This window comes from Benincasa hispida, chromosome 12 (genome assembly GCF_009727055.1).
Source record: "Benincasa hispida cultivar B227 chromosome 12, ASM972705v1, whole genome shotgun sequence".
NCBI lineage: Eukaryota > Viridiplantae > Streptophyta > Magnoliopsida > Cucurbitales > Cucurbitaceae > Benincasa > Benincasa hispida.
The window spans coordinates 30,265,402-30,334,325 of record NC_052360.1 but is presented as its reverse complement, the minus strand read 5'-3'; the positions used below and the strand labels follow the sequence as shown (position 1 = coordinate 30,334,325).

Sequence of the window (68,924 nt, the reverse complement as noted above, 5' to 3'; positions counted from 1 at the left end):
GAAGGGATAACACTTAAATGCTAATCTTAAAAAAAACTAAAATCTTACAATTTAAATCATAAAACCAACTAATAGTCTTTTTTTTTTTTTTTTTTTTTACCAATTTATGGAATATGGATTTACCTTTTTCTAAAATCGGTGAAATGATTTAGAAATATTGATGTCTATTTTTTCTACTATTATGTTGCATCTGTGTACAAACATTTTTTTTTTTTTAAATTGAGCTATAATTTTAAATTCCACCATTTCATTAGAATTATGTAATATTTGAAAACATCAAGAGATAAGTTGTTTAAAATATATCGTTAAACTTTTGTTTAGTAAAACAATAATAGGATGTTGTATGTAATATTTTTTAGACCTAAGAAAAAAAATGAAATAGAAGAAGAACAATTAGATCTAAAAGAACATCCATAGAAAGTAAATAAAAAAAAAAAGAGAAATTAGGAATTGAGAAAGAAAAGGGAAGATAAAACTCATACGAACTAGACAGAGAAAAAAGAGAGAAAATGAGAAAGACGAACCAGACAGCGAAAAATGAGAGAAGGGGAGTAAATGTGAAGAGAGTATGAGAAAGAGAAATGACAAAGTAATTGAGGGAGTTGAGAGAGTAACGAAAACGAGTGGGAAAACAGGTGAGAGTGAGAGTGATAAAATGATGGGGAATTAAACCCACCGTTTTATTTTTATCAGTGGTCGTCGAAGTTGAGCACACAAAGGTGGTAAGTAGAATATGTCGCCAAAGTTGCTTGTGTAAAGGTAGTCGTTGGAGTTAGTCGCTAGAGTTGTCGTCGAACGTGGTTGTTGGAGCCCGGAGTTCTTCGTCGAAGTTGATCATGTGAATGTGAAAGGCAAAGTTTTTTTTTTTTATTTTTATTTTTTAATCAAGGTGGTTGTCGGAATTGATTGCCAGAGTGTCGCTGGAGGTGGTTGCTGAAGCTTGGAGTTGGTCATCGGAGTTAACCAATCGAAGGTGGTCATCGAAGTAAGTCGCCGGAGTGTGGTAGCGGTAGTCGTCAACGAAGACCGATGGGTGGAACCATTAAAAACATTGGAGGACGAGAGAATTGGGGAGAGTTGGTAAAATAACCAACTTAACCCTGCCAACATTTAAAGTTGGTTGTCAGAGTTGGTAAAAAATACCAACTCAACCCAACTCTCCTTGGTTGTCAAACACCCCCTTAATAATTCTTTTTAACAAAATGTGAGAACTAATTTCCAATGTATATTAACCTGCTAATATTAGTGAGCTTATTTAAATCTCATGTTATTTGTTAATAACCAACTAATGTATGCGATAATTATTTTGGTATAATCTTTTATCTTCTTTGTAAAAATTGGGTGTTCTAGAAAATTGTACTTTCAAGTTGAACGCTAAGTGCCTAATTAACCATAGAAAAGCTAAACTATGAATTTCAACTCAAGAGTGATGGCTGATATTGTGGGTGAATTTTAGCCCGACAGAATAACGCCAAAAAATCAGATAAAATAGAGTTAGAGATTAGAGATAAAATAAGATAAGATAAAATTTGATCTTAGCCTATCTAGGATTAAGAAATTCATATCCCAATTCTAATAGGGCTAAGATAAACCCTAGATCAAATATCTTATAAATACACCACTATGGTTTTATATGAGGTACTAAGTACTTCTGATTGACATATGCATCAGATCCATTTTTCTTTGCTTTACAGGTCATTTCTTCATCAATTATGTAAATTTTTGTGTATCTTTCTCTTAATCAATAGTGTGGAGTACAAGAGTATAAATAGTTGTACAAGACACCTAAAATAGACAGCTAAATCTTAACAGAATAACCAATCATAATACAAGGAAACAAATTACAAACCAATCTTTATACAATTTAACATTTGGTTTGTAATTTGTTGGATTTGTTACGTTTGTTCTTTGGGTCATTCTCTCATCTCCTGGTGAAGTAAAAAACAAATAGTTGTTTCTCGTTCCAACATTGAATCGGAATATCATGCACTTACTGATGCAACTTCAGAGGTCTTATGGCTTCATTGGCTCTTGGCTGACATGAAGGTTTCCCAAAATTCTGCCACTATTTTTCATTGTGACAATCATAGTGCTATTCAAATAGCACATAATGTTTTCCATGAATGGATGAAACACATTGAGACTGACTGCCACTTTGTCCGCCACCATCTTCAGAGTTCTACCCTACGTCTTCAATACATATCTACAATCGAGCAACCGACTGATATCTTCATCAAAGCCCTCTCCTCTGTTCGCTTTCATCAGTTACTGTGTAAACTCAAGTTGGTCTCTACTCTACCACCTTGAGTTTGAGGGGATGTTAAATTGTATAAAGATTGGTTTGTAATTTGTTGAATAGGTTACATTTGTTCCTTGTATTACGATTAGTATTCTGTTAAGATTTAATTGTCTATTTTAGGCGCCTTGTATAACTATTTATACTATTGTACTCCACACTATTGATTAAGAGAAAAATACATAAAAAATTTACCAAATTACAAATTTACTGTTGTTTTTACATGTAGGTTAGGTACTTTTCCTTTGGTCAAAATTTAGTATCCATAAAGCTGCTATGACTTTTCTTAATTAAATCGGGGTCATTATGGGTGGCGTGAGTGGAGGCGTATATTTTGCGTGGGTGGTCATTATGGGCTGTTTGGAGTGAGGTTGAGAGGTCTTGGTGCTTGAGAGCTATCTTGCAAAGTAGAGATAGATTCAAACATCTGGTTCGTTTGATGATCAACGATGGACAGTCTTGTTTTGTTTGGTGGGATCCTTGACTGTCGGGGGGCACGATTTTAGATTCATACTGGTCTACGGTAGTTTATGATGCAAAGAGTAGTTTGGAGGTGCGGTTGTTGGAGTTGTGGATGGTGAGGGAGGTTGGAGGTGGCCTACAGTGTCTTGGGAGTTGCTTGAGATCTAGGGTCTTATTCAGGTAGTGGGGCCTAGGGTGATGGAGGAGGATTATTGAGTTTAGGTTCCAGATGCTAGTGGTCGATTTTTTATCGCTAGTGCATGGGAGAGTTTGTGTCCTTGTGGTCCTAGGGTGTCTTGGGCTGGTATTTTGTAGGCGGGGGGTGGTATTTCGCGTCACTCCTTCTGTGCGTGGTTAGCTGTGAAGGAATGGGTTGGGTACATGGAATTGGTTAAGGAGTTGGGGTTGTTTGTCAGGGGGGAGGGGGGGTCTTCTGTGTGGGGGAGGTGTGGAGTCGCAGGATCATTTATTTTTTGAGTGTGGGTTTGGGAGAAAGGTGTGATTCGATGTGTTGCGTTAGTTGGGTTTGTCGCATCGAGTGGCAGGTTGGGATGTAGAGTGAGTTGGTTGTGCCGAGAGTGTTCGGGTAAGAGGGTGCGTAGTAAGTTATTTCGTGTTTTCTGGTGTGCTTCCATATCTACATCTGGCAGGAGCGTAATTGACGGCTGCATGGAGGTCGACCGATGTCGATGTCTGCTCTGATTCACCTTATGGTCTCTACGGTTCGTGCTCGTGTTGTTTCCTGGCGGGTTGACCTTCTTGGTCATATCTAGTGTGTTTACGGATGTTTTTTCTTTTTGAACTTTCTGTTGTTCTTTGTTTTGCTATTGTCCCTAGTTTGTGGTGTTTGGGGTTCTTTTCTCTGGCTTTCTCCCTAGTGGTTTGCGAGTTTGCGTTTATGTATTGGTTTTGTTCTAGTCTTATCTTGTTGGCTTTGTTTTGGTTTTATTGTCCTGTCTTTATCTGTGCTTTGTTGCTTTGATGCCTTGATCCCGGGATGTGGGATCCCCTTGTTGTTGTATAATAATATCACCTATTCTAAAAATAAAAAAAAAATTAGTATCCATAAAGACACATGAATGACGTATTAGATGGCAAAGAAAAACCATTTGATGTGGCCACCACATACGTTCTATAATTTATAATATCTCTCATACACCAATATCATTAAATTGGCAACTACATTTTACGAGAATTATTGAATAATTTATCTAAAATATATATTAGCTTAGATTGAAGAAGTTATTTTCCTTAAAAAAAAATAAAAAAATTAAGATCTATTTGTAAATCAAGCCTATTTCATCCATATTTCTTACAATGATTTGCATATTTCTTAAATACAATGGTTGAATACTTAGCCGAATTTCAAAAGCAAAAATAACTTTTTGAAAGTTACTTTTTTTAGTTCTCAAAATTTGACTTGTTTTTTTAATCTATTGGTGAAAAATAGATTACAAAGAAGAAATTTAGAGGTGGAAATAATGTCCTCCAATCTCAGAGAAGGTTGATTCATTGCACCAGAAAAACTTTTTTTTAGAATACTTGAGAACAAAAAGTCTTAATTTTAAAAGACACAAAAAACAAAATGATTATTAAACGGGACCTAAATAATTGAAATTTACATTACCTAATTTTCAAAATTTAAATCTTTAAACTTAAATAAGCTTAGTTCAACTAACATAAATACATGTTGACGATTAAGAAGTTTGTAGTTCGAATCTTTCAATCTATTGTATTTAAAAAAGAAAAAGAAATTAAAACCTTAAATACATATCGGAAAACTTTAAGGGCAAATGTTTCTAAGAATCATAAACTATTGTTTAGAGCTTAAGAAAATGAAATGATAATGGGAGAGAGAAATTCTTAAAAGAAAAAAGGGAATGCTTTCAACTTTATTGACTCAAATAATGGACTTATTTGCAAATGAATTTTAAATTGAAATAAAATTAATAAACTAAAATAAAATAGAGACTGAGTTTGAATATTTCAAAAATCATTTTGTCATTAGATCTTAGAAAAGAACGGAATCATATGGTCACCAACTTTAAAAGCTAGATCTCTACTGAACGTGTGCAACATTTGATTCAATCTTATTTTTTATGCTACGTAGGTGATTTTAAGTTGACTAATGATTTTAATTTAAATTATACGAAATACTCTTAATTTTTCTTTTTAAAGTTAGGTTCCGACTCTGTCTTGAACTTTGTGAAGTTTTATTTTTTAATTTCTAAAGTAAGTTCCAATTAAGCCTTAAACTTTATAACATTTCATTTTTACTCTTTTAACTTTGAAAGTAGTTTAACATTTCATTCTCTCTTTTAACTTTGAAAGTTGTTGTTACAAATATTTTTTAAATTTGAAATTATATGAAAATTTTATAGAAGATTAAGATATTGTTGTTATCAATTGTCCACGACAACGATGATTATTTGACATATATCTTTCAATGTTTACACATTAGTTATTGTCGTGTAAATTTCTAACTTATTTTAATAAAACACTATTCAATGATACTCTTTTAGAACAAAGTTCAAAGTTTATTTAAGAGTAAAAAGAGTATTGAGAATTTATATAAAATACAAATAATTAGAGAAGAAACTAAATTATATCCCAAACTCCTACTTCACACATGTTTGAGCCAAATATGTAGTTGATAATAAATAAAAAATAATAAAAGAAAGAAAAAGAGAGAATAACACCAAAAATATATTGGTTCACCCCAAATTCTTGGGACCATGTCTAGTCTTTTGTAACTAAAGATTCTACTATGATGGAGATTAAAAGATGTCCTTAAACTGCATTACAAATCTCTACCAAATAGCTCAACTAGAACTATTGACTTCCAAGTACCACAACCAAGTATCTACGATAGGATAAACAAGAAGAGAAACTTTTAACCCAAACAAAAAAGAACACACTCTATTCTCTCAAATTTCATCTGCACTCTAATTTTATATAGACACACAAACATGCACAGGGACCCACACCCGTTTTCTGAAAAAAAATTTGTAGCACACATGCACACACATATACACATACATAGGGTTGGCAATGAGACTGGTGCGGGGCGGGGCGGGGGGAGGGGGGGTTCCCCATCCCCGTCTTCGTTGGAGGATTTTACATCCATCCCCACCCCTGCCCAGCCATTTGAAGGCGGGGATGGGGGCGAGGATTTCCGGTTGAGGAAACGGGTTCCCGCAGGGACCCATTCTCCATTTTCCCTTTTATTTTCCCATGGAGACTTTTTTTTTACCCTAAAATCTATTTGGTTTGGGCTTAAATACTTTATTTGGGCTTAGATTAGGCTAAATGTAAAACTAGGTTAAATGTAAAAAGTTTATATATAATATATATATATATATATATATATTGAAACCTAATCGAGGCGGGGTCAAGGACGGAGACAAAGCAGGGATACCCTCCCCATCCCCACCTCGTTCCCAGTTCGGGGGCCTTTCAAAGGGGTCCCTGATTTGGCCACATTCTCGATCAAATCGGAAATTCTCCATCCTGATTGGGGCGGGGCCCCGGAAAAATCCAACCCCACAAAAAATTTTGTCAACCCTACACGTACATAAGGTTCCATCAAAAGTTCGTAGCACACACCACACACGCAAAGGTTATGTTAAAAGGTTTGTAGCATGTACAACCACACATGTGCTCACACACATACAAAGAGAACATCTCAAAATCTAAAAGACTAAAATTATATGCTAAAGTGAATATAATTCTTGATGAACAAAGAGGTCGCTCATATGAATTTCTAGAAACTTTTGAGTAAAAAAATACATTTGGTCTCTAAATTTTCATAAAAATATAAATTTAGTCAATAAACTTTATGTTACAATGATTTAGTCTTTATACTTTCAATTCTGTAACAATTTAGTCATTATATACTTTCAAGTTTGTAACAATTTAATTTCTAATGCAAAAGAGTTCATCAAAATTAAATATCATTTTAATTATTTTATGATGTAAACTTTGTATTTTGTAAAAATATCGATTAGTTTATCGTCTTATTGATGCAAGAAATCTCATTAAACCATAACACTAATTTCTATTATATAGACTAAATTGTTATAAATTTTAAAATACAAGGACTAAATTGTTACGTGCTAATGTTTAGAGACTAAAAATTATTATAAAATTGGAAGTATAAAGACTAAATCATTACAAACCAAAGTTTATTGACTAAATTATTACCTCAATAAAAGTTAGGAATAAAAGTGATTTTCTTAAAAAAAAAAAAAAAAAAAAAAGAAAAAAAAAGAAAATCTGAAGTTGTGAGGTAGTTTATATAATTGAAGAAAGTTTAAGAAAAGGAACCGTAATTATTAATAGATAAAGTTTGAATAATTGCGTGGAGAAATGATCAGAGGCAGAAAGGTTAGTGAAAAAGAAGTGGTCAGTCAAACATGGTTTCCAATTCCATTACGTTTACTTTACTCCCTTTGACTTCCCTCATATTTTCTCGGGAATTCTTCAAAATTTCCCGGATTTTTTTTTTAATTTTTAAATTTTTTAAGTTTAAACATAATACATAATTATTTGATTTTAAAAATTAAGTTCGTAACAAATATATTTTTAAATTTATATTTGATTATATATCTACCTAAAATCGAGTAAAGTTTTGAAAATTTGAACGTCTAATTTAAAAGAAAAAATCAAATATTTTTAATCGATAAGTGAAGATCATAACAAAAATGTTAGAATGTTGAATATGTTATATAGTTCATTGGAGGCTCGAGTCTTATTTGTAAGTATATATATTAATAAAATAATTTATCTTCCTTCTGTTAGATGTAGGTAACACGACGTAAGTTATTTTCTAATCAAATTTTAGGCTTGTTCATTTTTTTTTTTAATTTAATAACAATGAAATGGAGTGAATAGAAGAATAATTTTTTTAAAAAAATTGTCATTAAAGGAGAATTTAGTACATAAATCAAACATAGCTTCACAATAATGAACAGAGCGACATGCCCAGAAATCAAAGAAGTAAACAATGTGAATTGAAAAATGATGAATTTAAGAAACAAAGAGAAGAGAAGCGTTAAAATCCTCATCTCATTTCTCACTCCTCATTAATCCACTTCAAAATCAGACCCATAAGTAAGCGACCGGAAAGCCGAAAGGAAAATTTTCGAACTGATTTCAAATTTGATCTTTAAGGAAAAACGCGAGTGGTGGAGAAGAGGGATCGCGGCGGCGGCGGAGATCTTGGGTCGACGGCGGAGCAGATGCAGAAGAAAAAGATCTTTTTAAGAACACGACGGAGAACTCGGCCACGTTTCGGGATCCAGCGAGGAGCTTCGGCGGTGGCAGTCATTTGGAGGGTAGTTTGTGAAGTTAACGGCTTTTGATGACGGTTGAGAAGAGAAGAGAGAAGCAAGAAAAAAGGAAAGGAAAAGGAAGGTGGGTTTGGAGTTGGAGAGAGACGTTAAGTCGTTGGATATAAGTACCGACGTTAAAGATCAAAACGATGCGTTTTTGAGAGGAACGAAACGCTTACTTGGACGCGTTTTAGGAGCCCTATTTTGTTCCAGTGACTTCTTCTACAATCTCAACATTGGCAGCCTCTCTCTTTATAAATCGTCCGACCGGGTCTATGTTATTTTCCCTATTTTACCCCTATACCTACGCCCTATAGCCTATGCTCTTTTTAGTTTTTTCCACATTATTACAATATCCCATTTTCAATTTTATGAAAATATTAATAGAAATATTGTTAAAATGTTATTGTCGAATATTAATGGATATTTACGAAAAAAATTTTAGGGCAAATTGGAAAAAGCGCTCTTGAAGTAGTTGTAGTTGTAATTATACCATCAAAATTTCAATTGTAAAAATTAGACCCTCAAATTTCTAATTTTCTACAATAATGGTAGAAATTGGAATGACCTAACTGAAAAGAATTGAACCCTTAAACTTACATAATTGTTATAATTTTTACAATTATGTAAGTTTGATGTTCCAATTTTAACACTATTACATTTGATAACTCAATTTTTACAATTGAAAGTTTGAAGTTTTAGTTGCAATTACCATTATACTTTAGAGCTGGTTTTCACAATTTGTCTAAAATTTTAAAAATAAAAAATTAATAAAAATTACCCTTTTGATACTAAGATTTTAAGAATGTGTGTATTTTGTCCATAATGTTTCAAAATTGCCATTTTAGTCCCTGTTTTCAAAAATAGGTTTAAAGGATCCTACTTATAAGCCTATTAAATTTAAACAAGAAAAATGACGGATGTGGAAGATGATTTGGATATATATATATATATATATATATATATATATATATACTTTTCCTCTCTTAAGGGCCAAATACACAGATTCTTGAAAATTCAAGCATCATATGGATATTTTTTTTTTCAAAATTTCAAAATAGTAAATAAATATTTTATACTTCTTAGACAAGTTAAAATATTTATTTATTTATATATATTTTTAATATTTTCTTTCTCTCTAAGAATCAAATGCACAGATTCTTAAAAATTCAGGGACCAAAAGAGTATTTTTTTTCAAATTTTAAAAGAATATTTAAAATAGTAAATCAATATTCTATATTTCTTAGACAAGTTAAAATGTTTATTATTTATACTATATTTATATTGATGACATTTTGTTGCTTATTTCTTCATATTTCATTGATTTTCTTACGATATAATGGAAATATTCTAGTACTATTAGATTTTTTCGAATAGACATGATACGATGAGAATGTTGATTCACTCCTCATTGTAGAGGAAATTTTAATACCATGCATAGAACATGGTTTTCTTTTTCTTTTTAATCATTAAATATTGTTCCGAACATAATTATTTATTTTTCTAGTTTTCTGGCTACCATTGGAAAGTTTGAAGGAATAACATGAATTTAGCTCCACACCAGTTTCAATTTCATTACATTATTTCGTGTTGCAAGTTTTACTTTAAATTTCAATAAAACATTAAAATGTTTTTCGTTTTAATAGTAATGATCAACAAAACTAAAAAGGGGATTTTCAAAAATAAAAAAAATATAGAAAACTAGAATAGTAAAATTTTAATCATATTTGATAGAAGTTGATAGAGGCTGATTGAGATTGATAGAAATTTATCGGTGTCTATGTCAAACTATTTACAAAAATAGCAAAAAAAAAAAGTCTATCATTGATAGACGCAGATAGAATTTTATCTGTATTTTTTTACTATTTCTGTAAATAGTGTGACATTTTTTCAATCTATGAAAATTTCCCATAACTAAAAGTATTCTCGCAAGTTGAATGAGGAATAAATTATATTTGTTATAGGAATTACTAAAACCTTCAGGGTTTTTTTTTTAGAATGTAGATAATCGAAATCTTTAGATGCCCTAAATTATAAATATAATGAATTATAAATGTCCGACATTTCTAGATTACCATGTTTATTTTGTAAAAATATTTTGATATCCGAAATATTTTAATGACTGTATTTGTTTCATAGGATTTCTACTCGAGAATGTCTTAAATTTACATAATGTTCAAAGAATACCCTTACGACTATTTATTAATTTATAATTAATTTAATATAATTTAAACTTAGGGTAATCTATACTATCTAAAAGGGCTTATGGGAGAAGCTTTTAATTTTCCTTTTGCCTCTTTTGGATGATTGTTATAAGGTTATCTTGAGTAATTTGATATTTAATCATTAAAAAATATCTTATCATTATTTATTTTTTCTAAAATTTGATTTAAGGTGTATCATATATTTGTTTCATTTTTTTTTCTAATATTGATATTTGATTTAAATGATTTATCATTCATGTGGATTCAAGAGATAAATTGGTTTCCATCTTATTTTGAAAGAAATAATAATAATAATATATCTATTGAAAATCGTTAGGATGACTTGTCACTTGAAATCGGGATGTTAAATAGAATGCACTAACAAGAATTGTAACAATAAACAAAAACAAGTAAATGAACACAAGAGTTGGTAACCCAGTTCAGTGATAAACCACCTACGTTTAGGGAGCAGTATACCCAGGAAAGATAATCCACTAATATTGATGAGTTAATCAATTTACAACGTAGTACTTATTTGTAATACACCAATTATTATGGTTGCTCACGTAGAGCTCAACTCCCAAGTCACCTAGGCTCTCCCTAGATGTGAGATTCTTTCTCAAATGTACTTAGGCTCACCTTAAGCTTGATGATATTAGTGATGAGACTCCTCTCACAATGATATCTTCCCTTATAGTTAGTGAACTCCCTTCATTGATGAATCTTAGGATCCCCCTAAAATGGAGAACTCCCACTCCGAAGTTGAGTCTTAGGCTCCCCCTAAGACTGAGAATCCCTTCTTTGGCAGCCAAAGTTTAGGCTCCCCTTAAGCCGTGAGAATCTTCAAAGTGTTGTAATCAACAGATGAAGAATGTACACAGCAAAATATGAGCAAGTACACAATGTAGAGTAGTTTGGCCGAGGTATAGAAATCGTCTTGCTTTGAAAAATATAATTTGGCTTCTTCAAAATGACTCTTAATAAACTACACCCTTTCTAAACGAATTTAAGAAAAGGAAATAACTCCCAAATAGGAGAAGATAATCCATACCTCATTAAAGGAAAATATCAAATAAAACTAATCTACCAAATTTTTCCAGATAAGGAAAAAATATTCTGCGGAAAATATTTTGATGTCTAAACTTGATGTTAAGACATTTTGTGATACATCTATAGAAACCAAGACCTTAGAAAAATATAAAGCCAATCAAATGAAATCTTCAACAAACTCCCCTTTCGACTTATATTTTTAGCTATCAAAATTACATGTCTGAATGTCAAGAATAAAGTATTAACAAAAACAATAACAAAAACAAATCCAGAGCATAATAGCCAAAATCAACAAAGTCTTTAACAACACACGTACAAAAAAACAAAAGAACATATGCACAACAATAGAACAACAAAGCATCAAGCCACCAACATCAGCAACCGCCAAACAAGACACAGTCACAACACTCCCCCTTTCTGGCTTAAAAATTAAGACTGAGCATGAGAAGAAAAGGCCCCAACAAAATGTACCAATGTTGTATGTATTGTCTTTAACAATCTAGTCATAGCTTCTCTTTGTTCCTGAAGTTTTAGTAGTTCATCATCAATATCTTTGAGTTTAGTAGACAGATGCTTTAGAACACGACTGTCAAAAGGAGATTCTTTGAACCCCTGACTCAGACCATCAACATAGGCTTCAATAAAGGGAGCAACAAGATCAAACACATGAAATTTTGGAGAAGCTTCGGGTGAATAGAAATAAGTGCTGGAGCAGGGCCAACAACCTCGCCAAGGCCAACAAGATCTGGTTTCTGAGCCAATAAAACACCACATATCAAATGAGGGTAGCAAATGGACAGCTTTCAAGCTTGTGACCCAATGAGTTGTTTAATCTGATTGAATGCAAAGGTTAAAAAACCAAATTGAATACCAGTGTCAATTTGGAATAACAAAGTAGCAAGAGAAACTGACAACCCAAACTTGTGAGAAGAAGGACACCAGTTTAAAATCTTCATTTTATGAAAAGCAACATATTTGGAGCTCAAAATTACAGTAGATAACTGCTCTTTCTTAGGCCAGGATGTCCTTGCTCCTCCAATCAACTCAAAGACAAGCTCTCTCTAGGAAGGTCGCATCTCAGGAACACCAACAAACACCGTTTGATTGAGATACTTATTAATCATATCATCATTTAAGAAAAATGGATCACAATACACATGAACCTTTTGAAAATCTGAACTGGTTGGATTGTCAAAATCTAGAGGAAGATTGACGATAAATTTTCGAACGAGTTGGAGATAGAAAGGACCCAAAATTAACACAATCCTATCTCGTTGAGCTTGTAAGATCCGATTGACAAGATCAAAGCATTCCTGAGTTCAATCAGACAGCTCCTTTTCATCTCAGCTAGGAGGAGAATCTTTCAAGACACTGGCTTTAGGAGAATCATAAATATCCTCAGACTCCCCTTGATCAAATTCAGACTTCGATGTTTTAGAGGATGCATCATCACCACTTGTAACATTTTCAGTCTTCTTGCCAGTAAGTTATGACAAAGGTACAATACCATCCAAATCAAAATTTCTCAAATTCCTGACGAACATTTTGCTTCTCGGCACTAGTTTCATGAGACACACGATCATCTATCGAGCCAACACCAGTTGTCACAACTTCACCAGTGTGAGGAACCACTCAAACACTTTCCCTTCCAGCACTCTCACCCCCCTGATGAGCCAAAGCAGCTGTGTCAGGGGAAACATTGAAACCCCTTTCATTAGAGTTTTCAACAATTCAATTCACATTAACAATCAAAGTCTTAGGCTCATTGCAAACCGGTAAAAAAGACACAGAGACCGACATTTCAAGAATAACTTTGTCAACAAAATCATTTAATGCAAAAAAACTCAAACAATAAACTACAGACTCGATTACTTAATTATGCCAAAAAACAAAGGGCTCTTACAAACCAAATTTGTAAAACTAAAGCAATAAATCTAAATCTCAATTCTGAAAACATCCATAATTGGAAACCATTCAATCATTCATCAACATGAACAATAATACAAAATGCAAACCAACCATAAAACTGAAATTTAATTCTCAAAAAACAAAATTTGGGAACTAAAAACTACCGCTCTGATGCCAATTAAAGGAACCGTGAGGTCCACTGCGAAAGCGGGATTATTCTCAATACTTAATTTTCTTAGAATACAAAATTCAGAGAAAAATTATGAAATTGAAGTAAAATTTACAACATGCATCTAGAAGGAGAAATTAGGGTTTGAAGATAACTTACCCTTGAAGCCAAATAAGTTTCACGTGTTTTCTCTCCAAATGGTCACAAACAAATATGACAACCCAATTTTGAACACCACCAAGAGGTAATTCTCTGTATTCTCCTTAAGAATGAGAATTATAAGAGGTGTGGGCTCTGTATATTTTGGGAAGAGGGAGAGAATAATAGAGAGGAAGAAGTTTTTCAAAAAAAACACAAGACATACATTGTTTTTCACCATTCTGTGAAGAAGATGAAAAAGATGATAAAAACCACTTCAATACCATGAGAAAAAAAAACAGAGAGAAAACAGAGAGAGGGAGTTATAACTCCCTCCTCAATTAATTTCAAAAAATTAATTTAATTTAATTCAAAAGAATTTAATAAATAAAAAATTATTTAATATATGTATATATGATAACCACATTATCATATAGTATATATTAAGCTAAATGATATATCAAATATAACACATAACCTTAGTTGTAATATTATATCAAATATAAAGTTTCTATTTCTCTCAATAATGCATGGTATTTAATATAAATCAAATTTATATTAAATTTAATTATATGAATCCAATTCACAAAATTAATAATATTCAAATATTTAATTCCTCTCAAATTAAATTTTATATTATAATGTATTAAATATATTATATTAATTATATCACATATAATTAATTTAAATTAATTATATCATATATAATTAATCCCTCAATTAATTTAAACAATTCAAAATAATCCAAAATTAATTCTCAATAATCCCTATTGAGCTACAGAGGAGACCTTATGGACCTGTAATTGAAGCTCAGATTGTACTTGATAATTAATTAAACTGATAATTAATTAAACTCCTTTAATTTAATTAAATTATCCAACATCCATTAACTGTCTGTCACTTTACTAAAGACCGACAATAGCACTCTTCGCACTATAGATATATTTTTGTGTCCATTAGATATAGCCAGTCAACAGTGCAATGACCCTTCACATATTACTCATAAGTAGACCTGGGCCAAAATTACCGCTTTGCCCCTATAGTTGCATCTAACTCCTTAAGTACCATTGATCCATCTAATGAACAATAAGTCAGAAACCCTTTCAGGCCAAAAGAGGGTGTGGTATCACATTGTTCAAGCTTCGGAATCAACCCTTAAAGGAGTAATTTATCTACTTACCTCGACATTAGGGAATGAGTGAATTCCATCTTATGTAGTGTGTTTTACCTCGACATTAGGGAATGAGTGAATTCCATCTTATGTAGTGTGTTTCCAGCTCCCCAATCAGATGAATCACCAAAATGGTAGGCTTATTGATTCTGCAAACTGGCCACTCTCACTTATACAAATGAACCACCTTCATAGGTAGGAGTTTATAACTCACTCAGGATTCAGGTCATGTTACCTATGGTCATTCTGGTGAAATGTAAGTCTCTATTATTGACGATGTTATATAATGAGACTATCCCTTTCATGGTCCAGGCTTATACACACCCCTTTGTATAAAATACCCCCGCTCACATGTCTCTACATGAATGATCAGGATTAGCTCATTTGTAGCACTTTACCATAATTGTAACATCTATAGAGCGGACCATATTCGTAGTATCACCAGGATAAAGTATCCAGCCTTATCCATCTATTATAGACCATTTAGGTTATCACTTAAACATGACCTACCTGTATGTCTCTACATATATGTTTAAGTTACAGAAGATAACCTTGGATGTTAGTTTATTGGTTTTGTGGGTTAGTGGTATTAAATATTGAATAATATGCCTCAAATTTTATTATATAAATAAATTGTTTATACATTACAATTACAAACTATAAGACACACGAGATTTAGGACATCAACTCCAACATAAAGTCATAAACCGATGGGCATATATCTCTGAATGACTAATAAACTTCTGTCAAAGAAACATGAATAAAGCATTGAGAATTTATAATATATAAGTCTTGTTAATGAGTGAAAATAGTAAATAACAAGCATACAAACGTGATGAAGATGTTAACTTACGTCGTTCTCAACCTAATATTTGTCACATGTTAGCTCATGGAACAAATCCATCATCATGCAATTCGTCCTGAAGAGGACTTCATTACCTGGCCGATCAGTGAGGACCCATATCTGCGCTTGTCAACCATACCATGAATGTATTCATCATGTCTTCTGGAATAGTATGTGCTAGGTCATAGAGGAAGATGTCAGTTAGACGTTGATCTAGCTGAATGTATATCTGTTTTTTCCCTACCACCCTAGTCGTGTCAACTGGAAGGGTATACGTTTGTGTCGACTTCCTCTTCCTACTCGTCCATCTCTGTTCCCTCTTAAAGTTTGCACGCTCGCCCTTCACATCAGGTTTGACCTTCACCTTGGGCTCGCCATTCACATTGGGCTCCTCCTTCCCACTGGGCTCATCCTTCACATTGATCTTGAAGGAATTCTTTTACAAGAGAACCATTGAGCGGAAGCAAAACCGTTCAAACCCATTGTAAAAGAATAAAGCATATACAAACATACAACCACAGTTATGCATCATCAAGTAAATTACAGCATGCTTTCATTTAAAACCAAAGGGAATCGAGTGACATACTTTTGAAGAACTCTTCTTTGTGTATTCCCCCGATCAACACCAGTGCAGCGTCCAAGCAAACTCGATCACGAGCACGAACGCAACGAACAAACAGTGCAACTCACGAACTGTTAGATCCTCGAACCCAATCGAGTAAGACTTGATCCTCGACCCTTGAACAGCAACACTTGACACTACCACTCGGTTGCCTTGGTATTCTCGATGTGAGAATCTAGGAGGTGTGAGCACTGTATGAATTTGGTAGAAGGAAGGAGGAACTCAACGATCGAGTAAACGATCAAGTAAGTGGGAGAATGTCTAAGTCTATCGTATAGACAGGGTACTCGATCGTCTAGTAAACAAGAAGCTGTCGTCTAGTAAACTTGATCCCTCATCGTTCACTCTCTCAAAGGCTATCGTATAGCAATTTTTTCACTCGGTCGTTATGTGATGCGACTATGAAAAATGAAAACCATTTTCACTTTTATTCTTCAGTTATTAAAACTGATAGAAACCTCCCACTCAGTTGGTTAAAGGAGATGCAAATAACTACCAACAATTATCTAATAATTTTTTTATTATAAATAAATATAATAACTAATTTATCATATTATATTTATAACCTATAGTTTTAATATAACATCATATGTAATATATAAACCATAGTTCTTTTCTCCTTTATGATATTTAATATAAATCATATTTATATTAATTCCTCCAATCAATCAATGTATCATATAATTTAATTATATCATATATAATCAAATTCTCTTTTGTTAATTTGAACATTTCAAACTAACCCAAAAACTGATTCTCAACTTGAATCCATTGAACTACCAAGGGGACCTTATGGACATGTAGTTTGAATCTCCAACGGTACGTGAATAACTGACTAAACTCTTTAATCACGATATCCACCATCCGTTAACTGTCGGGCATTCCACTAAAGACCGACAACTGCACTCTTCGCACTATAGATATATTTCTGTGTCCATTGGATATAATCAATCAACAGTACAATGACCCTTCACAAATCACTTGTAAGTACAATTAGACCAATTTACCGTTTTGTCCCTATAGTTACATCTAACTCCTTAAGTACCACTGATTCCTCTAATGAATAATACATCATAGTCCTACTATGAGTGAACATTTCTCAGGCCATGAGAAGGTGTGGCGCCACATTGTTCGAGCCCCAGATTCAGCTCTTAAGGGAGCAATTTATCTATTTACCCATGCTTCTGGGAAGGAGTGAATTCTGTCTTGTATAGCTGAGTTCCCAGCTCCTCAATCAGACGAATCCCCAAAGTGATAGGTTTGAGTCTGCGATCTAGCCATTCGCACCCATGTAAAACAAAGGACCGCCCTCATAGACAGGAATTCCCAACTCACTCAGAATTAAGGTCATGTTACCTATGGTCATCCTAATGAAATGAAAGTCTCTGTCACGAATGGTGTTATATAACGAGATTAAACATTTCGTGGTCTGGTCTTATACAAACTCCTTTGTATAGGATACCCCCGCTCGCATGTCTCCACATGAATGATCAGGATCATACCATTTGTAGTACTTTACAACACTTGTAACATCTACAAAATGGGTCGTATCTGTAGTGTCACAAGGATAAGCTTTCCCTCCTTTATCCATATACTGCAGACCATTTAAGTTAATCCACTTGTATATCTCCACATGCATGCTTAAGTTACAACGATAACCATGGATCTTAGTTTATTGGTTTGTGGTTAATGCAACTAATATATCTCATGTTTCATAGACAATAGTGAAGAAAATATCTCATATTATTACATCACAAATGTTTGTTCATACACGTGTTTACAAACTATAGAACCTTACGAGATTTAGGGCATCAACCCTTATTGAGCTCGCCTTTTATTTTTTGCTCGCCCTTCATAGAAAGATATGGTATCTTGGTGCGAGTGATAGATACTGTAACGATGGAGAGGATGGGCTCGGTGGATGATGGAGGGATAAGGTCACTAGATAAGGTGGAAGATGGATGCATGAGGTCACTAGACTCTGTAGAGGGTGGGGGAATGGGGTCACTAGACTCTAGAAAGTGTGAAGGATGGGGTCATTGGCCTCGGTGGAAGGTAGAATGATGATGTCACGGGACTCTATAGAGGGTGTAGGGATGAGGTCACTAGTCTCAGTGGAAGGTGGAGGGATGGGGTCAATGGCCTCGGTGGATGATAGATGAATAGGGTTAATGGATTCTGTGGATGGTGGATGGATAGGATCACCACACTCGGTGGAATGTGGAGAAATGGGGTCATGGGACTCGATGCATGGTGGAAAAATGGGGTCACTGGTCTCGGTGGAGTCTACACCTAAACTCTACATCATTTACGAAGTACATTAGGTCCAACACTACATGTTATATATTTACATTAGAACAAGTTCAATATATTATTACATCTTTCAAGTCAGACTTCACATCTTTCAAGTCTGACTACACATCGTCCAATTTATGCTTCATCATAGACACTTTCTAGTCTATGTCACGGAGTGATACGAATGCCCACACCCATCATGGGCTCTGAATGGGATGTATTTTACTGAGGCGAGACTTGCTCCTCAATTGGGGGCACGTGCTCGTAAATAGAGAGCTCGTGAGACTAACTATGAGAAGGGTGAGTCTCACGTTCGTTAGTAGGGAGTTCATGAGACTAATGCTCATCGAGTTCTAGTTGATGGGACTGATGCTCATGAGTGACTATGAGCATCCTTATCATGGTATGATTTATGTGTCTCTGAGAAGCTTGTCTCAGCATTAATGCGCTCGTATACGTGTCGTTCATCAACCCTAGTGTCTCTATACCGCCTCTCCCTATCTGACATAATCAGTGGTGTGGGTGTGATCATTGACTATATAAAACAATGAAGAATTTGTTAGTTATATGTGACATTCACCTTAAATCTAAGTAAAAATGTATGTAATACACTAATCTCGCTGGACTCAAACACGTGTCACTGTATTGTTTTGGTCGGTGGTGAGTATGTACACTCCCACCTCAGGAATCGAGGTATGGCATGCCTATTCAGTCGAGTTACAACTTTTTCGGTAACCGTTGATATGATCTTGTATGCCCACACCTACATAATTCATAAACGATTATAAATCAAGAATAAATAGTAAGTCATATTGTAACTAAAATAAGTAGATCCTGTATGGCCAATGAATGGATATTACCTGGAATGCATGAAGAAATCCTGGTAGGTTGTACTTCACAATGTAGTTCTTATTATACTTGGACTTTTTTTTTTAATAGTTATTTGCCTTGCCACTCAATCCTCTTTGTAGTCCAAGTAACGTCCTCTCCCGTAGCACGTTTCCCCAATCCATGGAATTAAAGTATCCAAATCCTCCACATCAATTAATAATGTCTTGTCAACATTAGCCCCCATCTTCTCTCTCCCTATCATACCCAATTTAGTGTAATAGATCAGTGTGATCTTCACAGCATCCATGTCCTCATCAAACTCCATTTCCTTGTATACTGTTTCTAAGGTACCAATGTGAATGTCCTCTGCAAAATCATTCTTGAAGTACGTACTATGCAGTGATCCATGTGCTTCATCCCTCCTCACAACTATTGGATTAGGTGACTGCCACAATCCCATCACCAACATGAAGTCTTCTTTGGAGAAGGTAACAACCGTACCATTCAAATTGAAGGTCATTGCATCCTTCATATCGTCTACAACCTCCCTTAATAGAATGTAATGGACCAATGGACTGTTGAAGATAATGTCCATCTCCACGAATCGCCCAAATATTGTCTTCTTGAAGAGGGAAAGCTGAGTGGGAGTAAGCTTCTTTCACAATCTTGTTAGCTGTCTTAATGTGAGAGGATAAGCTGGTCGCTTGGCCTGGGAAACGATCCTAGGAAGGAATCTTGAATTATCTAGCCACAGTGCATAGAATAACAAAGAACACCAGAAATTAAACATTCTATTCAATACTCGATACTCGATGCACGATACACAACTCGATACACGATACACGATATACGAAACCCATAAAACTTTAAGAATCGAAACCTGTTGAAATAGGAGTAAAACAGAAAAAGAAAGTAAAAAGAGGGAGAAGGATGAAAGAAAAAAGGAAACAAAAGCATGGGTAATTTGGGAATAAAAAAACTTTAAAATAAGAAATATCTTAACATGATTTTTGTGCTGGGATGATTTGCCACATGTGGAATATTTTAAAAGTTGAAGTCACACTCGCTAAATCCTAATCTTAATTTGCTATTCAATACAATTTTTCTAAGATTAATTAATATGAGTTAAATAAATGAAGTATAACAAGGTTTAAATTGTCAATATGATAGAAATGTCGAAGCTCAATTTTACGAAAACGTCGATAAAATGTCAATATTAATAGATATTTCAAAAAAAAAAATATAACTAAATAAATTATAAATAAACCTTTTACACTCTTTTGTTAATGAATTAAAATATTATTATTTATATTATATTTATGTTAGTAACATTTTATTTCTTTTCTTATGTTTCATGTTTTCTTTTAACTATATAATGAAAATATAAGGGTTTGTAGGCAATTCAAATTTTATTTTCTATTTTTAGATTTATTGAGTTCATTTAATAAGCATTTAGTAGACAACTTGAATTATGTTTATGAAAGCTATTTGTAGATGATGTGATTCAAACAATGCAAATTTCAAAAACAACATTTTTATATTTTCAATGTATTTAAATTTTGAATTTGAAATTTAAAATGCATAACTATATAAAAAATATAAAAATGTTAAAAGAATAATATTTCATCTAATAAGTTCAATTATTTTTGTTAAATAAAAACATGTATAATATAATATCATAAATTATATGAATTACAAATAATAATTATACAAAATTTTTAAAAACTCATAAGTAAATTAATTATAGTTTATATTCAACTTAATATTTATTGAATAATTTAATTAGTTCTAGCTTGTTTATCAAATATATTTTGAACAATTGTTTAAATAAAAATTTAATTTTTGAATCTGGTACTAAACACATAATTAGAATAAGAAATATAATTTCTGTTTTTATTAATTTTTTTTGTTTTCAAATTTCTATTTTCATATTTTCTATCAAATAAGTCTTAAATTTATCTCGTAGATTGATATCAATATCAAACTTATAAACATATGAAAAAATATATAAAAATATGATTGGTCAAACAAAAAATTAATACCAAAGAGGAGGGAGAGGTAAACAAAAATAAGATTGTGTGTGAGCTCTTCGTCTCCGCTTGCTTATTAGTTATCATTATTACTCCAATTAGTCTAAGCTTCACGATTGTGTTCTCATTCAACGGTCCACTGAACTTCTAACTTTAACATTTTATTATTATTATTATTTAAAGATTGAATGCACCAATACATAGGGTTGGTAGTTTCTTGTAATAAAATAATTAAAGTTTTTTCTCTCAAAAAAAAATTATATAATATATAAACAAACATTCACGATAGTGTTATGTTCATATTCTGTCTAATTCTAATTAATATTGAAATCGTACTCATATTAACATTGACTACATATATGCAAAGTTAATTATGGCGTAATGTGTTTAAACAAATTAAAATATGGACAAAATAGTTATTGTTATTTTCCGTGGATTCCAGTGGAACAAATCTCAAAATTCAAAGATCAAAATAGATTTTTTTGAAAGTTCAAAGATTAAACCAAAATTTAAAGTAGATCAATGCCTTCTTATTCTTCTTCTTCTTCTTCTTATTATTATTATTTGTGTTTTTTACATAACAAAGATTTATAAATATGTTAAAAAGTTAACTTGGGAATAACTCAATTGAAATAATTTATTTTATAAGTTGGATATCTAAATCTTTCATTTTTTTCCTCAAAAAAGTTCGATTTCTTATTAATCGATTTTCGTCAAAACTTAGTGTTAATTTTAATAAGCTTCCACTTTATAAATTTAAACCACAACAACCTAAAAAAGAAAGAGAAAAATTAAACCCTACAGATTAATTAGTAATTGGGGGTGAAATTTAAACCATATCATTTGAATAAGTGCTTCAGTTAAATTATTAGGAAATTGGAGGAAGTAGCAAAATCGGGAGTATCATTTAATTTTTGTCAAAAAATGAAAATATAAAATTTTTAGCAAAAGCATGTTGCGTACCTGACATATAGTTTTTAATCCCCAAATTGTCTCTGGTATGGTCGATTAACAATTTTTTCGAGTATTGTGTAATTGTTATATTGTGTATAAATTTTCAATATACAATATAAATGGAATCGTCTATTATGAGACCGTGTATCAATTCTCAATAGAAATAAATGGAATTATCGGTTATGAGACTTCAACCTCGGATTCAAGAGATAAATGTGCCGAATTTTTTTTCTAGTTTAAAATTTGAATTGGTGGTTTCATATTTATTTTGAACCACTTTTCGAAAATATTCAGAATTAATCAATCTTTAATTTGTTTATCACCATTTTGATTTTAATTTATAATATATCTTTAGATTTTATATTATTTTAAATTTGAAATAATTTTTTTATCATGATTAGGATTTTACGTAATATTTTATAAATATTATATTCTAATAAATTATATATTTCATTTAAATTTTATCATTTTTTTTATATTTTTTAATTACCTTTTGTTCATTATCATCTTATTATGTTATTATACAATTAATTTGTCTTATGGACAAACAAATAAGTATTCAATTTTGCGGACTTGTTTTTGCTATGCCTCTACAACGAGTTAGGCTTCTTTCATAGGTTTTGTGGTTGATGGAGTTATAAATACAGTGTAATTGTTGAAGTTTAAATGAAAATGAAATTATGAATACAATGTAATTGTAAATAAATGAACTCCCTAATTTTTCTTTCCGAATTATATTTGAATTTATATTTTATTATCAAATTAGATTTTATCTAACTACTTATCGAATTAATCCCAATAAAAAAAAATCTTGATTTTTTTTCTCCAATTTATATTTGAATTTATCGTTTATTATCAAATTTGATTTTATCTAACTAAATTTCTATTTTCTTAAACGTTTGTTACAAATTCAATTGTATCTAAATATTTTTTCATTATTTTATACATACCGTTATCAAATTAATTTGATTTTTTCATATTTTTTATGTTTTCAATTTTTCATATAAAAACACGTAAAAATGACTTGTTGTACTTAAAAAGAAACATATAAATAGAAATTAAACTTTAAATGTTTGAAACATGTGTGTGCGTGTATATATATATTATATTGTTCATTTTATTAATAATAATAATAATAATAATATCATTATCATTATTATTAAAATAAAATTAGAAAAACCATAAATCTCACATTCTTAATCTTCTTCACTTAGCCACACCCAAAATCTCTTTTTCTCATTGTCAATCTCAACAACCTTTCTTGAATTTCATTGTCTCAACTAGCTTTTGACGACCACCCTCACTAGGTTGTTGTTTTTACTTTGAACATCGTTTTCAATAAAGACATTCTAGGATTGATAGTATTTAAAGTTGACTTTCAAGATTCTATGAGAAAAATAGTCACAGGAAATGAAGACAATAAAACTCCCTACAACTAATTCGGTGTCATATTTCCAATAGTTACATCGTTCTGAAATTGCAATTTCTTCAAATATTTACTTGCCAACAATAATTTCACTGGTACAATCAACTTTCTCTTTCTCACCTTGAAGGAAGTCTATTGTTGTGGACATCCATAAGTTTCTAATGACCCCCCACTACATGGTCATCATCTTCCCTTGTAGACACGCATTCTATAGACAGTGAGAAGTGTTAAAGATCATATTGGGTGATTTTTAATTTTTGATTTTGGAATGTTTAGATATTCTAAAATGTTTAGATGGAGTGTATTTGTGGTATTCGAATTATTTTTTAAGCAGTGTATCTTTGCATTCTTGTTTGTACTTACTTTTGTTGTTTTAGGATAGTTTTGTCATTTAATAATTAGTATTTTCTATTATATAAATTTGTTTCATTTTTTTTTTTTAATAATTTTGAAACATTTTTACCATTTTTTCAAATGAAAATTTAAAACTTGCTATTTCTCTTATCAACCCTAAATTATTCAATTAGTATAGGAGTAATAGTTCACGAGCCCTAAAAACGATCTTAGCTCACTCACCTTGGTAGGTGCTTGCCACTCCTCGATGGCTCTGATGCTCATCCAATGCCCTAGGAATAGGATCTCCGTCTTTACATAGAGGTGATTCTTCCTTAATACCTTACGGTCCGGAGGTGGCTAACGTGGTCGTTTAACGAAGTTACATTTTTTGAGTTTTTAAATTCGACTATTTTAATGTTATAGTTTGCTTTCGGTAACATCATTGGTCCCTCTATTAGATTTTCTAGTATTGACATCAATTTTTTTAATAAAAATATTTTAGTTAATTTTGTCACTATTGAAATTAAAAAAAAAAAACATTTTAATGTATTTTAATATATTTAAGAAATTAAAAAATGAAAAAAAGAGAAAAAAGGAGAAAGGAGAAAAAAGGAGAAAAATTAACAAAATTTAAAAACAAATATAAAAAAGAGAAGAAAAATTAAACTAATGGAAAAAGTTCTCTTCTTTGACTAAAAACAATTGACTTGGTCAAAATTTAAAAAAGAATAATAAATGGTAGTTGCATCTATATAAGAGATACAATCCAATTAAGACAAATAATAATAATAATAATAATAATAATAATAATAATATTTTTACAAATAGTTTTAATTGCTCCTATGTTCATTTTTTTTAACAGCCATAATTTAAACTATTATCAAACATCAAGTAGTTGATTACATTAGCATTTGAGTCCAAAGTATATACCTAATATTTTCTTAGTCCAATTCAACTTCATTCAAATGATTAGACTACTTCTATTGGTCAGACCAAATGATCCTATGTTTATAATCCTACAATCTAAACATTCTAATCCAAATTTTGAACTAAAAGAAAAAGAAAAATGAAAAATCTAACTAAAAAAATTTGTAACATGCATATAAATCTTAATTTTCTTTTGGTTTTTCCATCACTTTGTATTGAAATATTCACAATCAATTGGTCCATCATAAACCGGCATGCAAAATTTTCAACCTTTTTTCATATTTCATTATTTGATATACAAGTTTAATGAATCCAACACAACTATTCGTTGGAAAAGAAGACAAAAAAAAAGTAATTTTACTTTCAAGTCAAGGAATGCCTTTGAGAACTCCAGTTTAAAAATCCTAGAGAAAATCCCTCAATAACCAATGATATTTTTACATCACACCACACAATATATTATGTTGACAAACACTGTTGATTCGGTTCCTCCACCGGGTATGTGTTAGCTTAACACTGATGTGACGTGAAATCCTGACAAATAGGTCGGAGGTTTTGGTGTTAGAGTATTTAATATTAAGATGTAATAGTTGTACATTATGTTATTCAGATGTTATTTAATTAGTTTATTGTATATGTAAAAGCTTATTGGACCTTAGGTTTTCTTGTATTTAAGCTTACTTTCATCCGATATAGTTGAGATACGCTAATGACATTTCTCCACAATCTCTCTATCATCTCTCTATTCCCTCCGTCTCTCTCTAAAATCTTCACATTTGGAACCATTGGAACCATTTAGGGTAAGTTTGGCTGACTTGATTCAAGGTCATTTCTTATTGCAGTTTGGTAAAGCTAGTTTTTGAAGTGATGACTATCTGTGATGGTCTAAAGAGTCTCCTTTCTATTAGTGTACATAACATTTTGGTGGAGTCTGATTGTTTAGAGGTCGTTAATCTTTTGTACGATGCCTTTTTGGATCTTACAGAAGTCTCCTTTTCATTGATGAACCTAGGAACTTTACATATATGTCGGGATCTATTTCCTTCTCCCGTATGAGATTGTTATCACAATGTCTTCACTCACTCCATTGCGAATAAGGCAGTGGAAAAGTATGCTTCTTCTTTCTCATTATCCCAATTGGTTTAGGGTGATAGTATCTCAAGATGTACTTTTTAGTTTCGCTGTATCGTTTTCTTCCTAAAAATAAATAAATAAACAAAATAAATGTTGATTCCAACGGTTGATATTCTTTCATCCTCAATGAAAAAGATATGTTCAAAATCCACTTTTGGTTCATGATGTTTAAGATTGATGTCTATTTGGTCCCTAAAGTTTAAATAACACCTTCATTGGTTTGAAAATAGTTCTAAATGGTCATTGAGTTAATTTAACTCTTAGTTAACTAACAAAAAAAAATGAGGTAACATGTGTTAAGGTGGAAATTTTGTATATATATATATATTAGATTTTTTTGTTCTCTTTCCCTTTCTCTCTCCTCCCTTCCCTTTATTTCTCTTTGTACAAAGTTTCTCAATCTTTTTCGATCAAGATCTATGTCGAGATTCAAATAAAATTTTAACTTATTTTCATAGTATATTTTTAGGTTCTCGATGAAATCTTGGACAAGATAAGAGATCGTGTAACAATCCAAATTTCAGGCTTGACAATAAATTTCTCAAGAAAAGAAAAAAAAATATTAAATAAAAAAATCAAACTTTTATTTCATTAAATAAAGTTCAAGTAATAAAATCCTGAAACCACCATTCGGGATATCCGAACCCAAATTTAAAATAAATAGCAATTAAACAAATAAACAAATGAATAAATGGGAAAAAAACCATCAAATTTCGAAATGCTAGACTCCTTAGTCAAGCCCTATCGAATGAACCTAAGGGCGGAAGTGATAACATGTCCAAATGGTGTCTAAATGACCGGGTCACGGATCCATTTTAGCATTTTCCGGTCTATCTTTACCTTTACCTAAAAATATGATAGGAAAAAGATGAGTAATAGGTGAACGACCCATTACTGGGCCCACTAGGTGATCTACACATAGTGTGCATAGACATAAGGGCACACATAGTAGGCGTAGGTATAGACATAAATATAAGGAGCGAACTCGAGGACACGCTTCCATAGGTAGTGACTATGAAGGGACATAGATATATATGGTGACCCCAAGGGAACATCATAATATAGGCATAAGGTGTGAACCCGAAAACTCACGATAAAACGCTAACAATGACACAATCAAGATCATAAAGTATGTTTAGGTGCCCGTACATTCTCACAATTTATCCAACAAACAATCATTGCAAGAGTACAAAGTAACGATATTCCATGGCATAATCATAAGCTTCCACTCCCTCCATCAATTGTTAACACCAACTTAGGTTTGAGGGTGAACCGACGGTAGGTATCTCAATTTTTATGCCCGAAAGAAGCGTGAAGTATTGTTCCTCTTAGCCTAGCTTGGTCTTTGAATTAAATCCCTATCAAACCATAATCGAAACAAATTCCCAATTAAAACCAAAACTCAAAACTTATAACCATTCGGAAGATCCTCGAGATCACAATACTTACCCAATACGAGGTTTATTCCAAACTCACTTCCAAGTTAAGTGCCGAAACTGAAAGTATCAAGAATTACGACCTCCTAAGTCATTAAGTAACCAAAACCAAAGTTAAAATTTATTGGGTATTCAAGACTAAATGAACCCACGTCTAAAATATTCAACACCATACCCACAAAGTATGTCGAAAACGCTCAAAGCTCACCGTCGAAGCTGCTGGATAGTTTTGAAAAACGCCTCAAAATTTTGATCCGAACTTCAAAACATTATGGGTAATTCAAATTAGATCAGAAATTTATTGGACACTAAAGAATCAAACAAGAATAGACCCGAAACGTATCCGAAACGACAAAATTCGAAGAACTCCACGAGAAAAGGAGGCTCTCGCCGACAACGCACGAGGACCGGCGGTGAACGGCAGCTGGAAGAGGCTTGCGCGGCTGTTCGGCTCCAGGCGTACGCGAATGGAAGCTGGCGACGTCGATTGGATCTGGGCGGCGGGCGCTGGAAGGCGGCGGGCGCTGGAGGCGGGCGTCATAGGCTGGCGGCTACGGCTGGGCGTTAACGAGGGACGCGCCGCGACCGGCGTGAATCTGGGCGTTAGCGGCTGGGCTGAACGTGGGGTCCTCGCGCGGCTGGGAGAAGAAGAGATTGGGGTCTGGCGGCACGCGGAGGAGGAGGAGAAGAAAATTTAGTTCTCATTTTTACTTGCACGCATATCGGAGACTCCAATATAAATCCTTAGTAATTAAATATATATATTTATATAATTTAATTCCTTTAATCTTTTTAACTCCCCAAATCTCTCAACCAAACAAACTCCAAACAAATTCATTATTTCCAAAATTCAAATAAAATTCTAATTAAACCAACCATTAATCTAATTAAACCATAATTTAAATTCAATTTTCAATAATGGAATTAAATCCATATTTCTCACCAAGATTGATTTGAATTAATTTACCTCCCAAAAAGAAATAAATTCCAAAACCCTAAAATTCAACATACAAATCTAAAAAGATGTAAGATAAATAAATACAATTTTCTTGAAATTTTGGACCATTGCAGATGTATGTAATCTTTCCCAAAGTTTAATCTTTAGTGGAAGTAAAAATTAGGTGTAAGATTTTGGGTATTTGAGATTTAAAAAGATTATGTACGATCTTGGTCTTGGCCTGACAAGAAAAAAAAAAAATCAATAATTTAGATGTATGATAAAAATAAATTAATTTTTTATTCGAATCTCGGGTCGATCTTGACCAAAAAGGACCAAGAAAAACTATTTTATCAAGTTCTCCAAAAGGGTACCAATTGTGAAAAATGAAAACATTTAAGAAATATTTTTGACAATTTCTCGAGATCCAAAGCTAAGGTAACCAAGAGTCAATAAAAAAATCTCAGTTCATAGCTCTTCTTAATATAGATCCAACCAAATCCTTGCAACATTGTTCTACAAACGCTTCTTTAAGTATTATGGATTCTAGAGAGAAAGGAGTGGTATTAAGAAATTAAAATAGACCGTGAGAATCCAATCGGCACGGGAGACAGGATTTAGGAGTTGGTTGGGAAGGGATGATGAGAGAATAAGAAGAAAAAACACCTTTTTTCTCAATCTCACCCAAATTCCAATCTTGGCGCCAAGAGAGGATCGAAGATTGAGTTCATTGCTTTTGACATATTGGTTCTTCAAAACCCTAACGATGAAGAAATTTGGAAATCGGAGCCTATTACGACCAAAGTAAAAAAAAATTAAAAGAATATAAAATTAATAAATTAACCAATCCAACATACCACCTCATTTTTTCACTAGTTAACAAACGATCAAATTAACTTAGGGACCATTTAGTACCAATTTTTAAATTTCGAAGATCAAAGTATCTTTTGAAACTTTAGAAACCAACCAAGTAGATAAACTTCAAATCTTACTAACCAAAAATACATTAAGGCAATAGTTTATTATCTTTGCTCAAAAGGTCAAATTACATCAGACACCAACCTCATGCAAAGAAATATTTCCTGTAGGTCCAGTAATTATATAAGAACTACTCATTAAAACATAAAATACCTTAAAACAACTCCTCCACCTTCAGTGCTAAAGCTAAACTGATTTGGGGAATTAATAACCCATAATTTATAACCTTAGTCCTGCTATCAAATACAAGCTTTTATTCCCTTGTTTTATCCTTTACCACAAGTAGACGACAAACAGACTAATTTACAAATAAAAAGAAAAAGAAATTCACAGAGCCTGGTGAAATGAAAGCACACTTGGTGAATCAATTCTCACTATGATATCATCCTCACCACCCGATTCCTCACTTGAATCATCCCTTGCATTTGTCTCATTAGGAACTGGTTTTTCTTGTGGCGGTCGAACAGTGCTTATTGGTAACTTTCTTGCATCAAGCCTCTTCTTCAATGTTCCAGCTCCTTCTGATTTGATATATGGAAGGGGAACACCTTTATATGAACCAATTGCAGGATTTGACAGGCTATGAGATGATGGTTCAGCAATATTGCCGGGAAAACTCTTAGTCCGCTGACGAATATCAACCTTGAAGGAAAGATATGATGGAATAAAAACCAAAATGAATGACTGAAATACTGTGACAAACTAAAAAACTACAAGGATACCTTTTACTAAGTAGAGAAACAAAGAGTGCTGAAGAATAATTAAGGCAAATCGTAGAATCAAGAATCGACTAATATCTCATCAGAAATTAATCTTGATCTTATCAAATACCCAACTGGAAAAGAGCGCCCTTACATTAGGGGGTTTATTTAGAGTGAAATTTGATATATTAGAACTGAACATACCATGCTACCGTATATGCTTAGTTGCATGGCCTTTGCAGACAAGCTATCAGCTGGACGCTCAGTTCTTTCAGATTTATGCTTCTGTGGTGGTCTAGGCTTGGAAAGCAGTTCAGGCCAACTCATAAGACCAGAGTGATCTCTGCTTAGAGATCTTTGAGGGTGATCAACAGAATGTATAAAAGATGATGACCGATTTAGAATGTCATCTGATTGAAGGGCAGTCATGTCAAAAATGATTACTCTTGATCTTGTTTCAACTTCATAATAGGAGCCTTGATGAGAAAAACTAGAACCACTCATCCCTGTAAGAATCGATCAATAGCAAGTCTTGACCACTATTTCTTTCTTTTAAAAATTAGAATAATAAATCAGAATATACATCCATTGTGAGGAACATAAAGAATTACCCCAGGATCGAAGTCATATCAAATAATCTGTATCAAGTGCTTCACTATTTATCATAACCAAATAAAGAGATTCACGGAGAACTAGTTTAGAAAACCCATTAATTACATGTAAAAATACAAGAGTTGCACATGCACACACTGCTAGAAAGCATACTAAGGAATTAACCTTAATCCAAATGACAAAGCTGCCATGATAAAAGAATCCTAGATTATATAAATGAATAAAATGAGATATAGCCAACAAACTAGATGACTAGCTCAGAGATGCATCTTGGTTACAGAATGCTATCTTCAGTTACCTAAACATCCTAATGTACACAATCCCATTGGTCAAATTGTATGTGAAAACCCACATAGCTAGCGATGCTCAGCCAATATTATAGCTCTTCTTGTCCATGGGACCACGTCTGAAACCTTATGGAGTTTTGACTGGAACCAGAGGCAAATTCTCATTACACATTTTTTAATGTTTTACATCTCAAATCCACCTTCAACAAGGCTGCTAGGAAACTCAATTATTGTTGGTATTTCTCTCCAGTTTGAGGGAAAGATAAATTTCAGAAAGGATTACTCTAGCGAGGATCAACAGTTGCCTTTAAGCTCCACCCAACTTTTCAATGGTCAACAGCACTCCTATTCAAGCCTAGTAAGAGTATCTACTTCCAATAAAGATTTAACACTTCATATCACTTGAAATCGTTTCTCATAACCTAGCTTATTCACATGGAAGTATGTTCCATCTCATACACCTGATCGTTCAAATCTATTCAATTATATATAGGCACCTCCAATTTTCTACTCTTTGTAGCTACTTTGTTTACTCCTAGTACCAGGTCAAGCAATTCAAGTTTTTTTTTTTTTTTTTCCTGAGAGAAACCAACTTCCACAGAAACTACTCTGTTAGACCCCCAATTATATTGAAATAGAGGGGTAAAAAGGGAAAAGCTTATGTAGTGGGGAGTATAGCCTCATCCAATAGCAAGAGAGTGGATCCCACGGTTAGTTAGAGAAGGAGAGAGAAAATGTATATGTGGGAGGAAGTGAAGTCAGGTGGGTAGTTTTTGGCTTTTGCTGAAGTTTCTTCTCAAGAGGGTGAGGAGAGAATCCTTGCTTCCGTGTGAGGCTGGATCTTGTAACTTGCCTTAGGGAAATTCTTTCAATTGAATAAGATATCGATACCTATCATACTCTTACCATTTGGTTCCATCGGGTCAGAGGACTTAATAGTGTAGGGAAAAGTTCAACATTTAACCCTGTCCATAAGTTAGTGGGTAAATTTTAAGCTTAAGCTTTTAATTATATCAATTTAACCTCAGGTTTCTTATCGAAAAGGGGGAAAAACCCTCTAAACTTGAAAAAGATGGTACAATTAATGCACTTAGTTACGTTTACATTTTCTTAAAGATTTGCGAAGAGCTATAAACATTTTAATGGTTGGATGAGATTACTTTTTTTAGCTAGGAAGCACAAACACAAAATACTCTCTTTTTGGCAAGGGGTCAATGTTAGACACGTATCGGATATGGATACGAATACGTTTGAATTGGACATGCTTCAAACATGTATACGTGAAAAGAAGTGTACTATTTTGTTTTTATTTTTTTCAATTTTGGACACATCAAGGACACACATGGAACAAGTCCAACGTATATACCCTATGTCAACCTATAAAAATTTAACCTTGCCTACTTATCTTATTATAATCAGCCCTAAACTAAACCCAACCTTAAAAACTCATTTGAAAGATTAAAAACAATTATGGGGGAGGTTCAAGCTACTAATTATTACAACACATTAAATCTTCATGCTAAATGAGATGTCTTGTTTTATTGAAGTATAAAATTTGGTAGTAGTATATATACACTTTTTAAAAAAATAAAAACATATCCCCAACATGTCTGTGTCCTGCATTTCTACAAACTAGCACATTGCTATGTTCGTGTCATATTGTTTGTGTCTATGTTTTTTGGTTTTTTAAGTATTGATTATTTCAATTGTGTTGAAGGCTTCTAAATTGTTGAATTTGGACATTTTGTTGCTCAATTCGAGTGTTTTTCATGATTGAGCTTGGACATTTCCATGACATGGTTTTGAGTGTTCTATTAGTTGAATATGTAAGATTTAGTGGTTGGTTTATGCAATTCTTTTAAATTACGTTTTGAGGATAAATTAATTGCAAGTTGGAACACTTATTCAGGTCTAGAGTTCTTTCTACCAGCTCTATTTATAGTTTACGTCATTCAAACAGCATACAACTATAGTTTGGTTACCTGAGCTTTCCATATTATGGAAGCTCGGATTCCTGTGCGACGAGAACAATACAGCAGGTGATGCTATCAGTTCCTCTTGGATGCCATGACTTTTGATAAATCCTTCTAACAAAAGGCCAATAGAATGGCGTGGAATTTCTATTGTTTCTCCTGCTATATGCGTAGTCATTACTGACCTTTCAACAACAAGAACTCTGAAATCTCTCATTTCCATTTTCTCAAATACTTGTGGAAGCAAGAGTTTGGCAAGAACAATGGAACTTTCCTGCAAGAAAGCCAGACCAAAATAAGCATTGCCAATTCTACTGATACATCATAAATAAAAGCGAGCAATATGCCCCTTACACACAATAGCTTCAATTCCTCTGTGAGATCTAAATAACAGGATATTCGAAGGGGTGAAAGTCCAATATTTATCGTTTGACATTTGATAGGGAGTCAGGATCCATAACAACAGTACTACAAAAACAAAGTTCTGTGGTCAATGGTAATACCTGCCACAAGAAGTCTTCAACCGAAGGATCTGATCTAAGTATTGAAAGAAACTTGTCATGTTCAATAAAGAAAGAGAGAACAACGGAATCTGTAATCATGTCACAGAGGCATGGCTTCCCAGTAAGCAATTCATATAGGCCCAAAGTACTTCCATGAGTAAATGTGGGGTGCAAGGAGAACTTGTTTCTCATGCTCTTACTTACCCACTGTAAGGAAAAATAATCAAAATGAAACAAAGGAAGAGTAAGTAAAATTTATGTGGTCAAATTAAGAAATGTGATAAACATGATAGATATAGAAAATCCTCTTACCTTTACCACTCCGTTGGATATAAGCCAAACACCACTAGGCTTTGAACCTTCCTTGTAAAGTGTCACACCACGTAGTTTCATCACTTCTTTTGTTGAAACTTCAAGTGGTTCACGCACTAAAGGAGGAAGTGCCCCAAGAAATGGATGGGCACTGATCAAGTTCCGCATTTTTGGAACCTTTAACAGAGGAGGATTTCTTAGAAGCCTTTTCAAGTCAGCCTGCAAAAATGAAGCAGCATATCGTGAACAAGGATTGGTAACTACAACAGTAAACGAGCGAGAGAAACATCAGAAAAACCTGAACAGCATCATGAAGATGCAACATCTCTTTCTCTTCTAATAGGCCAACCTTCTCAAGATTTTGGACATATTCAATTAAATGGTTGAGCACTGAATATGTTACTTGTCTGGTTTTAACAACACGCAAAACCTGAAAAGAAGTTTCCAAGTAAGCATGTTATAGCAACTTGATAAGCTTATAAATCATGAAAAGGTAGCCAAGAAAAAGGAGCAAAACAAGGTAAACACATTCTTACTTCACTTTATAGCAATCCAACCCTTGAAACTTAAAGTGAAAAGGTTTGGATATTGTGGAGAAAGAAAGATAATAATGGAAAAGTAATACCCAGGTAGACAAGAAAATTAATGAGCACCGGTTCATTCCTGCTAAATAATACTTCAAACTCATAGTAAGTAGGAAGGATTCGTAGAGCATAAACCAAATGGACTTTGCATAAGAGGAGACAGTAGACACCCAACATCAAATAGCTGTATAAATTATGCACATATATGAGAGCCCTAAAGTAACATATTGTAACATTACAATTAAAAAAGAAAACAATAACTTAAGGCTCCACATGATAATGGTTCATTATTAATTCTGTTTTTAAAACTTTTACTTGTTTCATTCTAAATTTTTCTTACTAAGGTTTTCATCTTTCAGTTGGGTGAAGATGAAGACCATGGCAAGAAAATGCAAATATTCCTGACAATTAACTGAATACAAAAAAATATTTCCAGTTGGCTAAGAGATCATTTCATCTGTTGCTAGAAAGGGGCGAGAAGCACTTACACCAAGTAAAATGCAAGGGTAAGAACTGAGTTCCACAAATAATCAAAAGGGGACCACTTTGTTAGTGAAGATGCAGTTATTCCTCAATTCTTTTAACCATAAAATTAAAAAAGCTCTACAAGAAGCTCTACATGTATAAAACTACAGAAGTTTTTTTTGACATGATGGACCTCCAAAATGGAACAAACAAAAGGCACACGTGTTCCAACCAAAGATAGCCAAAACGAAGGACTGTAGTTCCTATAGCTAAGATATTTACAAAAATATACATGTCCAGCGCTAACCTTCAACTTGAAGAAAATATGATAGTCATATCCAACTTGATACAAAAATAATTTATTTGTGTTAGTAAAATATATCACTTTAGTCTTCATTTATCTTATAGAGACTAAGCCTTGTTACATTCTCACGCAGAGAATGATAGTCAACTTCAATTAGTTCACTCATGATATTCAGGATCAGTAGTAATATGAAAGGCGACTTGATAGTTACATCACAGTGGCCATCCAAAATCACATATCCCAAGCATGTTCACGTAGTCTGCCAATGTGCAATACTGAGTGCTGAAAGTAGCAGATCCGGTGCTTTGTACCCATATAATGGGCAATCTAATGAAATGTTGATCCTTCACCTATCCTGGTCTTTGATTTCTTCTCTTGAAGTCGAATATAGAGCGAAGGAATGTTGGCTAAGGCTATGAGTTAATATAAATCAAAAGTGACTAACAGATATGATGGATGGAATGTTTTTTTTATAATTGACCTAATTCCACATAATCATAAAGCACAATATCAATCATAGTTGGCTAACAAAATTAAAGAGAAAGGACCTTATTAGGACTGACCATGAATAGCTCAGGAAACAACCATACCAAAGTTACAAACCTGAGGAAATGTCTCACGAACATCTTCTAGAAACTTTCGTGCTTCTTCACCCTCAGCCTCACTTTCATTAATTACAGTAGAAGCAATATCACTATCACCTGAAATATCATAAACATATATGTTTGTACATCATGTTGAATGTAAATTAACAGTATAATTGTTAAAGTATAGGATTCCAAAGGTCGAGAAATTTGAACAAAGATCTAGATTCAGAGCACATCAAGTGGCTCAAAGTAAGAAACAATCATAAGTAAATAACAGAAACCTCATGATAAGGTTACAAATTAAATAATGGGTAATTGCAATAGGTAGCAATTTTAAGACTAATAATTAAGTACATAACAATTTTTAAAGAATTGTAAATATAGCAAAACCTATCAGTGATAGACTCTATCGCTCATAGACCCTTCAAGTGATATAGTCTATCACTGATAGATTTCGAAAGTTGAATCTAAATTTTGCTATACATACAAATTCTTTTGCATTATGCTTATATTTACTAATAATTTAGGCCTGATTGTTATGTTTGCAATTGCCTCTTAAATAATTATCCCATATTGATATAGCATAGGGATTGCTATGATGCTACTATATGAGGCACAAGTAATCCCTATGACGCTACTATATGCATGGTCATCCAGGATTCTCATAATTATTATCATAAACCACATATAAGTGCTCGAATTGAATTCTTTAGAAACTACTTGAGAAGAAATATATCATTCTTAAAGGCATGCTGCACAGGAATTATATCCTTTAGTTTAGAATACTGGGATAGCCATAGGAAAGCAGGGAACGGAAAACCTAAACAAACAATCCTAGCTTTCGCAATGGAAGCCAATTAATTACCTATAAACTCATGAAGCTGCTGCCTTGCAATTCTATGTGCACGGAGAAATGCAGCACAAATATAACATCCGGATTCCAATCTTTCCACAGTGAAATATGTAATCAACTTCTGAGGGAAAATGCTTGTCTGAAGGAACTTGTAATAATTTGGAAAATGGACGTTAGCTTTTAAACCTTTCCAATCACATAAGGGCTCATTTGCAACCTGATCAAGGGCTTCATCCACAGATTGCATCAAGATATTTGCAGTACTTTGTGTTATCCTTCCCTCATCAAGCATACCCCAGTAAGCAGCTTGAACACCTAATGACAAATGATTTTTTAGTTACTTGAGACATGACATCTTATACTCACATGGAAGTAAGTCTAGAAACACAAAAGACTCACCATGGGTGAATTAAGTTTTATGGATATTGAACTTTTTAATCCTTTTCAATGGTGTGAATACTCTCATCTCTTTTAAGGATTATAGTGTCTCTAGAGTCCACACTAGTCACTAATCGGATATCCTTTTTGTAATCCACCAAAGTTTTTATCATACCTTTTATTTTTATATATATTTTATTCATCAATTTTCATTTTTGTATAATAAACCAAACTTCCATTGAGAAAAAAAGGGAACACAAGGACATAAAAAAAGGCCCACAAGAGGGAACCCACCAAGAACTCCAATCAAGTAAAATAAGATCTAAAGAATAATTAGAAAAAGTCTTCAACACTGATGCCCAACGAGAAATATAGAACCTGACAAACATTACTAAGGTCTTGCTCTATCCCTCTAAAAATTCTATTATTCCTCACCCCTACAAACCCCACAACATCGGATGAACATCTACATGCCACAAAAACTTCTTACAAAAATCACAGAATGTTATGGCATATATAGATAACTAAACTTGTACTAGATATAGGTGTATCATAATTACTCCAACGATGTTCAGAATATGTTTGAAGGAAATAAATCAGAATATGTTTGAAGGAAATAAACACATCAATATTCAAAGAACATAGAGAAAATAACTAATCAAAATTACTCCAACGATTTTAAGAAAATGAAGAGCTCTCATCATTTCAAATGATATTTAAATCCTGAGTCAAGTATGTCAACTTGTGATCTTTTCAGCTGTTAGCCTTAACAATTTGCAGAAAGTATTTTTTTTTATTTATATCCGATCAAGCACAAGCACAACAAAAGACCCAACACGGATGTTACAATACACAGAAAGGAGATCAATGAGAAGATTTTCACAAGGAAAAGAAGAGCAACAACTCAGATAGAAGACGTCAACAAAAGAGCTGCGAATGTGCTTTCAACAGTCAGGACCCAGTCATTTAGCCGCATCAGGCTTATGGTCCTTGGTTCATACATGTTAAAGTTCTAATATTTCTGAAGCTGTTAGAATTTAGCCCATTCAGCACCAACCATAGACTTCACGCATAAGGCTGAGAATCAAGCCCACCTTATGTGAAACTTATGAGTTTTATCATGTATTCTTTCTTATTTTATTTTGATATATTCATTTATTTTTTTTATTCTTTATAATTTTGTTATTATTATTATTATTATTATTACTATAAGAAACGTGACTATGAAAGGCATATTTTTCTTTCATATACTGTAGTATTTATCTAGTAATTCTTTTTGCTTTTGTAAACCGAAGCTTATGTTCAACAACTCCATACTTAGGGTAAATATTTTCTTCTTCTTCTTCTTCTTCTTCTTCCTCTGCCACTTCTCTATTTAATATGCTCGTTAATCTGTATCCTTTGAAGTTATAAGTTTGATCCAAGAATATTATACTTATACCAAAACAGAAGTCCGAATGTATTACTATGAAATGAATCCAATTATGAAAAAAATGTTGTTCTATAAAACCTTATAGATTTTCACCAACAAAACTTCCGAAAATACTATCCATAGCTTCCGTCAGATTTTTGTTACTCCAAAGTTTTCATCAAATGAACCTTTTAACCTGTATTGATAACACTAAATTGAAGGTGATGAGATTTTGTTTTGGCTTGAAAAGGTTAAATCAAGAAAATGACATAATATCTAAAGTTTGCATATGGTGTAGTGAAACAAATAAATTAGACAAGCAGTGCCAGGTGTAGCAGCATAAGCTAACTTTACCATTCAAAAGTCGCAGACGAATGTCTCTCAAATTCATAGAGCGAACATTTTGATCGCTTTCAAATGCATTGTGCGGGTGCAGTGGTTCCCCCTCCACGTGACTGAGACTTGTAATATGTCTTTTAACTGTAGCCCAGTCAGCAGGTCCCAATTCCTCATCATCTCCAAGATCTCCAAAGGCACCCAATGCTTTGTTCATCATCTCGTATTTTGTATAATCCAATATGCGTTTCTAGAATCATTAGACAAAAAGAAGCTCATCAAAATGTTTGTAGTGTTTGTTTGATGGGAATGAGAATGAGGGAGTGAAAGTATGAATAACAAATCAAATTTACCATAGACATTACTTAAACTTTTGGGTCCAGTAGTAGTTTAGCATGGTATCAGTATCTGAGTAGAAGAATTTATCTTCAAACAACTTTAATAATATTTCCTGTCCAATTACTTTTGATAATCACGTGTTGAATCTTGTGCTAATATTCAAGTCTAAAAGTGAGGGTGAGGGTTTTTATCGGGCAGTCAGTCAATTTTTGGACTCAAAATAACACCAAAAACCGACATGTCGGCAACTGTTGGCAGGTAAGTTTTGGAGAGTTTTATGATGCCAAGTCAGCAACCGAACAACCACAGTTGTGGCCAAAATCAACCTGAAGTGAATACTTTGGCAAACTACCGAGAACGAAAAAAATCTGTGAAAAAAAAAGAACGGTAGAGAGAAAGGGAGAAGAAGAGGCGACTACCACAAAACTCAAGCGCCTTCGGTAGCCAAGTATCCAACTTCAACTGCATTTCCCTTGTTGCCATCGGCAAATTAAAAGAAAGGTGAAAACAAATTAAATAACGAAGTCGGTCAGTTTTGGTCAATCAAGTTGGTTTTTTGGGTGTCGTTTGATCATCCCTAAGTGAGGAAGAGAGTGAAAATATAAATGAAAGAGGGAACAATAAAGTATGAATAAGAGAATTAAATGGATGGTTGAAGAATTAGATTGGCGATCTATATGGCTACAATGGAAGCAGTCAGATCATCCCTGCAAGGCATCTATCTTGTAGTGAACTTTAAATGAAGAACTTAGATAATGTATTCCTTTGTATAAGATTGAATAATCCAAATGTTTACCAATAAAGAACTGAAAAATGTAAAAGCATTATTAACAGAATCTTACAACTAGTAGACCAAGAGACAGAAGATAAAACCAAAGGACTCCATAAACGTGGGGAAAAAAAATACAAAAGCTGCACTTAGAAGATCAAACAGAGTTTCACCTTAGCCACGGAGAGCTTGTCCATGTGCAGAAGATGTAAAATGAATTGTGTGGTTGAACCATTTACAATAAGTGTCAAGAATACAATCCCACCCGTGAAAAAAACAAACTGTAACAGAGTACCATCAAATTTGCAGGTCAATATGTAATCCTCAAGTCTTCTTCAAAGATCAATATAAAGTCAGAAAGGTGTAATGCTCCATCTACTAACCAGAGTTCCAGTTTCTGAACTGATGTACAATGATTGGTCGCTTGATCGCTGAAATAACAAGACTTTACAAATAAGGAGAAATGAAATAACACATGCTAAAATATTGGGCACTGGAACTGAATAATATCATAAGAATTATTGAAAATTGAAGCAATTTACTTAAGAATTATTGAAAACTGAATAATATCATGATTCAACAATTTATATAGATGGAAATAGTCTGTGAAGAGATTCATTTGGTCCATCGGTTACTTTCACACCTTTCCTTCGGTTTCCTATTGAGTTAAAAATCTCAAGATCAATAATTTATAACGTATCGTTTTGATTTTTTAGTTTTTTAATCCTAGTGATTTGTGAAATAGTTTAATTGTCACCATCAAAATCAAAATTCTAGCAATTGGGAAAATATATTGATGAGCTTACTTATGTGAAAAGATGATCAGTTTATAAACACATATCGAAGATATTAGCATTGATTTGAAAACTTGCCTTAACTGACAGTGAAAGTGACAGAGCAACAGCTCCACGCAGACCTGACCATATCAGTATTGTAGCTTCTTTCCAATCCAAGCCATATCCAAAATACCGCAGAAATGGATATAGTACTGCAACGACCATAAATCGAGAAGCTTGCACGTATGCATAAAGCAGAATGAGGAAGCCCCATGAAGTTCCTGAAACATAAAAATAGAAGTATGAGCCTAAAAAAAAAATTTAATTCACACAATAAATATATATAAAATAGAACATGCAAGCACAGGTTTTGAAGAACCATCTTCTCTTCTTTATCAATTTAATAAAAGTATTAGTACATGAAAACCACATAATACTTTTTATTGAATATTTATTTAAAAAATTAAAGAATAAAATGGAGTACCAAAAAAAAAAAAAAAGCCCCAATAAATATGAGTCCAACACTAACTATAAAAAGGATTCCAGTCCAAAAGGACCAATGTCATAAATACACAACAGTGTAGTAACCAACGCCCATACATAAGCACATGCTATTAACACTATGCATTCATTATACATTCTCAACTGAGTCTTACCCTTACTCTCTTCCTCAATTTTCTTTTTCCCCTTTCTCTTGTGCTTTCTTATTTCTTATTTCTTTTTTTGACCCGACATGAAATCCCCATGGATAAATGAAAAGGAATAAAAATGTTGAAAGGATACAAATTCCAAAAAGAAGGGAATATACGTTTTCTAACAGATAGAAGTGAAAAGATAATTAAAAAGAGAGAAACATAGCCGGGGATATGCACACGAATTTATACAAACATCCTTCATTTTCTGCGTCATTTCTAATTGATACAGTTTATTTAGGAGTAATGTTGTAGTTCCTTTTGAGTTTGCTTTTGTTGTTAGTTTTTAGTTGTTAATAGTCAATTCCCTGACTGCAGATATGGTGGTGCATGCTGTTCCAATCAAGGTTTTGGGTTTGCAGAAGACAGGAGCCGACCATGCTATTTTGGAAGTTCTGATGCATTGGGATGGAGGATATGCAACTTAGGAGTGTACCAACGGTGTTGCTATTTAGTTTACAGAGTTTCCCCTTGAGTACAAGGTGACTTTTTTGGTCAGGTAGTGACTGGGCTTGACAAGAGTGAGTTCTATCATAACCATCCTCTTCAATTCCCAAGTGACATGGGGATTATATCTCTACTAGTCAGAAAAGGAAAAATAACCTTTTTTGAAGTGATATCTTTACCATTATCAAGAATTCCCTCGCTTCCAAGAACTCCTTCGGCAATAACAACTCCACTGCAAAAGAAACTTATTAATTATTTTATTTGGAACAACTGTGGTAACTCTTAGCAGGAAGTAACTATTTGTTAAACACAGTGAAGAAAATTTAAATAAGAGATTAGAATTAAAGGACATATTATGGAAACTATCACACACTACAACTGCTTTGAAGGCAAGAAGTAACCTGGACTAACTAGCTCGTGGGTTTTATTTCATCAGAACCAACTAGCTTACGTATTAGACAGAGAAAAATAGGAAGATTTACTACTCAACATTGAAAATGCAATGAAAAGGGACTAGCTCATGAGCTATAAAGTCCTAAAATGATTTAGAAAAATAGGACAGGTCCTATAAAAGGACATATTTTAAACTTCTAAACAAATAAAGGAGTCTTTGGATTTGGTTATACTTCCAAAAAAATATCTGAAGTATTGGGCTCCAAAAGGCCTAGAATTTATTTATTTTTTACCAAGCCCCTAAGGAGATTTTGATTATAAATAAGAAGCTTGTACTCATATTTTATGCAAGAGAGTGCAATAGAAAATAAGTGAGAATAAGACATCTTGTGGAAGTGTGTGAAGGTGAGGGTATGTAAGAATGTCTCTTCTCGAAATGTTCTTACTGGTAATTTCTTTTTATTTAGTACAACAAATGTAAGGTATGAAAATTTGAACCTCCGACTTCAAGGAAAAGAGTACATGCCAATTATGGTTGAGTGATGCTCATGTCGGCCTTCGTACTGGTATTTTCAAAGTAAAACTTCTTTTTTAAAAAAATTTAAACCTATCTCTTCTCTCATATGTGAATATCTTCTACATATTATTACTCCTCGATCCCAAATAGGAACATTTCATGACTGTTCTTTTCCAAACTTTGGATTCCTTCAAGGCTTCAACAAATGGAAAGATTCCTTGGGCGGCCTTTTCCAAATAAGTTTAGATGGTTCTTTGATCTCCATCTGATCTACAATTGAGGAGGTTTGTGCTATTGTTCCTCTATTGAGAAAACTCGTGATTAAATCCTTTTAGCAAAAAGAAACAAAATTTTCAAGTCTAGGGATGCTTTCTGCAACTTGCGACTGGGGATTACTAATTCTGTTCGGTAGGATCAAGGATGTGCTTTTCTCCTGAAAAACAAGCATAAAGCTACTTGATTCTATAAGCGTCCATGTATGACCATCGTCTCTAGATGGTTTTCTCTGTTAAGCCCCAAAAAACTTCCCATCTGCTGGAGAAATTATGGGATCATGTAGAAGACATTTAGCACAAAGGAGAGGAGAGAACAGAAAGGAAAAAAGAAAAATAAAAAAATACAAATATGGACATTTTGAGAGAACACACTCTTGCACTCTTTTACCCTCGGTCAGCTGCTTCTTTACTCACACAAATTCTAAGCCTCGCATATAACAACCATATGCTAAATCACTCACTTACAGCTCCAATGCCTAAACATTCATAAGTATTAGATCATATCACATTCACAATCTTATCGACTATTTGAGTCGAGGATAATTTCCTTGCAATCAACAATTAACGTGTTCGTCATTGGCATATCAACACAGAAAAGAGGAGGAGAATTCACAAACCAACCAATTGAGTTTGCAATAAAAATGATGCATCTACTCATGCCAACCTTACTGTTATCACCAAAGAAAGGCGAAACAAGCATGCTGAAGTCAAGCTCTCACCTCAATATGAAAATTAACGTATTCGCTATGTAAGCAACCATTTCCCTGGAAAAAGATCATTCAAATAAAAGATCAGTCCCTTTTTTTGCAAGTAAAAATGAAATGGATGTTACCTTGTATATACATAAACATACATATGTGTATGAAATGTGGAAATATTTTACAATTAATAATATACAACTAATGCAAAATGTTTTTTTTTCCCATAAAAAATATACAGTCATAACCAAGATTATTTATAATGACTATTAGGAATACAAAATTTAATCCATGTTTATTTATAAGTATTTATCACTCTCACATATCGCAAAATGGATATGTGAGAGCACTAAATTCATCAAAGATCATAAGAAGAATCTGTTCATGTTACATGAATCTCTGAAATTGTGAAAGATAAGCTTTTTATTAATATGATAAAGACAAGGTAATAATCATAAAGGCATAATATACCAAAAATGATGTAAGCTTTGTTGACCGTCACCCTTAAAAGCTGTTCTTGCAACTGCAGCATAAAACCTAGTAATAGATTGTAATCAGGAAATATAGCCTCGAAGTATAGATTACGTATAATCAGGCAAATAAACTTACATTCCTAAAGTCATCACCGTCAAAACACCTGAAACATCAGCTCCCTCTTGAGCCTATCATAAACAGAACAAGAATCCCATGAAAGAGAAGAGGAAGAGCCCAGAAGAATTAAATAAAATAAATGATAGAAGAGAACCAATTTGAAATCTTGCTTCTATAAATATTCTTGATAACAGTTTGGTAAAAAGTATTAAATTCTTAAAAAAGAAAGAAAGAAGAGAGATATATCAACAGAAACACATAGCACAAAGACTCCTTCAGCGGAATGATGCTTTGATCGTCTTATGAAAAATATAATTAATTAATCAATCTCAGCACATTGTGGTATTCAAGAAACCAAAAAAGAAAAATACAATAGGGAGGGGAAAAGAGTCACCAACCCAAACAAAAGGAGTTCAGAGAAAGCTATTCCAATTAGCTCCAGCTTTCTCTGGAGGAAGACTTCATTGAATTCAACAAGGCTTCTGATTTCAGCAGGAGTAGCATTTAATCAGAGAGAAATTACTTGGCAACTGAAGTGCTACGCTATTTGAATATCAAAGAGGCATATAAAGAAGGGGATTTATGAACTAATTTATGAAGTAATTACATCAGCTACTATAGAGGCTCCTCACAATGAGATTAATCCGAGTATTGATAGTCCTAGTTTCGAGATTATCTCATCAAAGATCATTTTAAACCTGTTGAGTAGTTCAATGCACCTATCAATGACTTAACAGTATGGATTTCTTGATATTCTTTAAGGAAGTAGGGTCCTGGGATTTCTTTATTTGAAATTAAGCCAAAAGTATTAAATGGGATCCAATGGTTCTTTTAAGTTAATATGTTATGATCTGATCAAGTTTGTTCCTTCTTCCATTTATGCTAAAAATTTACAGTCACGAAGATGATTTTATGGTATACGAAGGGGAGAGTATTTACGGCCTTACAAATCTGTTTGGCAAACGATTTCCGAGTGATAAGAAAGAAGAATCTTTGTTTTTGACGTTCTCAGATCAATACATTAAAACAATGGAGGTTGGAAGAGATTACTTCTTTGAACCTTGGTGGTATGGGAATCATTTTATTTTGGCAAGCTTTTCAAAAATATGCTCTCCAAAACTGTTTAGGATGGATCTTTGGTCTCATTCTTTTTTCTTTTTCTTTATCTCTTTTTTCTTTTTCATTATTTTTTTTTAATCATCATTGGGATGTTGTTATCCTTTGTTAGTAGATTGGTACTTGATGACTTTTGTGGGATGCTGAAATTGATGCTACATCATTATTAGATATCTTGGAAGCAACAGAGGTCGAGCACTTTAAAAGTTCCTTAGGAATGGATGGTGGATGTTTCACGGCATTTACTGTTAAATCTTTGGAGACTTTGTCAGAGTAGCCCGTCAAACTCACTCAAATAAACAGTACTATTGAACCAGACAAAACAACAAGCAAGATAACCAAAAACAGATTTTGAAGATATATGAAAATAAAGAGCCCCAATAAAATCAGTATTCTTATTTGGATTATGCTCAATAGTGCTCTTATTGGTGCAGTAGAAGATAATTCCAGCTTCTATAGAGGCTTGTTTTGTTTCCGAGGGTGCTCTTGGTTTGGGATTTTGCAGTCAAGAAATCATTTCATTGTTATGAGATGAACAGAATCAAATATTTTGATGGTGTAGCTAAGTTGGGAAGAGTTGTTCGACTTAGCCAAGTACAAGGATTTTAATATTAAAATTAATTGGGGTGCCTTTAGAGCCATGCTTAGAATGTTTCTGTATACTGTTTATAAATCTCTTTCCAGTCTTCGTAAGAGTTCATGTCTTTAAACATTTTTGTCACTTATCAACAAAAGGTTTGTATCTTGTTCAAAGACAAGTAAAATTAAACTAGGAAAAATACAAGGGGACCCCAAAAGGATATCAAGATTCCAGTTTTTTGAAAAACATACTACGATTATCATTTATGACTCTCAGATTCTTATCCCTCCAAATAAAACTGGGCAATGTTGTCCTTAGAGCCCTGAGAAAACCACCACTCTAAACCAAACACCTTTAGCAGCCTTGTCCAACATTCACAGGCTGTCTATAACTCTAAAACAGGTGATTTTGGTCCTTAGCTTCCCTCTTTCGCAATATATATATACACACACACACATATATATATATATATATATATATCATATTCAACTGAATGGAACATTCAAGTAGGTAATTTCTTTTTGACTTCCACAACATTAAACCCCTGAGGGACAGGGACTGGAAGAAAATTTTACTTTGTTTTTAGGACATTTAGTATCGAGAACATAATTAGCTTTTTGTGTAAAGAATACAAGATTTTGAGGAGAACACACCAAAGCAGTGTAGCAGTCTACCCACAGTCATTATCTGTTTGCTTGTTAGACTTGGGACAAATAATTTTACAGTAAAGTAAAAAATTCGGCTCACTCCCAGTTTCAAGTTCTGAAAGTTGTCTTTTTCAAGTGCAAGTCCCACACCCAATACTCATCTTCGATCTCTTTGTACAACAGTTAGAATGCCCAACCAAAGAGCGTAAAGAAATTAGTGTTAAGCAGTTAGTAGACAACTCATGAGTCGGTCTGAAAATTCAAACGTTCTCCTTTAGCAAAATCAGAGCAAACACTAATTAACTAGATTCCATAAGCTTGAAATAAACATTCACATGCAACTAGTACTTGTCTCAGAGTAAACCAGCCAGGAGGAACATTGCCATTCTTCTTATCAGTTACCTAGTGCCATAAGGAGTCTTCCTCCATTAGAAAATGCCAAAACTATTCAGCGGTATATTATAGGTTTCTTAAACACAATACATTGAGAATTAATTGAAACTACTTCTGAAGTACTACACAATTCCTTTCAAATAACAGTATTTTCTACTATTAGTATCATTACTAGACTAATTAACAGATACATCATTCAGAGTTGATAATAGTATGAACACGAGAAAGAGTGAGAGAGTAACATACAGTGAAGTAAGCAATATAGCTCACAGCTAGTGTTAATGCAATCTCTATCACTGTGTCGTTGAAAATGAACCCGAGCCATAAAACAGATGCAATCCCAAAAGCAAGACCAATTCCCAAACTGATTATTAAAACACCAGGCAGACATGATTACAAGGACCATCTGATAATAAAGTTGATAAAAACTATAATTGCTTGCACAAATGATCGAATAAAATAAGAAGGAAAATGGTAATAAGAAGCTTGAAATCAAAACATGGCGACCAACTAAGAGATCCATATGGCCACACGCCCGTGCACCAAAATTTGAATTAGCAGATTGTTCCTAAAAATTAGCTGGCCTAATTCACAAATTGAATAAGGAGCAAATAGTACATACGCTCCCAATGAGACTTGTATGAGATATTTGATTATAGCTCCCCAGTTAAAGCTCTTTCCAAGGACCATTTGATAAAAGAGTTGATAAACCACAATTGCTGTCCTGGATGTCGAAAATAAATATATTAAAAGAGGACCAGATTAATGAATAGATGACATGAAATGTTTAGTCTGCTCATAACCTATTAATATAACAACTTATTTGGAAAGTAGTTGATTTAAATGATAAAAGTTGAAAAATAATTCAAAAACAATACCCATCATTCATCAAGGATTCTCCTTCTATTATCGTATTCAGTTTTTTACTTGCTCCTAGCTCTTTCAATAGAGCTACAACAGCCACAGGATCTGTGGCACTCAGAAGTCCCCCAAGTAACAATGATGTTTTCCAACTCCAATTATATGGGAAAGTGAGCTGCAGTAAGGCATAAAAAATTAATGACATAAAATAATCGAAACTATCTTAACTCATAGTCAACAGATACCTTGAAAGCAGATCCTAGCAAGAAGGTTGAAATTAAAACCCCTGGACCAGCCAATAAGATCATCTGGGCCAAGCATCTCTGCAACCAAAAATATACTTAGCAAATTGTACCTAAAAAGATAACTACGTAAGTTGATGGAAGGATGTCCTTGTAATTACGTAAGCTGTTATATCTGTAAATAAAAGCCACAAGTTGTAATGTTAGATGAGTTAGCAACAACTGGACTACTGTAGCTGTCGAATTGCCACTTAACCAGTAGTTTAAAAATGTCATAAACCCATTTAGCAATTCATATACAAATACATCAACGCAGATTAATATAAGTGCTCAACCACTACAGAGAGTCAGAAGTTCTAAGAAGACAAGAAGTCCATCCGGAATGAATTGCAAAAAATTAGTTAAAGAAAGTGGCCGTTACACAAAATTATCTGTTGAAATGAGTATAGTTCTCTTGTCACCAAACAAATTTAAAAACAGAATAGCGTTTTTAAAAAGCTTGAATTAGCACCTTTATTTGGTGCACTTCCATTGAAAAGGAACTCTCGAACAGCAAAGCAGGGAGGAAAACAGCCAGTAATAGATCAGGATCAATTTTTGCCCCTGCAATTTAGATGCATCAAATCTGTTTTAAGAGCTGAGATTGTTACAGAAAGCACTTCAAAACTCATGATGAAGTGACTAGAATGAAGAGCAAAGAGACGAACTTACAGAGACGTATGCCGTCCCCTATCTTTCCCAATCGATGATGTGTGCCATATTCTGCGGATTATTACAGTTCGAGGAAAGAAAAGCATCAAGTGAGTGGTAGTGGTAGGAGGTGCTTGAGAAATCATTAATTAAAAGACTTACATACATAATATATAGCTCGCAGAATTATCATTAAAAAATGCAGTAATGAGCCAACAAGTGATAACATAATCTTGCCAGCAATATTTAAATCAATCTCAGATTTTAGGCATCTATCATATCCTTAAAATCAATTTCAGTCCTCGACTCCCAATACATAAATTATGTTGAGTCTACATACTTGAATTTATACTTTCACTCTTTATTCAATCAGTTGAGTCGATTTTCCTACGATCTACTCTCTTTCCAACCGGTCAAACATTTTCCATTTCTTTCCCGGCAATTTACCTCACTGTTTCATCTTCAAAGAAGTTGAGTTCGGAACTCAAGTACGAATTAGAAAACAATAAGAAGTTAAATTAAACGATTAAACGAGAACTGTAGAACATGTAAAATGTCTTGATCAAAACCGACTATGAAATAATGAAACGATTAAGATTCCAGATATAATGGAAACTGAAAATGATCAAATTACAGCAATAGCAACAATAAGCGAACGAGAGTCAGCAGAAAATGAGGAAGAACATAAAAATGTGGGAAAAGAAGAGTCGCGAACCAATGGATCCAAGAACTATGCCAAGAACAAGCAAGGCAACTGTATAAGGAACTCTGGTGCCTCGCAATAGGTGTCTGCAAGCAATTCCAAGCACCAAACTCAGTCCAACAAACAGCACAGCATCAGTTGGATTCCAATCAGACGAGCCAGTGGCTCCCTCTTCCAGGTCCCGATGTGGAAACATGTCCAGCAATTCTACTCCCGCCATTGATAGATCGAGCAATCACTCTGTTTCTTTCTCGTTCATCAAATTTGATAAACGAGATTTTGGTTAGAGATTATGTATGTACTCTGATATTCACAGGTCTTTCTTCCTTTTTTTTTTTCTACTCTCCCTCCTCAGTCGCGGCAGCTGAAACATGCACAAAAACAGCCGAATACCAGACATTTATAATATCGTTGATGGAAACCCGGAAAATCATGGTGATATCAAACTTTTTTTCCCTTTTTTTGGACATAGATATCAATATTACGAATATTATAATAGAAAGTAGAGGTCATCGTTCAGGGTTTAAAGGTCATATGTCACCATTCATATTATCTATTACTTATTTATGTTTGGTATCTATCTAAGTCTATATCCTCATTCCCATTTTGCCTATAAATAGTGGCATTTGGTAGATCTTAAATCACACATAGAGAATTTCACTTCCACTAATTTTCATATTATTCAATTTCATGATTTTGGTTATTTTATATTTTTAATTATTTTATTTTATAATTTTAGTTTTTATTTATTTACTATTATTATATAAAAATATCATTATATTATATTTTTCATATCAGTATTTCCGTTGTGCTCCTCAATTTTATAACACGTTATTAGCATGAGCTTCTGTCGTTTGCCTCGCTAAAGGTAGGTCCTAAAGGTATATCGGTTTTTCCCTCTTCGTTATATGGATCTCTTGATAATGATATTTATATGAGAATCCCAGAAGAATTTAAGGTACCTGATACATATACATCAAATTTTCGTGAATGGTATTCAATAAAGTTATAGAGATCACTATATAGATTGAAACAATCAGGACGGATGTGGTATAATCACCTAAGTGGATATTTATTGAAAGAAGGATATCAAAATAATTCAATATGTCTGTGTGTTTTTATAAAGAAATCACAATTAGGATTTGTTATTATAACTGTATATGTTGATGACTTGAATATAATTGGAACTCCTGAACAACTTTCAAAGACAATAGAATATCTTTAAAAAGAATTTGAGATGAAAGATCTCGAAAAGACAAAATTTTGTCTTGGTTTGCAAATTGAGCATTTAGCAGATGGAATATTTATTCATCAGTCAACTTATACAAGAAAATTTTTGAAAAGATTTTATATGATAAAGCACATCCATTAAATATTCCAATGGAAGTCCATTCATTGGATATAAAGAAAGATATATTTTAACCTCAAAAAGATAATGAAGAACTTATTGGTCCTGAAGTACCATATCTTAGTGTAATTGGTGCACTTATGTATCTTGCTAATAATACAAAACCAGATATTGTATTTTCAGTAAATTTATTAGCTAGATATAGTTCTTCTCCTACAAAAAGACATTGGAATGGAATTAAGCATATACTCCGTTATCTCCGAGGAACAATCGATATGGGTTTGTTTTATTCAAATAAATCAAATTTTGATCTAGTTGGTTATGCATATTCTAGATATTTATCTGATCCACACAAAGCTAGATCTCAAACAGGTTATCTGTTCACATGTGAAGGAACTGCTATATCATGGCGATCGGTGAAACAGATTATAACGGTCACTTCCTCAAATCATACTGAAATTCTTGCAATTCACGAGGCTAGTCAAGAATGTGTATGGCTAAGGTCAATAACTCAACACATTCGTGAAACTTGTGTCTTGTATTCTAATAAAAACCTTCCAACAATATTATATAAGGACAACACAACTTGAATAGCCTAAATCAAAAGAGGATATATTAAAGGAGATAGAATAAAACATATTTTACCGAAACTTTTCTACACTCATGATCTTGAAGAAAATGACGACATCACTGTACAACAAATCTGTTCGAAGGATAACCCGATAGACTTATTTACAAAGATATTACTGATCGCAACTTTTGAAAAATTGGTGCACAACATTGGAATGTGACGAGTCAGAGATTTTAATTAATGTTTTCATGAGGGAGAGTAAATATATTGTTTTTTTAGGAATATGTATTATATGAAACATGTACTCTTTTTCCTTCACTGGGTTTTTCCTAGTAAGATTTTAACGAGGCATATTTCATATATATATATATATATGGGCATCTAAGGGGAAGTATTATGAATATTATAATAGAAAATGAATGTCCATTGCTTAAGTGTCCCAAAGGTCAATGTGTCACCATTCACGAGGTCCATATACCTTCTAGTTATTCATGCTTGATGTTCATATAAGTCCACATCCTACTTGCCACTTTGTCTATAAATAGTGGCATTTGGTGAATCTTAAAATTCCACATATATTGATGAGAATTCAACTTCCACTAATTTTCATATTATCCAATTTTATGATTTTGATTATTTTATGTTTTTAGTTATTTTATTTTATAATTTTAGTTTTTATTTATTTATTATTATTATATAAAAATATTATTATATTATATTTTTCATATCCGTATTCCCATTGTCCTCTTCAATTTCATAACAATCAATTATTTTTAATCTAACTTCTCCTAATTATGATATAACCTAAACTTATAAGTTAAATGGTGGAAATTTTAATTTTATTAGGGGTTATTATGTAATTATAAGTAGTTGTGTAATACAATTTTTTTCTTTTACTTTTTACCCTTATGTATAAATACTGATGTATTATGTTGAATAATAATTATATACGTTCTACCTTTCATTTTCGATCAATATGGTATAGCAGTTTTTGGAGATTTCTCTCCCTTCTGGTTAAAATGAATTCTGAAACTTTAACTCCCATGATTGAATCTTCATCTTCTTCACAACAAAATCCATTATATGTCAAGGTTGCTTTGGAACCTTATGCTTTACATCACATTGATACTTCTAATCTTGTTTTTTTTATGAATTGCTTACCAACGATAACTATGTCACTTGGAGTCAATTAATGTGTTTGACTCTCGATTATGAAGCCTATTGATTTGCATCTTTTGATGTGGATTCACAATAATCATAAGTTATTATTTGGATTCTAAACATTGTTTCTAAGGTCATTTCTTCTACCATTTTGTTTTCCGATTCTAGTTAAGATATATGGAATGATCTCAAGGAACATTTCCAGAAATATAAATGGACCAAGAATTTTTCACTTAAAGGTTGAACTTGCTAATTTGAAATAGGATCAAGATTTTGTTTCTACCTATTTAGTTAAAGTGAAGAGTGTATAGGATGAATATGTGACTTACAAACCAGGTTATTCTTGTGCTTGATGTTCTTATTAGCTTTAGGACTTCAATCAAACCAAGTATTTTGATGATAACAAACTCAAGTTGTTGTATGGATGATTTCTTCTTCTTCTTCTTCTTTTTTTTTTTTTTGTATTTTAATGATAACATACTCAAGTACTTTCTTGTAGAGCTCCAAAAGACGATTCCAAAGCATCTTGAATTGTGCATGCGAATCAGAGTTCAAATGAAAAAGATATGCATAAAAGAAGATCGGTAGTACAATTCAATGTGGTTAATAAGTGGCAATGATGTAGAAAGTGTGGACCAACCGTAAGATGACACATGGTATATTATTGAAGAGAGATGAAAAGAAAAAGGAAATGAAAATAAGAAATGTGGAATAATTTAGAATCAAATGAAATTGCAACATGTGATATCCCACATCTTTGAATTAAAAAATAAAAAGGAAAAAATGAGATTCCCTTCCCAAAATTCATTTTCCAATTTTTTCCTTCTTAAATTTAAGGGTTAGTTGCATAAATGAAATTCAAGCGCAAAATAATAGAATATGCAGTACAAGGATAAAATAATTGCATATATAGAATAAAAAATGGTAAAAGACCAAAAAACTCACGTCCAACCACCATTTTGCGCTCTACTTCCCGTTTTTCTCAAACTGAAAGCTATCACTGATAGCAACATACCATCAGTTGCTATCAATGATGTTGCTATCAGTGAATATCATTGATAGTTGCTATCAGTGGCTATTACTGGAGTTAACAAGTTAGAAAAGTAGCCAGTAGTTAGTTAGAGAGTTAGTCATTTTTCACATTTGTTGTTTGCAAGCAAGTAGGAGGGACGATAACCATTCTCCATCATTGGTAACGAGGCGCTACCGGAGAGAAGCTCCAAAGAGACGTCTCCTTCCACCCATCCATCGAGTTAGTCACAACAAGCATAAAAACAAGCCAAAGGGAACAAGAAATTGAACCCTGTGGCTTGACTTTTTCTTTTATTTTGAATTTTCATTCTCCATTCCACTTGATTGAACTAAGATTATTTGTCTCAAAACTTATATCATTAACTAAATCTAATTTCCGACCATTCTTCACATCTCCATCTATTAATTGTCTAAGTTATTTGTGTTTATGAATCTTCTGGCTTGATGAATGCATAAATTTGATTACTTAAATCCACCAGATCAGTTGATTGAAGTGAAAACACAATTATCACTCAAGAGAGTACTTAATTGTTGAACGCATCAAGCTAGGGCATGAAGTAATTCTAGAGATAAAATTATTCATGTCACTTGTCTGTTCATTTTAACCAACCCATGCACCCTAGAGATAGGATAAGTGTGGCATCTGCATCAAGAGATGTTGCACATGAATTAAAGAGCAGATCTACAATGCATCACGCATACACTTAGATTGTAGCAGACATTTGTACCATTTACTTTTCATTATCATTGTGCTTATATAGGCTTGTTGTTACCACTAGGAAATCAATGCATACCATCTACGCTTAAGTCACTCATCCGCGATATATTTTTCCCTCTCTCTGAACTCCTATTTTCCCCTTGCATGCGTGCTAGTAGTTTAGATAACCAACGCATATCAAACAATTAGAAAACCTCTGCAATAGATTCAAAGACCAAACCTGTCACACCCCACCCCAGGTTACCCTCTTAACCTGAAAGGAGATGTGGCGGCAGTAGTTACCAACCTTTTGCTGGCACTTATTGCCTAACTAACCTATGTAACTTGTTTCGAACCCTGAATACATACATTTTCACACACGTACTGAACAGATTACTTGAAAATTAACACAGTTACATTACAGGGTTTTATAACATTGTTCATACATACACTTATGTACGTTACAGCTTAGTGAGCCCAACATACAACACTAGTCCCTATATGACAGACACACGTGTACTAACAAATACAGAGTCCTCAATCAAGCTTCCTTCAACCTGAGTTTTTGAGTGGCAGAGCAACAACAAAGATGTCTTCTGGGAAGTGACCGTTACCTGAAGGGGGAAAACATTTTGAAAACAAAAACTAGAAGCCCAGTGAGTGACTAACTTTTAAAACATAAGCATCATACATAAAACTGATAGTAAAACTGAAAGCTTTAACTGGAAACATAAACTTAGGCAACCATCATTCACATAATCATTAACATAAAAAATCACATTTATGCTTTGCTAAACTATGTCTTAGTTGTGACCCTCTTGCTCACTCTTTACCATACTTATACTTAGGGTCTTATTTGAGAGCGAACCCATTTGTCCAACTCTCCACCTTACTTACTGCATGCTACTCTGAGTTGAGGTGTGTCACCTCTGTCCACTACCTTCCACCTAGCTTTCCTCATACTAACATAGGTTAAAGTGTGTCTCATTTGTCCATCACCTTACCTCGTAGTATTAGCTATCCTACGTGCACGTAGATTGGATCCAATCATCAGAACTCATATCTAGGACTTAGTTCCAGTACCTTTACATCTAGTCCTTCAGTACTGTACTATTCAAATCTAAGACTGAGCTTCAGTACCTTCTCATTTAGTCCTTCAGTACTGAGCTATTCATGTTGAACTCGTATCTAGGATTGAACTCCAGTACCTTCTCATTTAGTCCTTCAGTATTGAGCTATTCATACTAAGCTCATATCTAAGACTAAGCTCTAATACCTTCTCATTTAGTCCTTCAGTACTGAGGTATTGATATGTTCTAATGCACACTCTCATCTCTTTATGACTTAGTTTCCCTAAAATTTTCAGTACTAACACATACGATCATTGAAGTGCATAACATAAGCATAACATTAAAGAGAGATGTGTTACTTGGAAACTATTTGAGAATAGCTGTCATAAATAGCTTTCAGTAAACATGGATTGCTAAAACATTCATAAAGCATTTGCAATTTATTTAAGCATTTAAAGTCATTCACTGCCTTTGGCAATCCTCTTAAAGTACTTCTCCTTTTGATGTCAAACCTGTAGACATCACAACGTGTTCTATCTATTAGCACTGGCCCCCCTTTTGGGACTAACATTCCATAACTAGCTTACTTTGTTTTAGTGTGCAACCTTACCTTTCAATGCTAAACTCACTGTGCGTTGAACACTTAGCCAAATTCTTAGGCCTCAACTTAGATAGGCAGTAACAACTTCACCATCGCCTATCACCATGCGTCCATCGCATGTGTCCATGTCTTGCCATAGGCGTTCAAGCCTCTTATGCATTCAAGCTTCCAGCCCACGCTTACAGCCCATCGCATAGCTAGCCTTTTTGCCAATCATATTGCTCATGTGCCCATCTTGTGGCACATCAACGTATACCTTATGCGTTTGTCCAGTCACGTGCCACATGCTTCAGTGCCCCTTGCGCCCAACACTTTGAGTGCCTGCCTGCATAGCCTCGCTCACTCGGCCACATAGTCCAACGCCCACACAACACTCTCTTGTGCTTACGGCCTCAGCATACGTTGCATGGTCCAACGCATCTCAGCACGTCCTTGCGCCAACTCATCCCCTGCACACAACTTAGCCTTCAACACGTGTGTTCAGCATAATCGTCCAACTCTTCAAGCTGCTTGCTTGTTCAACCCAAGCAGTTGCTTGCTTGTTCAAGATTCCAGATTCAACTTACAAATTTGAATAACTAATTTTTCAGGCCTTTTCTTAAGAATTTTCCTTCTACAAACTTGCTAATGTCTTAGCAAGCTTACACTAAAATTTCAACCCAAAACTCCTTATGGTTTGGCCAGAATCCTCAAATCATCAAGACTGGCTTGAGCTTATTCGAGGGCTCGACCTTCAGCCAGATTCTTTAATCTTCAGCCCGATTCCTCTAGAATTTCCTTCCGGCAATTCAACCTCAGCAACTAGACACACTCATGGTTTGAATGGCTCTATAATCACTCAATTTTCATGAATGAATTGCTCAAACCTTCTTTTTGAAGTCAAGCTTCCCTTTTATACTTGCAGCTGTATGCTTTTCTTAAACCTTAAGCTGCATCCTCATCATTAAAGAGATAACAACAAACCTGAGCATGACAGCTGGCTTAGTTAATCGTTCATAAGCTGATCCTTTCCCCTTGGTCATCAATGCAAGGGTTAACTCTTAAGCCAACGCTTGCAATTGCTTAGCCGCATACCTTATTTAAACAATGCATCACCCAACTTTGGCCAATGCATAGCTCACCTTGAGGCTACGCGTCCCTTCTATGGTCACATACCTTAGACCAACACATGTCTAGTCCATGCATAGCTTAGTCTTAACATATCACCAACCAAACGTTAAGCCTTCCTCAATGCACAACCACTAAGCATTGTATGCCTTATGTACCTTGCGTCAAGACTGTCAACGCTTTCCAAGCAATCGCACAGCCTTCCAGCGCAATCATATGCCTCATCGTATACTTCTTCACTCCATTGCATAGCTCTAGTGTGCATCGAGTATTCGGCGCCTTGCACTCATCGCCGCATACTTGTCAGTACGCACGCCCAACCTTGCGTTCATCATGCACCCCAGCGTACATCATCTAGCACTTATCGTGTAGCCCGCATGCATTTTGTGATCACCCTCGCGCCCCAAGCCTAGTGCCTTGCTCGCGTCTGGCCTATACTTGTTGCATAATGGCCCTTTCTCGCTGCACGATCATGTAAGCCTTAGTACATTCGCTTACACTTGTGTGCTAGGCTTAACGCCTATCCTTGTGCCAATGCCCAACATACCTTGCTCGTATTCTCACTAACCTCGCAAGCCCTCTAGTTGCCGCATGCCTTGTCAACGCATAGGGTTGCAAGCGCTCAACAAGCCCACCTTGGCATGTACAACTCCAACGCCTAGCTTCCTCCATCTCAGCCACACTTGGCCTCCACAATAGCTCATCTAACCATTAAAAGCAAGACTAGTGCATGAGAGCTTGTCTTCAACGCCCAGCACAAGGCGTATAGGCTACACTACTAACACTTGGCCATTTTATGGCTTGCCTAACCTCTAAGGCAAAAGCAATGCCTATTCTTCCAAACCAATGCCACCAATGCCTTGGCCTATACTTAGCCAAATTTTCCTTTTGCTAAGCTATCTAAAACTCACCTGAGACTAGGTTTTTCCATTACTTAGAATTTTCTTCCTTCATCTTCCTACTTTCTTTACTTCCTTTCACAACTTTACTTTAACATATCCTTAGTCTTTACTTAGCATGCATATTACTCACTTATGTAGGAAAAATGGAGTACGGGATTTACAAAACCAACGTTAGAGTACTCATAGATTTATTACCGTCCAACGCATAGCATCATTTTCATACCAAGAGATAGATTAAACATCTTTGCCATCATCCTTTATCCTTAGCATCATAAACACAAATGAAACACACAACGTAACAAGCAACAGGTACAAACAAATTATCAAACTCAGAACTACCAGAAACAACCACATTTTCTCTCAAAACAGTATCAAAAGTGTGTATAGTAGAGTTAGCAATACTAGACCCAGATGCACGATTTTCATCAATAATTTCTACTCTCAGAAACCCTAACTTCTACTCGACCAATGACAATCGGTTCAATAATCTTATTAGGGTTTCTAGGTATGGTTATAAAATCATGCATGTAATCAAAAGAATCACTTGAAGCAGGTTTTTTAAGATTTGGACAGATTACTATCTCGGGTCCAATAAGATTAGAAGATGTCAAGTAAGAGGAAATTATCTTTTCTTTTCCTTTAGTTTCGTCAAACAATTTTGCCCTCTAGCATCTCCACTACACCAAGGGAGGAAGAAATCCGATTTTATTCTCATGAGCAGGGAGTCTAAGCATACAAACTCCATACTTGTTGATTGAAAAGAGAGGAACATCCTTAGGCACATGAAACTTTCGTTTGGTCTCTTTGTATCTCACCATTTTTCTGTCAAAAGTGTGAGTTCCTTGACGAGTATTCACCATTAGAAGAGGCTTAGTATGATAAGTAACCACATATATTTTGTAAAAAAAATGGTTGAGAGAAGTATAAACCCATGATACAATGGGGAGACCTACCACAATTAGAATGCCAACAATTCAAGTTCAAGAAGTAATTTGGAAATAAGACACAATGAGAATCCCTTAAACTTCCAATAATCGCAATTAAGGCGGTTAAGTGTATCAATAACTTCATAGGCTTGCAAGCTTGATGGGCCGAGATCCTCAGTTGAATGGCCCGCAAGTTTAATTCTTATGCCTTCAAGACACAAAGACCCAAGGTTGTCCTCAGGACCTCAAAATAATCAGCATCTAATGCCTTGGTAAAAATGTCTGCCAATTGATTTTTAGTGTTGACATGCTCTAACTTGATCTGCTTAATTTCCACAAGGTCATGAACGGAGTGGTGTCTAATGTCAATATGTTTAGTATGACTGTGTTGAACTAGATTTTTGGCTATATTGATTGCACCTATGTTGTCACAGTTAAGAGTTATGACATCTTGTAGGACATCATACTTGCGTAACATCTGCTTCATCCAAATCAATAGAGCACGACTCTTGCCTGCTGCAATGTATTCAACTTCAGTCGTCGACAGGGAAACACAATTTTGTTTCTTACTGAACTAAGAAATCAAATTGTTGCCCAAGAAGAAACATCCTCCAGAGGTACTTTTTCTATCCTCTGTGTTGCCCACCCAAATAGCATCACAATAGCCAACTAGTGAGCTACTTATGTCAAACGTATATAGTAAACCATATTCACTTGTGCTATATATATACTTGATTATCCTTTTTGCACTAAGAAAATGACTGTTTTTACGATAAGTTTGAAATCTAGCACACACACCAATATCAAAAGCCTTGTCAGCCTGCTGGCTATTAAGCAGAGCAAGCTCCTAATAATGCTTCTATACAGGCTTTCATTGACTTGAGCTCCCCCTGAGTCTTTTGATATTTTCGCATTAGTTGGAGTTGGAGTTCTTTTGACACTAGCACTTTCCAAGCCGAATTTCTTTACTAAGCTCTTGGCATATTTTCTTTGAGAGATAAAGATTCCCTCATTCACTTGCTTCATTGGAAATCGTAAAAGGTAGGATAACTCTCCTACCATGCTCATCTCAAATTCTTCTTGCATTTTTCTCACAAAGAGCTCGACCATCTTCTGTGACATCCCTTCGAAAACAATGTCGTCAACATAAATTTGAACAATAACAAAATTCTCATGAGATTTTTCACAAAGAGAGTTTTATCATTCACAAAATTCTTGGTTAACCACTCATACTAGGCTCTGGGTGCCTATCTAAGGCCTTAAAGAGCCTTGTTGAGTTTATATACATGGTCAGGGTGTGAAGGATCCATAAATCCTTTAGGTTGAGTAACATATACTTACTTCTTTAAATATTCATTCAGGAATGCACTCTTTACATCCATTTGATAAAGTTTTGATTCTAGGAGGCAAGAAATACCAAACAAGAGACTGATAGCTTAAAGTCTTACAACAGGAGCGAAGATTTCATCAAAATCCATGCCTTCCATTTGAGTATACCCCTGAGCCACTAATCTGGCTTTATTTCTTGTGACATTCTCATTTTCATATGTGTTATTCTTGAAAATCCACTTTGTCCCAATTATATTCACAGATTCTGGTTTGGGAACTAGAGTCCAGACATTGTTTCTCACAAACTACCCAAGCTCTTCTTGCATTGCATTGATCCAACATTCATCTTCAAGAGCTTTTTTGACACTTTTTGGTTTAACTAGGGAAGTAAAGCAAATATTACTGATCATCTCAAGATAGTCAACTTTATCTTTCCTTTTAGTTGTCACCCATTCTTCAAAATCACAAATTATGTTGCTAGAGGGATGATTTTTACAAACCCTGCTAGAAGGTTGCCTATTGCTACGCTCTATCTACTAAGAAACATTCAGGTTGTCTTCCATGGAATTTCAGTACTCATGTCTGATGGCTTATCAGACGAGATGTTAGGGACATTAGCAATGACAAGAGGAATAGTGCACAAGTTTTCTTCCTCTACAGAAGTAGATCGGAAAGAACCAACATCATCATCAGTTACAACAATAATGGACTCCATTACAGTGCGAGGTCATTTATTATAGACACAGTATGGCTGCCTATTTATGGAATATCCAAGAAAAATCCCTTCATTTGACTTGGAATGCCATTTCCGTCTAGCCTCTCTGTCAACAAGAATGTAGCAAGTACTTCCAAAAAAATGGAAGTATTTCCCAATCAGTTTCTTCCCTCGAAATATTTCATAAATTATACTCAAGGTTCCTGGTCGTAAAACAACTCTGTTATGTATGTGGCATGTTGTTTTCAGGGCTTCTACCCAAAATTGGAAAGGTATATGTTTGACATGTAACATCGTATGAGTCATCTTCTAAAGACTTCAATTCTTCCATTCCACAAATTCGTTCTACTGAAAAGGGATGGGGGTTGAGAATTCATGGTGAATTGCAGTTAACTGGTAGAACTCAAGAAATTGAGAGTTTTCAAACTCCCTACCATGATCACTTCAAATTTATATTACATTCAAATTTTTTTCGCGTTGTAATTGAAAATAGATAGCTTGAAAAGCAGAAAATGTATCTGATTTATCACGTAGAAAACGAAACCAAGTATATCTGGAGAAGTCATCAACAAGAACTAAAACATATCATTTGCCTTCCAAACTTTCTAATTGCATTGGATCCATAAGATCCATATGAAGAATTTCCAGAACGCAAGATGAACCAGAGTGTCATGTCTTCTGTTGAGGAGTATGACTTTGTTTCCTAATTGAAAATTGCCACATATAGTTCCAATGGAAGCTGGTAAAGAGAGGAGTCCAGATATAACATTTTTGCTAAGAGCCTTCTAAATAGATTTCATGCTTTCATGTCCAACCCGTTTGTGTCATAGGCTAGCTTCATCTTATCTAGAGCAATGATAAACCATGAAGAATTGTCAGAAACCCACAGATAACAGTTATCAGAAGAACGTGTACCTATCATGACAAGAGCTTTGACATCGTCTGTAACAGTCTTTGGTAAAACTCTTATTCAGCCCTTGGTCACACAATTGACTGATGCTAATGAGATTGGTCGTAAACCCTTCAACTAGCATTCAACCATTCAATTGTGGAAGAACCAGGTAATTTAGTTTTCTTTTTTCAATGATCTTACCACAGGTTTCATCACCGAAAGTGACCTTTCCCGAGTTGACAAAATTGATATCAGAAAAATAGCTCTTTTCACCAGTCAAATGATGAAAGTTTCCACTATCAAAACAACAATCTCCTTTGGCAGAAGATCTGTCACAACAATACTGCATATGTTATAAACATTCTTCTCTCTTTACACTTCTTTTATTTTTATTTATCTTTGCCAGTAATTTTGAGAGAAGTGGGGAACCCTTATGGGATAAATAGGTTTGTGAAGAACTTTCAACAACTAATAGCAAAAAGAACATTTATGTCCCACTTTGCCACAATAGTGACAAATTCATCTTTGACTGAACGTTCGGTTGCCTTTTGCAATAGAATTACCAGTAAAACATAGGACTCTGGTTCTTGAGCTCTAACAAACTCAATCTTTTTCTTCTCTTTAAATTGATTATTATGCTTACTTCCTTCTTTTAAAAAAACGAAGCCTAGAATTGTCACTTATTGATATTCCTTTTGTCAAAATCTTTTCTAGAGACTCAATACCAGTGTTCAACATTCTGACATTTTTGCACAATGACTCATTCTCAACTTTAACTTGAGAAAGTTCACGCTTCAAATCTGTAATAGTAGACATAAGTCTGTGATTGTCAAGTATCAAAGTTTCAGTTCTTTCTTTTTGCACATCAAGGGCTTTCTAATCTTCTTGTCATTTTAGAAACAAGGTATGATAAGAAGGAACTACAAACCCATAACTTGTAGTACCATGAGTCTTTTCTGCATACACGTCATACAAAGGAATCTTGCATAAAGAGGTGTCCAAAAAAATGTTACTAAGAAATGCCTTGACATCTTCCTCTGAGTCACTACTATCTTCGGATTTAGCATAAGACAGAGTTAAAACATAACCTTTACTTTGTTTCTTCAGAAAATTAAGACATTCAGCCTAAATGTGTCCAAAACTGCCACACTCTCTGCATTTGATATACTTTTCTTGTTTAGGCATGAAAGTACCCGACTTGTAAGTTTTCTTCTTGCTATTCTGAGGTCTGAATTGTTTGAAGGGAGACAAACCACCAGACTTGTAGTTGTTATAGGTGGCAGACTCCTTACAAAACCCTTTTAAGAACACGGTTAAAATATTTTGAAATTAACAATATAGATTCAATAAGGGTATCATCTGACTCTCTATCGGGATCAACAAGGCCCTCTTTAACTGAGGATTGAATAACAATACCTCTACTCTTCTTCTCGATCTTTCCATCTAGGGACATCTCAAACGTAAGCAATGAGTCAAATAGTTCATCTAATCTCAACTTCGTTATGTCTTGAACTTCCTCAATGGTAGTAACTTTCATATCAAATCTCTTAGATGAAACCTAAGCACCTTTCAGACGAGTTTTTCTTCATAATTTTTTTTCCAAGAGCAAATGACTCATTTGCAATATCTAACAACCGAACATTGAACTCAGCAGTGGATTCTTCATCATGCATTCTAAGGCTCTAAAACTCCAATGTCAACAACTGCAGCCTTGACATCTTGACTTTAGAAGTTCTTTCATGAGCAACTAATAAGATGTCTCATGCCTCCTTAATAGAGACACAAGTATTAATTAGCCTGAATATGTTGTAGACTACACTATTAAATATAGCGTTCAAGGCACGAGAATTCCCTAACGAAGCTTTATCTCTTCAGCAGACCACTGGGACTCTGGCTTCAAGATTTCTTTTCCATCGTCGGTCTTGATGGTGGGATGAGACGACCTAATTACAACAGCTTTACAAGATTTGCTGTCAATTGACTTAAAAAAGGCTATCATTTGAGCTTTCCAATATGAAAAGTTTGTTCCATCTAGAACCAGAGGACGAGTGGTAGAGCCACATTCTTTGATCCCATCCATGATCGAAACACATGAGGTAAAGGTGACTTGCTCTGATACTAATTAAAAAAGCAATAGAATGACTTGTCACTCGATATACAGATGTTAAATAAAGAGCACTGACAACTATTGAAACAAAAAAAAATGGCAATAGCTAGTAAACAAGTATAGACACACAAAAGTTGGTAATCCAGTTCTGTGATAAACCACCTACACCTTGAGGCAGTGTCTCAAGAAAGATAATCCACTAATATTAAATAGTTAAGCAGTTTACAATGCAGTGCTTATCGATAATATAGGATCACTACAGTGACTCAAGCAGAGATCAACTCACAAACCACCTAGGCTTTCCCTAGATGGGAGACTCTCTCTCAAGTGTACTTAGGCTCCCCTAAGTTTGATATTATTAGTGTTATACACTTCGGCTTTCAATCATGTGCGAGACTCCTCTCATTAAGATATCTTTCCCTTAGTCAGCAAACTCCCTTCACTAATGAATCTTAGGATCCCCCTAAAATAGAGAATTCCTTACTCGAAACTGTTGAGATTTTCCAGATTAGAAAATAGAAATATTCCACAAATAAATTCCAGATTAGGAAATAATTTTTTTTTTGCAGGAGAATGACTTGTCTGAGGCAGATGTTAAGACAACATTTGTGTCAACAGTGAAAACCACCAAAAACTACCTTAGGAAAAATATAAAAACAATCAACAAATCTCCAACAATATGCATGTGTTTACGATTGTTCACATAAGAAAATACAAACTTTATATCATTGAATCATTAGACAAAAGCCTATAAGGGTTATTATGAAATAAACTGTAGATTTAATCATTTTCATATACTTAATATCCACTAGATATAAATTCAAGGTACTTTTGTCTCTATATTCAAAAGGAAAAACAATGTTAGTCACATTATGGCATCCTCATGGATAATTTCTCACTACACTAAGAGTTGAAAATTTCTCTTTGCACATCGTTAAACTTAAAAGTAAATAAAAAAAATAATAAACATAACAGTTACAAGAATGATTGGATTATTAAGTCATTGGCAAAGTGGAGGTTTTACCAATGGTATTGAGTTACCATCGAAAAAAGATAGGTTTTGTTGGTTTGTTTTCTAGTGTCGACATTGGATATTCCTCTATGATTTTTGTTCCATTAGAAAAAAGATCAAAGATAGGAAAGGGGGATCAAAGCTCTCTAAGTTTGAGGTTGATAGTAACTATGAAAGTTGTTGGCCAGATAATTAGCCTTACATCTCATGCATACACGTAACAAACATCTAAGTGGAATTCAAAGCATCTTAAATAAATAAAATGAATAACTTATCAAACAAACATCTCATGCATTCTTGTAGACAAAGCGAATAAACATCTAGTCACACCAAGTTCTTAGTTTTCCTTGCTCCTTGTTTCTATTCTTTCTACTGTTTTAAAATAAACATATAAATAAGTTAACGTGTTAAAGGAGCTTGGGAATACCTTATCATTTAAACATTTTCTCAATGTGTATACATATATATATTCTTTTTTTTCTCACAACATTCTTGATATTTAAAAAAAATAATTAAATACATTGATATACATTTTTTAAAATTGATTATGATCTAAAGTTTGTTTTTGTTATGCTTCATTTAAAAGTCATTTTACAAATATTGAAATACCCTAGAGTGAGTCTAAAGTGTTTCTTAGTCAATTATTTTCTAGATAATCGATATTAACATGTTTCTTTTAATTCAAGTATGTGGTTAATATTCTTGGAGGTAAATAATTGTGAATAAAATGAGAACAAATCCATATTAAGACAAACAAGAAAAAGAAAAAAAAGACAAAATAATCACTAGAACCTTTCTATTCTTTTCATAACGTGGTTTTCCTTTAGATAGGCCCCTACCAACTAAATTAATTTTATATTTTTTTTAACTAGGAAAATTGGATTAATATTTGTACTTCCTAAAACTAATTAGCCAAATATTGTAGTTTCAAAACTATTTAGAGAAATATTGTAGTTTTTCGATTTGACTTGTATACCTTTTATTATAAAAAAATTTGTATGCCGAGATTTCAATACTCGACAAAGGTTGGGATTTTTTTTTTTAAAAAAAATGTACATCGAGTGTTGAAGTCTCGACCACCCTTTTTTTAAAAAAAAAATCACACTGTTATTCCTTTTTTCTTTCCAACACTGTATTCTTTTACCTTATTTAAGGTACTCCAAACAATTATATTTCTTAATAAGTTTTGACCACTTTTGAAAATAATAAAATATAAATTAAAATATTCATATTAATACAACAATTTGATGTATCTCAATCATTTAAAAATAATATTAATAAATCAATGTGTCCCACAAGGCGGACGTCGTCGATTTCGAACTGGTTGTCGTCGTCGACTTTGAACTTGATGTTGCTCTGGTTCCTCTTGATGTTGCTCTGGTACCTCTGCAAGCACTTCATAGTATAAATATTCATTATGCTCTCCACGGCTGCACCCATGTCCATGCAAGTATGAAGACAATGAACTGACCTCTGAATCATAATATCCTGAACTAAATGTTGGCATCATCATCATCGGGCTAATATAACCAGTCTGACTTTGCTTCTACGTCATAGGAGGCAATTCTTATACATTGTGGACAACCTCATCAAACTCATATTCTTCTACTTGAGCAGTAGGTCCCTTACGTCTAGGAACTGGTGGAGAAGCAATAGGTATATCGTACATATAATGTATCTTCTCCATATAGCTCTTGTTATTACTACATATAGCAAGAACCTAGTATGAATCATTTAAAACATCATGAAGGCTACTATTGTTCAATTCTGTGAATTATAAAAAGATTAGATAATATTTAAAATAAGTTTAAATTAAAAATAATTAAACAACATTTATTTATGTACCAGATGACCCAAAGTTGCTCATGGACGAGTAACGTAGCGTCTTGTAATATTATTGTACCAATTGATGTAATTTTGATTGGCATCCCTATCAAATTGCTCAATAGAAACTCCCATTGGAATAAACTTTGTACGATAGTGCCACCGCACTACCAAATGTGCAACTTTTTCAGACTAATCTCCAGTTCTTAGGTCGATGTCATGCAGGGAGTTCAATATTACAAGGCGATGAGGCATCCTGCTGGAAATCAGATTGTCTCATTACCTTGTCAGAAAGACGCCACTCACCAATGTGAGAACATATGAGAGGACTTATTGTCCACCATATGTTTTGACCATTGTACAGAAATTGGGCAAAGTGTCCATGACAACTTTGTAAGACTCCTAAATAATCTGAAACATAGAATCTCATATTAAAAAATATTAAAGACAAATACATTAAAAATTTGTATAAAAAATTGAATTTGGTCTATGTAATCAGGTTGAAGCAAATCAAACATGTATCTATATTGACTAACTACATGTGTAATTGTCCTAGTCACACAAAATTTGTCTCTCCACCTATATTATTAAATTAATATTTTAGATTTTAAATTAACTAGATTAGTCATATAAAAATATTTGTTAAACTAAATTGAATTAAAATAACATATTGAGAACTGTAGGCTCGTCCAACTAATTGAGCGTCATTTACATGTCGAAGCTGTGGAACCATTGTTGGAAATCGTTCAAGCCCATAATTGCAAAAGTATAGAGGCCCAACGATTTAATAAACTTCAGATCTTGTTGCTTTGCATAGTTGTCTATACAGCCATGTCAAACATGCTCCACCCCAAGAATACTGTCTTGTATCAGAGGTTAGCTAACAATGGCAGGAACATCAAGTGAACGAAATGATTTAATTTATTGGAAAACATACTTCCACCCATCATATGTAGTATATATGCTAACGTATATCTCAGGACAACTTCCTTTTCTGCATCATCAGCAAGCTCACGAAATTATGTCCCTAACCATGTCAAACTTAACTTCAATCCTTTAATTTTATCAACAGGTGGGCTCACACCGACTAATAGTTGACAAATATTCAGCTAGTCATCATGCATTACTCTGGAAACTGGCTCGCCGTCAACAGGTAACCTGAACAACACTTCTATATCTTGTAGAGTGATAACCCATTCTCTAGTGGGCACATGAAATATATGCATCTCAGTGCACTCACTAGTGGGCACATGAAATATATGCATCTCAGTGCACTCTCTAGTGGGCACATGAAATATATGCATCTCAAGCCTCCATCTCTTGATCAGTGCTGTGATGAGATGCCAATCTAGTTGAATGAATCCCAATCTGGAAACTCCATAAAATCCAGACGTACGAAGTAATGGTAGTATTCTAGGGTGGAGTGAGATAGTGCAATGAACAACTGTCTCTCGACGTCTACAAGATATCTCGCCAGTGGTACGATCTTCCTCTACAACTAATAATCGATGAATTGATTGATCGTACAGAACATCGGGATCAATCAGTTCTGAATTTAAAGCCATGATCTAAAAGAAAAAAAATTATTTATTTCTCGAGTAAAACAAAAAAATAATGTACAACTTAATAAATTATAATTAAAAATTATCTACATCATAAAAATATTATTTACATAATAAAAATAGTATTTACAAGATAAAAATATTAATAATAAAAATCCTTAACCTTCTGGTGTTTGTCTTTGTAACGAATGACACTTCTTTCGATTATGACCTAACTGATTACAAAACCCACATCATAGTTGAGCGTTTGATTCTGTCCAATCCATCTCGTTATGGTATCATGAACTCCTTGGTCTACCAGGTTTCCTCAACAACGATGAGTCAGCATGTAAGACAGACATTTACGGTGTGTGATCCAGTAATCTTCATGCGGTACATGTTTAAATTGAGGAGAGTAGCATGCAACGTACGTGGACAATTTATAGTAGTCTTCAATAAAATATTCAATGTTCATGTTAAAATGTGAGCAAACCGCCATAAAATGTGAGCATGGAATGGCAAATGCTAATTGCCACTTGTTACATAAACAGTATCCTCAGTATTCGAACATTT

General features: G+C 33.7%; 1 protein-coding gene and 1 long non-coding RNA gene across 3 annotated transcripts; both read right to left on the bottom strand.

Moving 5' to 3' along the window:
- Positions 1-26,865: 26,865 nt before the first annotated feature.
- Positions 26,866-28,313, bottom strand: LOC120067858. Its single transcript, XR_005479033.1, has 3 exons — positions 27,742-28,313; positions 27,580-27,652; positions 26,866-27,488 (listed from the first exon to the last, which is right to left on the bottom strand). It is a non-coding gene; the product is annotated as an uncharacterized LOC120067858 (long non-coding RNA).
- A 1,199-nt stretch (positions 28,314-29,512) lies between these two features.
- LOC120067857 (sodium/hydrogen exchanger 8) lies at positions 29,513-49,962 on the bottom strand. 2 transcript variants are annotated; one of them, XM_039019461.1, is made up of 23 exons: positions 49,529-49,962; positions 48,835-48,885; positions 48,635-48,726; positions 48,127-48,204; positions 47,899-48,056; positions 47,643-47,744; positions 47,267-47,384; positions 44,303-44,355; positions 44,165-44,230; positions 43,715-43,759; positions 41,990-42,042; positions 40,768-40,952; positions 40,279-40,326; positions 40,069-40,176; positions 38,806-39,037; positions 36,675-36,977; positions 35,826-35,923; positions 34,168-34,299; positions 33,870-34,088; positions 33,558-33,764; positions 33,064-33,328; positions 30,387-30,688; positions 29,513-30,123 (listed from the first exon to the last, which is right to left on the bottom strand). In XM_039019461.1, exons 1-23 carry the CDS (start codon positions 49,734-49,736, stop codon positions 29,809-29,811), a joined length of 3,438 nt encoding a protein of 1,145 aa, XP_038875389.1. In that variant the 5' UTR covers positions 49,737-49,962; the 3' UTR covers positions 29,513-29,808. The 2 variants fall into 2 exon arrangements, with proteins under 2 accessions (XP_038875389.1, XP_038875390.1); XM_039019462.1 differs by lacking the exons at positions 48,127-48,204; positions 48,635-48,726; positions 48,835-48,885; positions 49,529-49,962 and having other exon boundaries at positions 47,643-47,739; positions 47,899-48,035.
- Between the last annotated feature and the right edge of the window lie 18,962 nt (positions 49,963-68,924).

Excerpts from the sequence above, each read along its gene's own strand:
- LOC120067857 (XM_039019461.1), bottom strand. The coding sequence starts at position 49,736 with ATGGCGGGAGTAGAATTGCTGGACATGTTTCCACATCGGGACCTGGAA. Across the intron at positions 35,924-36,674 it reads GCAGCTTCATGAGTTTATAG|GTGATAGTGATATTGCTTCT; the intron begins GTAATTAATTGG and ends ATGATATTTCAG. Across the intron at positions 33,329-33,557 it reads TTGAAGACTTCTTGTGGCAG|GAAAGTTCCATTGTTCTTGC; the intron begins GTATTACCATTG and ends GCTTTCTTGCAG.